Raw genomic sequence first — 53,129 nt, 5'->3', positions numbered from 1 at the left:
GTCAGGCTTGCTTTGATGGAAGGGCTCACAAAGCAGCACCAATTGCAGCCCTTCAGAAATGATAAACAAATGGATACCTGGCAAAGTGATGAGGAGATAAACGATCTTCTAAATAAGTGAAGTGATATGTGTCTGCTTTGATGTTCAAAAACCTTACACACATGCCCAAGTACGAAAAAACATGGCAGAGGTGAGACGCGCTCGTCAGACAAGCTTTAGTAACCACAGAAAGAGTTCCCAAACATACTAACAGATACAGATGTAACCATCTTCCCTTTGCCATCTGGTACCAAATTTTAAGTCCTAAGAGAGAACCCCTTACGCAAAAGGCAAATTTACACAAATACTTGGAAAAGAGGAGAGGGACACAACACTGTTAAACGATTATAGACAAAATAGCCTTTCAGAACATCCCCATTAGGGTAAATCATTGTGCCTGCTTTTGGTTTCTGTTTGCAGAACAGTGAGTTTGACACCGACTTCACTTCTGCTTCCTGTGCATCCCTCTGGTCGAGCTCATATTGCTGAGAGTTGAATAAGGGCCTCAAGCTTTCTCAGACCAAATTGAAGAGCACAGACGATAGACTAGAAATATGTCAGAAGACATTTCAGAGGAAAGAAGAACCCAGGAAATCTTTCTTTGCCTAGAGAGAAAAGGAAGATGTCCCTGCATGGGAAGCAGGTCCCAGAAGCTACAGTTGGAAAGAAACCATCTCTTCATTTCAAAGAACATGACACCGAGAAACCTGTTGCCTGAATGAAGGCAAAATCTGGAAGAACTGACATTACATGCAAGGGAATTTCTAGACATGAAAGAAAAGGCATGAAGAAATTCTTCTCTGTCTAGGATGTAGATGGGGTTAACAGGTAAAGTGAGTAATCCCAATGAACCAGTACCAGGAAGCCCAGAAATAAATCACCAGAACCTTGAAGCGTGCCATGAAACACAACGTGATTCTCAGATTTTCATCAGTGAAATTAAGTTGTTCTTACAACATCTCAGGAATATTATCTTGTTCAAGCAAAGCAGCTTAGACTTCACAAACACTGTTCATGGTACAAGTCCTTGGGTGGAAAAAGATGAACACATACACACACACACAAATAAAAATCTACTGGTGTTCAGGAGCAAAATGTACCAATCTAACTTAGTAAAACACAAGCTTATTCAAAAAGTGACTAATGCAAGACCGCATCTCAGAGGTTATATTGAGGCATCATGTGGCCAAGAAGAGAGACTTTCAGACATCTAAATCAACTGCCTGAGCTCAGGCTCAGTATTTAATTTGCAGGATACTTTATGTCACATTAGCGCACAACTACCTATTCCCAAGAGGCCATACAGGAGGCACCTGAAGTCCATAAAACAATGGTCCTGTGCTCATTCTGTGCACTCTGTTTTGGCGCAACCAGGAACTGGACACTGAGCCAGGTGACTTCTGCGGATGTTGGCCTGAACCCAGTTCAGCTGCACCTTCTGTAAAATTGCTCAAAACTAAACCCAAGACAAGTTAGTTGGGGAGTTTTAGCCCGCTAACCTCTATGGAATTATTACAATGGGAAAGGGGGAGTCATTAAATAGAAGGGCCATGCCAGAAATCCACCTGTGAGACTGATTTTACAAAAATCTATCATAAGTTCTATCTCCAGAAAAGCTAGATATATATATATAGATATTCTTACCTTTGGCACACATAATTATCCAGGATATTGCGACCACAGCCCACATCGTCTCCAGCTCAGAATCCACCCTCAGGGATCTGTTCTGTTCCAGGTCACCTTCTATCCTCTCTGTGGTTTTGACAAAGCTCACACTGCATATAACGATGAGCAACATGCAAATAGAAGTCTGCAGAACTGCATCTTTCCTTACCTAAAACTTAGTGGAAAAAAGACAACCAAAGGTGTAATTTTTATTTTATTTTAGTCAAAATACATTGGAAAAAACTTTAAGAAGGCAAAAGATTAATATAATCCCTACATCTTTACAAAGCTGGGAGAACAGCTTGGAAGGAATATGAGCTGGTTTCTCAGCCTGTCCCTGATCAGAACCAACCTACAAAGCTCTGGTAGCTCACCACCACCACAACCACCAGATGAGAACCTCGGCTAGTTAGACCAAATAGATATTCCCTTCTGCTGGAGGCTTGGAGCTGAAGTCACTTGGCACAAGCAGAGCACACCATACCATACGATCAGTTTGGACCTGTATAGAAATGATGGCACAGGGGCACTGCCACTATAGGTTTCAGCCCTCCCAGTCTTTCTGCACAATATTTTTTCCTCTTCTAAGTAATGAAGCAAGAGAAAAATATTCACCTCAATAAGAGCAAATAATTCACAGTGGTGGCTGCCGTGTCTCAAGTCCCACTCCCTCTAAGCACCAATCCTCCCTCAGGTCTATATACACTACAATGAATTCAAGAGGTGATAAGGCTAGACTGTTTGCATACACAAAGGTCTCCTTTTAAGAAAATACATCGATCTCCATTTCAGAGGAAAAAAACCCCTCAACCTTACTGTCTGTGAATGTAGCTATGGTTATAAAACCAGAAGAGATGCTAGGTTAACTGGGACAGACCTGCATCTAACCCGAGACTAACATACATTTTCCCACTCTGCTTTTTCCACCCAATTCCTTTCAGCTCTGGTAATGGTGCTTGGAGTAGAAATCCCATGGGAAACTATTCCCATTAGCTCAGAGAGATCCAGAGCCAATCTAAAACAAACCCCCAACATTTTTCACATGTCATTCTTGCATTTAGCGTGCACTGACGAAGAGACAGAGGAGTATGAAACTTATTCCACATGTCACAGTGTGGCAGCAAACATTTTTAGTTTCACACCGTAGCAGGAGAGGGTACATCTGCATGAACACAGTTTTTATCATGCCAAAATTTCACTTTAGAGACAACCATGTGATCTTCCAACTCCCTCTGCAAAAAAGCTCGTGGACACACAGAGCTCACCTGTTAGATTCACTCTGATAAAGTGGCCCACAGCAGTTAGGACAGTATTCTTTATTTTGGCCCTGCATTGATAGCAGCCGCTGTCAGACTGGTTGACTTTCTGAATTTTCAGAAGCAGAGAGGACATGACTTTTGCCTTGGGGTCCGAGCTTGGTGAGGGGTGCAAGCTTTCCATCTCCTTTCCAAACCCTGTCTCGTTTTGGTTGTTTTTTTATACCAGTGAGCCTCCATTTGTGACCGCCAATCCTGTTGATGCCTGATGAGGCAACTCAAATTCAGGGTCTCTCCTCCTTCCAGGTATTTCATGGTAGATGCATAAATGATTTCCAGCATACTGTTGGTGGAAGAGAGCAGACATTAACTGAACTAACTGACCTTTGTCCCAGGCCAACTCGCCCTCACTCACCATACCTCTCCATTTCTTCACGCACTGTGAATGCAGGGGCTATCTTATGCTCCAGATGTGCACAGAGCATTCAGGATAAGAGGTACCACAATAAAAACAATACTTTTTCCCTTCATGCAAGAGGAAGAAAAATCTGTTTCCTATCGTGGATCTTGCAGCAAAGGCATTACGTGAACAGAATATTCTCTATAAGCTTTGCTGTTTTCATAAAAATGGAAGATGAGAAGAGTGTCCTTTCTTCAAAATGGAAAGTAAAAGCATCAGGGGAGAGGGATATTTGGGGGAGTCAGGTTTTTTTTTCTCTTCAACTTGAAGGTTTTTGCTTTCAGCAAATATTGAGTTATTCCATGGAAAGATAATATAAAAATACTTTGGCTCAAAATACTACTCAGATTTTACCTCCTAGCTCCCTGGGTAAAATTCAGCATGGAGAAAACAAAAGGCTGACAAACATCATGCAGAGCATGCCCCGCTGGAAGCTTATTGCGAGAAGTAGTCTTTTTTTTCCCGTAACCTCTCAGAGGCAGCCTCTCTCAGCCACACCAAGTAACTCCTAAACAGGATTAAAAGACCGCCAACAGCACGCTTTTCCTTGCCAGGGCTCCTCCTTACCTGATAACAGCGTTGCCAGAGCTGCCATTTGGAACACCAGAACGGGGCTGCTGCCTCCAGCCCTAGCAAGCAACCTTGCCATCAGAGTCATCTTCTGCACTAAAAAAAAAGGAAAGAGAAGAAAAAAAAGTCATTAGCAGTTATCCACAAGTTCTTCTCATGGTACAGAGGAGAGCTAGTATCACTAGCTTGCTACCACAAACCTGTCCTAGCACTTACAGAGCGGTCAGAAGTGCACAGACCTTCCCCTGAAGTGATGAGCTTGTAAATGACATTTAAGTCTCTGCATTTAAATAAGACAGAGACATGAAAGTACATATCTCCTTTACCAAAAAAAAAAAAAAAAAAAATCACCACCAAAAAACCCAAGACAACAGATATCACAAACCAGAACACTGACACACACGTACTATCTGTAAACTCAAGTTGCAGGCAACAGGCTTATTGAGGCTGAGAGGGCACTAGCTAAAACAGCTGAAAGTTAGGACTTAGACCACAATCACAGAATTGTTGCTGCAATCTACAGTGAATTGAACAATTGTCAACAAATTCCTAAAAGCTAGCAAAATTCCTCTGTAATTGTTTCTCCTCCTCAAGAGGGCACTTGCATCAAATTATTCAGCTAGCACAAGCAAGAGTCTGGCTCCCAGCAAACTGTCTCAGGATGTTAAAATGAATGTACAGAACAACAGGCTACTGGCATCTCTTTTTCAATGATAAAAAAAAAATCAATTCTTGTTATTGTATTTGTACTCTAAGTAGGACGGTTTTGATGTGGGCATCGGGAAAAATAGAGAAGTTCTAAAGAAAAAAAAAAAAATAATGCTTACCACAACATCCACCTGTTTCAGACTAGTGTTACGAGGTAGGAGAGCTTCTTTCTTTACCTCAGAACATAGATTTTCCTTTTCCCTAGAAAAACAAAGCTGTCTTTTGGAAATGTCCCTAAGTGACAGACGAGCAAGCGGAGCTTGGCACATCGCTGGGAAGGAGAAAAGCAAGAACAGGTTTTTTGGCCTCCATTTTCCAAATGTGTAGGTGCCTCAAAAGATTCTGAGGTTAAATAAGTTACCAAAAATCAAAAAGTTTGGGTTTGTTTGCTTGGGGTTTGGTTTTTTCCCCCCTCTCACTTACCACCTTAGACCAAGACATGGAAGAAAGCCATAGCAGGATTTATGGTTGTTCCACATTTTCCAGTCCTTGGAGGCTGTGTACTTGTGTGAGTTAAATCAGTTCTTTTGGGTATGCTCTGATCTTTTTGTTGGTAAGGCAGGACAGCAAAATAGTGGGGGTGAAAATGACAACCAAGCATTTATCTGCACTTTTCTATACTGCAAAGAAATTCCTGGGTAGGCTGTACTTGCAAGAAGTTGAATGGTTTCTGTGTTGTTGTTAACTACAATATCTATTCTTCACTTATTCTTATCTTTCAACTCTTCATTGGCTTTCTAAGGGAGTCCCCATACACTTTCTGGTGTCAAGCCTTCAGTTATGGGTCATCTACTCAGGACCAGGAGATTTTATTGGCTTTTACCACCTATGGCCAGCTTAACTAACATTTCATCACTTAGGTCACCTAGTAATTTTTGGACACTTAAAAGACTCCAAAGAGGTTTTGTTTCCAGAGTGCAGACAAGAGGCGTGAGTTCAGTTGCTTGTTTAACAGTTTTTCAGATGTGTAGAACATGGTGGTTATCAGAGCTGCCAGTTCACAGCCTCTGCAGCTCATTAAAGCAATCAAAATCCTTGCTGTAGCAGAAAGTAGTTCAGTGTCCCAGACCCATTTATTGGAAATGTATGCTCCCTGTGCAGCAAAGCCATTAATTTCCAGCATCGCTTCCAAACTTAAGACGACACTGCATCCATGAAAGGTGCCGCCTTGAGAGCTCAGACACAAACAACAGCCATTCACAAAGCACGCACAATTCGGAGAGCAAAGCAAGATTTTTTTTTTCCCCCTCTTCTCCTTCCACCTTCTCTTATATCTCAGGCCAATCCCAAAGCAATCACTTCTCCTGTGGAGCAAGCAACGTGTTCTTTGAAGTCCATTCAGTATCAGGTGTCTTGGTGAACCGTAATTCCAGCTACTCAGCCTTCATGGTGGAGCCTGTGGATACATATTCATGAGCAAACAAGACTGAATATGTCTCTGAGGTTTCTCCTCAGAAATAGGGCGGTGAACAGCCTTTTTATTTGAGAAAGACCTAGGACAGCTTAAAGCCAGCACTGTGACGTACCTGTGCCTACATTCTCAACAGGCACCTGAGCTTAGTAACGTAGGAAAATACTGAGGGTGCAATGGAACACCCCCTAGCACACCCACCACGTTACTTCAAACAGGGCTTAAAAGAGGAAGAAAATTCCTCTATTTCAATCATTAAAAAAAACCCCAAACAACACCAAGTAGCAAAGTTCTACTTGCTGAGTAAATCTGAATAGGTTCCCATTTGTTTAAAGGGAAGCAAGATCTCCTCACATGTCTCAGCGTTAGTAAATCCATCAGATTCAATACAACAGTTAACAAACTTTCATTACAAGATTGCAAGGCAAGGGTATGTCAGGGCTAGGAAAAACATAGATCACAAGATCAGGCAATATATTCTCTGGTGTCCACATGTATCCTATGGATTTCCTGCTTTAGGAACCTACCTCCTTATGAAAGAAAAAAAAAAAAAAAAAGAGATATGCTTTCAGCTCTTGTGTGTGTTTATATAAAATCAAAAGATAAAACCAGTGATAGATTTTAACTATTGAAATCCTGCACTGATATTGAAATCACAGCAACTGATCTATAACTCGATAACACCATATTCTGTATTTGCAACAGAGGCTCCAAAAACACATTTCAGAGGACCTACCAAGTTTTCCTAGAATAAATCCTGACAGCTCAAGCTTTCAGCTCTGTAAATGAGATGGTGGGAAAGCCTGGCCCTCATCCAATCTGTGAAGAAGGATGTATCCTCTAGATGGTCTGGAACTGCCCTTTCACCGCTTTGGACACAAGTGTGCCAGGAAGAGGTATGACATGGCTGTGTACCAGATGCTCCGGATTTCTAATAGTCCTGTTTGTAATCTGTACTAGATAGTTGTCCTTGCCCTGATCGTATGGCAGGACTGCATTTTGGATGCATTGGTGTACAACTTGGTGACCAAAAGGCACCATTTTACTCTCCCACTTTACCTCAGTTCAAGACCTGGTTTGCTGGGTTTGCTTTTGTAGAATACCACTTCATTGTTATACATCTTATACATTGGCTTCTATAAATGATAAATGGGCTGTCATTTTTACTTTCTTATATTTAGAATAAAAATTTAAAAAAAAGAAACCAAACAAAACATCAAAACCCAAGAGTTCTATACTGAATTAAAACATAAGGCTTTTTTTCCATAGTGATCATTATTTTTATTAATCATGCTGTGAAGCAATTTAGAACTCAGTTTGAAGAGAACACAAAGAGCTTACAAATTTTGTACCTCAAGATATACGTATTCTGTAACTGCAAAGATAATAGGTCTGGGTACCAATTAGTGAAAAGATGCGCTGCCTTTTTTGGGTTCGTTTTGGTTTTTTTAAATGAATAATGCCAATCAAATAACACAAAAGTAAGCAAACTTTGAATATCAGCGCTCTGCTCTTAGATAAGCTGATTAAATATGTAACTTCACAGTATTACAGTGAATCAACAGACTAATATAGTCAAGTGATCAAAACCTCAAACTCATATACCAGATTATCACCACTCACAAAGTTAACCCTAGGGACTTTTTCCAAGGGCATGTAGTGCTAGGATGAGGGGTGATGGTTTTAAACTGAAAGAGGGTAGATTTAGATTAAGAAATTCTTTACTGTGAGGCTGATGAGGCACTGGAACAGGTTGCCCAGAGAGGCTGTGGAGGCCCCATCCCTGGAAGCGTTCAAGGCCAGGCTGGATGGGGCTTTGGGCAACGTGGTCTAGTGGAGGGTGTCCCTGCCCGTGGCAGGGGGATTGGTACTAGATAGTCTTTAAGGTCCCTTCCAACCCAAACCATTCTATGATTCTATGAATTTAAGACAATGCCAACATCCTTCAGTTTCAATTTCCTTACTTAATATGAATACCTACCTGATGTAAGTGTCCATTAGCTACCTTTTCCTTACATCTTACAGTCACTAAACACAATTACAGAGGGTCCTTATTCCATCATCCTCTTCTTCAAAAGGACACAGTGGGCTTTAAAGATGGTATGACAGTTAAATCACATAGCAGCAGCTTAAAAAACAACCATTAACACAAGAGAATCTGACTCAGTGACAAGTTGTGGTTTAAGTTTAGGAAATCATTAAAGGGCTCTGTCAGGAATCTCTCGTGCACAAACAAATGAAAACCAAGAGATAACAGTACAACCCACCCACCCCCCAAAGGCGAAGCAGAAAGCACAAGAGTAGAATAAGCCACTTCTGCTTAACTTCTTGGGATCTTGCCATTGGCTACATGGACTCAAATACTGTGGAGCTTACTGCCACACGCACAAGTTTCATTCAGGCTTATGCTGGCTTCCCCAGTGACATAAATCTTTAAATTCTTCCTCCTCTGGATGACCTGCCCGAGGAAACAGGTTAATGTAACTTCAGCTATGTCTGTGGATAACAGATTTTTATTTTTACTTTTTTTTTTTCCCCATCTCTGGTATTTACTTCTTGAGAAGGCATGTCCCGCTTGCTCCAGCTCTGAACCCAGTTCAGCATTTCAGGATGACTTAAGTTTTTAGGCCCAGATATAATCACGTCACTCAGGATGATATTCAAGACAGGCAATAAGCTAAGATATAGGCGGGTATTTCACAGAAAGTTTGAGTGTCATCTTCCAGCTGAAATCAGGGAGACAAGCTCTGCTGTCAATAAAACCACTTTTACAACCAAACCAACTTATTTCCTTGTATGCATTTTATGGAGATTTATTCTGTCCTTAGTACTTAGGCATGGACTTCCGGCAGGATCCATGGCTTGTTTGAAGGGGATTTTAAATGAATAAATATAAGATCATAACCAACTCTATTGGCTTTTGCACCATATTAAAGTAATTCATTTTTACTCTTTTTTTTTCTCATATTAAAGTAATTTTGGGTTCAAATAGTGTCTAGATTTATATTCTTCCCAAAGCTTATAACAACACTTTTCAATAGTTAGGCAGGAAAGGCCTGCATTCTGCATTTCTGCAGTGCCAAGCATAGCAGTAGCTGTTTCCTTTTTGTGATAACGGATAACAAGCCTTTCAAAGCCACAAAGGGACAAGAACTAATACAGAGCAGGCATTATCCACCCCTACGTTTCTATTAGCAGTTCTATGAGCATCATATAAGCCTCATCAGAGCAGAGCACAATAGTTCCCCCAACACAAAAGCAAATATACAGTGATGGAGAAGATGGAAACTTCTACAGGAAGTTTGTATTTCTCTTTGCCTTCAAGGCTACATTTGGATTTTCCATTATGATCACTGATCTCAGAAAGAGAGGTAAATGAATGCTATTCCAGTTTAAATCCTTCTTGTAGCAAGAGTAGATGCACCCAGTAAGAAATTTGAAGCAAAAGTTAGGTCCTTGGCACACAGAAAAGAGTCAAAATAATTCTCCTGGATTCCATGAAGCAACATCATTTATATTTGCTGAGGCTAATGCTCCTTACCCCTCCAGACATCAGTTCAGCCTGAGCTTAGGGTAATGAAATGTCAGAAGAGTATCTTTACTGACAAAGAGAAATTAAATACTCAATAATATGGAGGTTAATACAGAAGTTATGGACATTTGCTGGATGGATTGCAGACTTTGGGGGGTGGGGACGGGATGCGATAAGACACAGGCAGCAGGAAGAGGAACGGAAGATGGGAAGAGAAAGGGATTCACACTTGCTGCTGTCAAAGCCTTAGGCCTGGATAATTCCTGAATCGCAGAGCTGTATTTTTGGAGGAAGAGTATATGCTTTCTATAGTGATTGTATAAGCATCTCTTCCTCATGCTCCTTGAAGAAAATAGTGAAGTAGACATAGCACTTATTACTTATACATTTCAAAAGCTTAAAAGAAAAAAGGAAGGCAGTCTACTGTCAAATTCAGAAATCCATCTCCATAGGGCAAGAAATGCACATGCAACTGAGATCTAAGTAACTTACACCGTTCTTTCAGAGATCAGAATAAAAACAGTTTTGTAAGGGTACATATCCTAGGAAGAAGAAAGCTCCATGTGCTGAATAGAAAAAAACAGACTAGTAGATTAATAACATTATTTTTTTGTCTCAGAATCTTGCATGTCCAAAGACTACTGAATGATACAGCAATTAAAAGGCAGACCTGAAGAAATACATGTCCAGAAAATGCCCAACAGAAGGAGCCAGAAAGAAAAGTCTTCCCACATGTTACGAGTGCCAGAGGTAAGGTGAGCATTCCAAAGGCGTTGCCATTAGAGCAGCGTTAATCAAACCAACTTCAGTTGCTGCAGACAGCCTGATTGCTGTGCACGCATGTGAATATACATACATGCATATAGCCATTTACGATGAGCAAACACATGGCTCCACCAAGAAGTCTACTTCGGTCACATAATTCCTTATTTTTAAGACCTCTGAATTTTTGCTTCCACAGAAACTTCCAGTTTTTAACATTGATTTCAGCCTGACATGACAGCAAAACAAGCTGCACAAACACACCTCACCGTTAACTCCATAAAAAAATTCTGCATCTGAAAGCCCAAATTCATGATCAATACGGAATAATTGTTGAATAGCTAAAAAAGAAAGCATTGTTTCTAGTTTATATTCTCCAGTAAACAGGTCACTAGGGAAGACAATTCAATATTTAAAGCACAAAGAGCAGAGCCTGGGGGAAGGGGACTGCCACTATAATTCCTTACTGACAGGTCCAGGGGATAACAGAATACCTTTCTTTGCTGCAAACACAGGGACAGCAATTTTTTTTTCCCCCTCCCCCATTTTTTAGGAAGACATAAGCACAAAACACTAGAAGGAGGGGTATTCTTCCCTTCCTCTGCAAGCCTGCAAACCAGCAGGATTGCAATGTCATTCCTGTTTGCTCCCCCCTTTTTTTTTCCCCTCTCTGTACCATATCGGGAACACACGTGGTCACCAGAAGAGAAAGAATTAATTACCACTTGGCTATGTGCAGGATGACTGATGAATATTCATTTGGTAGCTCAAATGGACTTTGCCTCATGATTAAGGAGGACTTCAGTGAACCAAATATTCCTATTACCAAATCACATGGTGCTTTATATAATACTTGCCAAACTAGATTGGAAAAACTGTCACTGGCAACATAAGGGGCAAAGGGAAAGGGCTGTACTGATTTTGAATAGCTCAAACACAAGAAGAATAAAATATGCCTTCATATTACTCTGCTGAAGGAGACCTTAAAACAGTCCAAGGCTCTGATTCACGATCCCTGTCAGACTTAGCTGTGGAAGGAAAGACCAAGCCGAAGAGGCCACTGCCCCTTCGGATGGGAACAGCAACTTCTTCAGGGAGCGTATCTCTACCTGACAGAGGTGGCGAATCACAGCCTTCAGCCATCGCAGTTCACAGCCTTGCATATTAAAATAAATTGAAAATGATGTTGCCTCTTGTTAATACATTGGGTTGTGGCGGCTTAGACCAGGCGTATCACCTTTCCAGAACTCAGCTGCAGGGACGTCATTTTCTGCAGGGAGTAGGGGACAGCTTTACAATTCTCCCAGCTGGAGTCAGCAGAGGACACGAATAATCCTGTATTCTCCCAACGTGCTGCATTTGAAAATGAATTTTCATTGACTAGTTTGTTATGAATCCAGGAGAAGGATGGCACTGCAAGGAGACGAAGGAGCTTGTGGTCAGCAAGTATACAGTAAGCAATACAGGTAAACAAGCACTATTTAGAAATCCTTGTTACGTCGATTTTTAAAGGATGTACATACTCCCGGGCAAGAAAGTTCAGCTGTGATTGGTACAGTCACCATCATAAATATTTAAGAGAGAGAATATTTTTACGGCAAAATATCCACATAAACCTTTTGTCAATAGAACAAGGCTGACAGTGATACGTATCATTTGAGGACAACTTTATTTTCAGAACCAAATATATGAATTATATTCATTCAAATTTAGGTTTAGACTCCTTGTACAACTGTGTTAATAACAAAAGGCACCTTTTAGTGAACTGACCTCTGTAACTTTACGTTTGTATTAAAAACATTAAAGATCTACTTCACCAATCTTTCATTAACAGCTCTGTTTTCTGCTCCTCTTACCCAGTGGGACAGCCATAAAAGCAGTTTCTTCACCGTCTCCTAACACAACCTTGGTGAGTCAGAATTTAAAATAAAACAAAGCAAAACCACTTACAAAAAATTCAAATGATCCAGAGGTTAACTACATCTCTTTTTTTCCCCCCTCTTTTTTTTTTTTTTTAAACTCAGACATAAATCTGTATAAATTCTTCTGATGTGACTAAGTAAGTTCGATAAGGGCCATCATCCTGGCACCAACATGCACACACTGTTCTCATGTCTGTGTCCAAAACAGGGCCAGGAAGTGACCTGGGCCACATACTTCCTGGCAAAGAGCAAGATTTTGGTAAATAGCACTTACTGAAAGTAAGGAACTTGTCTCTGCTCTGGCTTGGACTTATCCACAGACTGCAGTCCCGTAGGGGCGTACCTGCTCCAAGCGGATCCTTATGGATGAGCCACAGTCTCTCCAGGGGTACACCTGCTGCAGCATAGACTGGCCCACAGCCACAGTCGCTTTGAGGTGCACTTGTTCCAGCGTGGCCTTCTCCATGGGCCACAATGCCTTCAGAGATGTACCTGCTCCAGTGTGGCCCTAGCCACAGTCCCTTCAGAAGTAAACCTGCTCCATCGTGGGCTCATCCACGGCCACACAGCCACAGACGTTTCGAGGTGTACCTTCTCCAGCGTGAACTTATCCTTGGGCCACAATGCCTTCAGAGGTATACCTGCTGCAGCACAGACATAACCACAACCACAGACACTTTGAGATGTACCTGCTCTGGTGTGAACTTATTCACACTTTGGGGTGTCCAGCTCCCACGCAGACTCATCCACGGGTCACAGTCCCTTTGACTCAAGTTCACACTGGAGTCCCAGCCTGTCCAGTCCAGCAGCACAGAAACAGCAGTGATGTGATACCCTGGCCACCTGCCAGCCCAGGCGAATCGCCATGGCTGTTATCAGAACATTCCCAGGCACAGCACAGGCGGATGATCAGCAGCACAGCACTACAGCGAGCAGAGAAATCAAAGAGCAGCCATTAACGAGCACAAGTCTCCACTATACAATAAGGCAAGCAAGCTCCGTGGCAAGCATAGAAGCCTGCCAATTAATAGCTGTAAATTCAATCTAGCACATTCCAATCAAACCTGTCATTATCTCAAACCCTTCGAGCCCTACAGTGGGCACCAAAAATGACTGTTGTGGTTTAACCCCAACCGGCAGCTGAGCACCACGCAGCTGCTCGCTCAGTCCCCCCTTGGCAGGATGGGGGAGAGAATCAGAAGAGTGAAAGTGAGAAAACTCGTGGGTGGAGATAAAGTCAGTTTAATAGATAAAGCAAAAGCCATGCGTGGAAGTAAAGCAAGACAAGGAATTCATTCCCCACTTCCCATGGGCAGGCAGGGGTTCAGCCATCCCCAGGAAAGCAGGGCTCCATCACGCGTGTAACGGTGACTTGGGAAGACAAACACCATCACTCCAAACATCCACCCACCTTCCTTTTTCTTCCCCCAGCTTTATGTGCTGAGCATGACGTCATACGGTACGGGATATCCCTTTGGTCAGTTGGGGTCAGCTGTCCCGGCTGTGTCCCCTCCCAACCCCTCGTGCACCCCCAGCCCGCTGGCTGGTGGGGTGGTGTGAGGAGCAGCAAAGGCCTCGGCTCTGTGTGAGCGCTGCTCAGCAGGAACCAAACCATCCCTGTGTTAGCAGCACTGGTGCCAGCACAAATCCAAACCGTAGCCCCATGCTAGCCACTGTGAAAAAAAAATTAACTCTATCCCAGCCAAAACCAGCACACTTTTATAAATAGCACTTACTGAAACTATGCCCTGGCACAATACCAACTGCACCAGGTTTGGCTCTTCCCACTCTGCAGCACTCTGCCAGCACTATGAGATGCTGGAATAAGCCACGTGTACCCCAAGTTTCAGGTGACAAGAACGTGTGCAGCACAGCTATCATCTTATTTCAAATGCTAGGTAGGAAAAATCCCATCACCTTTACTGTCACCATTGCCCATTTGCCAGCAGAGGACACATTCACCCTTCCTTGAAGTTAGGCAGCTCTTCAGGTTGTTATGAAGAATGTGTGGACAAGGATGGTGAGGCACTTTCTGTTACTGCTATGTGCTCAAGTCAACTTCTTTGAAAGCCTTCCAGAGGATCAAAATAAGGTGCCTCAGATGGACAATACCAAAACACCTCTACAGTCAGTGCCATTATTCCAGATGGCCTGCTGGGAGCACTAGAAAGTGAGAAGTTTTTGCTTTGGGGGCAGGAGGCTAGTACTTTCCAAAACCTGTGAATTTACTAAAGCCAGAGATCCTAGCAAACACCACAGTTAAGAACACAGGTGCTTCTCTCCATTTACCAGCATGCTGAGGAAACCATGTGATCACTTACAACTACTAGAAAATGCTTATTTCTGATAATTTTTGGTAACACAGGTAAGTATCACAGAATTTCTTCTAACTGAAGATCAGAAAAGCTTTGGCAGAAAGAATGACTGAAAATATTTTGTAAATGTTAACCGAGAACGCAATGAGGATAGGAACAAAGGTTCTTATATTACTGTAACCTGCTATAGATGAAAAGGGACATGCCCTGGAGAAAGCAGACCCCCAAGTCTAGTCCCTGTGCTAACAGAACCACACCACCTAAGTCACTATGGCAAATTCCTGCAATATAAGAATGCTGTGAACTCAGAGGTTTTCACAGGTTTTATCACTTTTCATAAAGTGTTAAAAGGTATTTTTTTTAATTTATTTTTTTAGTTAGGTTCCTCATTTTTGTGGCTGTATGAATATGCTTGAGAACACTCTTCCAAAAGGCTCAAGAACCAGAAGAGGAGATATTGCAAGCTGCCTGATCCATTCTTATATAATTTTCATTCTACCGTTGGAAGGATAGGAGAATCTTTGAATTCTTCACCTCCAGGGCTTGTCAGCGTTGGATGCATTAGCACACCTTCCATACAATTTACACCTCAGCCCCACAAATGCAAAGATCACCTTGCATCTCATCATCAGCATCCCATTCAAGCTCCTGTCATGGCCCTAGGGCTAACCACCAGCCTCAACTCAAAGAGCCTTCCCCTTGCCATTCATATTTACTAACGCTTCATAATTCACCACGCCAGAAGCTTAAGTATTCTGTTCACTGCTAGGCCTTTTTCCCTCAACTTCCTTTTCAAAGCCTTTTGAAACTGCTGCACAGCCTCCACCTCCTTCCCATTTGGAACATGACCATATTTTCCCTTCTAGAAACACAGAATGTTGCTATGTTTCACTAACATTTTAAATTTGTGTAGCACCTTATTCTTGAAAAATCTTGTCTGGACCCAAAATGACCTCAAGTGACTATCACAGTGGTACTACAATTAAAAAAAAATACGTCTTGCTTCAAATGTTGTGTTGTTTCATCGTATGCTTACCTGAGATCCTTGTATGTGTTCCCATCTGCACTGTGCTTAGCTGCAAAACCGAGCCACTATGATTACCCTCCTCTATGTCCCTCCTTATTCAGTCTCTGTCTTACTTGTCTGAAAGATTGCAAGCCATCTTAGGCAAGGTTTGACTTCTCTGGTGCTTACAACACTGGGGCTCACTTAGGTTTTTAGATTGTACGTTATACAAAGAGGAACAACTCCTAGTCACACCAGGCTTGCAAATCCACTTAGAGTAAGCGGATTACAGTAAGGCTTTTACAACATCGATGACTGTTCTTTTGCAGCGCATTTAGGTTATCCTTAATTCAAAGGAAAGGTAATAGAAATAAACAGTTGGAGCAGACAATCAAGGAAAATGCAGGTATTATTTCTAATAATCCAATTCCACAGCAAGTTAGTGAGGGAAATCAGTCATTTTAAAGCTTTCTAAAATTGAATGAGACTTTGTAACAAGAACTTCACACAGTCAGTTCATTAAGTATCTTGATATACCAAGATCTCAAATTTGGAGGCTGCCCCCCACATTAGAAGCACCATCAGTTCAGCCCATCTCTATAAGCATATCCTGCAGATGCTTATGGCCGGTGGAGAAGATAGGCCCCTGCTCACCCCAAGCCTTCTCGCTTAGGAGAGCATGGGGGAGGGAAAGCCTTGAAGCTTTGCCACCACAGTTCACTAACAGCTGAAACACCGGTGTGTTACCAACATCGCCTTAGCCACAAATGCAGAGCACAGCACCCTGCAGGCTGCCATGAAGAAAGTTAACTCCATCCCAGCCAGACCTAGCACAATCGCAGCCCCTTATTCCATACCATTCACATCATGCTCAGGTCCCACATTATCTGATACAACTAAGTATCCTCTGTCTCATTCATATATTGTTTAATCTCTATACGCTACTCAAACCTTGTCATTCTACCTGTTTCTCATTCCTGAAATTCCCTCTTACCAACGCCGACAAATCACACTACATACTTACATCATCTTTATATCCAAGAGTCAGGTTTATACATCCTCATTAACAGCATGTCCCTTGAGGTACACACAGATATTATCCCCCCCATTCCATGCTCCCCCTCCCCAAATGTCCGTAACAACAGTCGATGACTTTGGTCCCATCTACCAAGGAGATCACTCAGGACAGGAGAAGCAGTGTGTTGGATTGTTGGGCACCAAGACCACTTGGGCTGGGTCAGTGCTGCACTCACATGGTTCCTTGTGAGGCTCATTCTTTGTTGGTTTGGGTGTTTTCTGCTGTTATCGTTTCCTATATCACGCAAGTCAAATCATGGACTATTTTCCCCCAAGGATAAATCTCCTTGAGGTACACACCAGATTCCTACTTCCTTCTGCACTACCCCACAAGTGCACTGGGGTCCTTGAGCAAAGACAATCCCGCAAATCAGCTTTCCTTTTCCCAAGGGAGAGCAACCTACAGTGCCTTTCAGAGCCACTTACCTACCTGTACTATGGGAACCTCATCTCCTCCCACAGTATGTAGGGGCTTTGTTGGGCAGAACCAGGGCAGTTAGCACATCATCCAGTGTTAACCAGCCAAGTGGCTTCTGCTAAATTTACATCCTACTGCTTCCATTCCCCAAAGCTCAATACTCTCAGCATAGTCTTTAACAGTCCATTGTATCCTTCAATCTTTTCAGAGGCTTGTGGGTGACAGGGAATGTGATGCACCAAATCAATGCCGTGTTCGTGTTTCTTGGCCCAGCAGTAAATGAGGTTATTTCAGAAATGAGTTGCAGTGGCTGACTCGATTCTTTCTGGGATACAATGACACAGAACTTGCCTTTCAAGTCTCGGGATGGCATTTCAAGCAATGGCATGGTTTACAGCATATGTCTCCAATCACCCAGTAGGTGCTTCCACCATGGTAAGCACACAGGCAGGTTCACAGCAGTGGTCCAGCATAAGCAATTTTCCAGGCCTGACCATACTGATATCCCAGCCACCTCCCTCTCTCTATTCCAGGGAGACTTTACTCACATGGGTTGCTTGATTGCTTGATTGCAGTGCATGTTTCACGTGTGTGATGGCCTCAACGGTCAGGGCCACCCCTCAGTCACAAGCCCATCTTTTCATTGTATCTCTCCCAGTTACTGTCCTTATCTTGAAATGCTCGAGCTTTTTCATCCTATTTGACCCCCTGTCCTATAGAGGAGGGCAGTGAGAGTGGCTCAGTGGGTATCCACCTGCTGGCCAAGGTTAACCCACTATAGTCCTTTTTTTTTTTTTTTTTTGGTGCCCAACATGGGATGCACAGATTTGAACCGGTAACCTCTTCATTTGCAGTCAAACATTGCTGGCCCAGGTCAATCCACCACAATCCAAACCTGCTCCCTTTAAGACATTTTTTATAGCTGGAGAAGGCTCTTGCCCAGAGCAAAGATCAGGCTTGCCTCAGATGACCTCCTTGACTGAGTTTTTGAGTATAATTATCAGTAGAACAAAATTCAAAACTGCTGAGAAATGCACATGATTAGCACTTCTGCAGGCAAGGACAAGGCATCTTATCAAGGTGTTGAACATATTCAGTGAAACTTGGTTAAATAAATCATCTTTTAAATCAACCTTTGCCCAATCAAAGTCCAGCTTTACTTGTAGGTACGGACACAGGAGGGACAGCAAAAGAGAATTCCTGTGAAGGCTGCTCCACACAGACATACAGGTAAGAAATTCCTTTTTTGCTAGAAAAACTCCCCTAGAAAACTCCTTTTTATGATCTAAATAATTTTGCATGTAAAGCTTTCATGTATTAAAAGGAGCAGTATGCAGTGCACTGTAACCTTCCCTCTGTTTCTGAATATGAAGAAATAATCTTTCCCATAAAAGCCTACTGTTTCTTCAGCTTTGTGTACCGCTGGTTTTGCATGTTAACTTCAGGAATTAGCAGATTCCCAGTGTTTGTCAAGACAAACTGCTCTGAGCTGTAGTTGCGATCAACAGTCTGATGTGGTCCCCGACAACATCCAAATAATAGGGCAGCCCATCTCTATATGGAGTTAGTCCCAGTGCAACTACACACAGAACTCAAAAAAAAAAAAAAAAAGCACGAAGTACTAGACCAAGGGGAACAAGTCAATCACGATCCACAAACTTCCTATCCCTGCTTGCTGAAATTCTCCAGCTTCAGTGACATCTGTGCCAAACCCCCCCACACACACCCATGCTGTTCTATACGTTGCCCAACTAACCTCAACGAGGCACCTTCTGCTTTAATAGCAAACTGTCTGTAGCATGGGTAGCCATAGAGGTGGTTCAGAGTAGGCTGCTATCATGGAAGGATTTGATTGCCAGCTGCTTCTTAAAAAAGAAAAGGGGGGGGAGGGGAGAAAAAAAGGCCAGTTCCCATGTACATTAGAAAGAAGAAAAAACACGGACTTGCAAAGAAATCTTTACATGCAAGCAGATTAATTTTAATTTATTAGGCTGAGATTAATGGCTAATCTCTGCAACACCACTTTGCCTTTTGACAGACTTCTGTCAGTAGAGACAGCACCTGCTCCTGGGGAACTGGCTCTAGGTGGCCCTGCTTGAGCTGGGAGGTTGGACCACATGATCTCCAGAGGTCCCTTCCAACCTTGACCATTCTGCAATTCTGTGAAATCCCATTTTATCACATAACTTTCCCATAGTGTTCCAGTATTTTTGTGCTGCCATTTTTTTCCCCTCTGTAAGACTTAATTCTGGTATTAAATCCTCATCTCAATTTTCACTATGCTATCACAGGCAGATGACTTCCACTTCTGCATCTTGCTTAACTTTATTTGAGATAGGGAGACAAGAAAAGTGAGGGGAGAGAGGGAAAAAGGATTGTTTTTTTCTTCCTACGCTTGTTAACTAGCTTCAACTTTGTACAGCTGGATTTCCTGGGAAACAAAACACTAAGAATTCTGAAGCAAACTGTCTCAATATGTATTTAGAGGGAACATACCTAGGTAAGCTTACCATTTTTACTCACACAGATCTTTTCCATCCTGTTTGGTAGAGATGACTTCTGCTCTCCAGCCCCGAGAATGTCAAGTGACCAAAAAGCCCCCAAATAGCTATGGATTCTACCTACGTATTGAAAAAGACACAGCAGGACATGTCATCCGGAACGTGGAAAAGAACAGTCCAGCTGAAAAGGCTGGCTTGAAGGATGGAGACAGAGTCCTCAGGGTTAACGGTGTATTTGTAGACAAGGAGGAACATGCACAGGTACATCTCTGTTTAGTCTGGGATCCACACCACTCCCCCATTACCCAGACCCACTATGTGAAGCTTTCTCTTCCAGTTTTTTGGCGTCTTAAGCTAGGAAATCCAAGAGCTGAGTCAACTGCTCTGAGTATCTTTTGGCATCATTCACTACCCAACATGGGCATGAAACGCCTTTGAGGTGCCTCCATAGTGCATAAGCAGAGGGATGAGACAACAAAAACAGTAGCCAGTACAACCCTTCCTGGGGGGGAGCTTTTAGGTTGACCACTTTAGCACCTGCTTGCCATTTCACCTTGTCCACTACAGGTGGTGGAGATTGTCAAAAACAGCGGGAATTCTGTTGTACTTCTTGTTCTGGATGATGCATCATATCAAAAGGCAGAAGAGGAGGGTGTGAACTTGGAAGAGCTGGGCCAAAAGGTGTCAAGAGGACAGCAGCAGGAGCAGCAGTCCCCACCGCCCATGGCCAATGGAGCAATCACTGCAGTTCCACAACCCCGGCTCTGCTACCTAGTGAAGGAGGAGAAAGGCTATGGCTTCTCTCTGAAAACCACAGAAGGTGAGAGCCTGGGGAGAAGAGATGGGGGCTGTACAGATATGTAAGTGTGTGTGTGTGTGTATATATATATATATATATGACAGCAGTGACAGAGGTAGCCACAATTAACACGTGGGGGCCAACGGGGGCACACAAACTGCTCTTGGAACAGAAAGAAAGCAAGAAGTAGCAAGATGAGTTCAGATCCATCTCTAGTCCATTTCTGTACAGCATATGCAGTACCTGGTTTTCAGAGGACCACATTTCTTATTGGGTGGAGAAAAGACAAAAAAAAAGAGATAAAAAGAATAAGCTATTTTCTGCTTGTTATTTAAGCCCACTTACAAAAGCAAATTTGCAGTCCCTGCTCAAATATCAGATATATACTCAAGTTGATACATTAAGTCCTGTTCTATTCCTCCGAATCACCTCAAGGTTCTAGATAGCTGTAATAAACACTTTTTCCTGATTTGTAAGATATTTCATTTAGAAAGCAAGGGATTTTGAACCTCTTCCATATATGCCTTTCTTCCAAGGCCAGTCAAAAGAATAGGGAAGTCTTCTGGAAAGTATCACCTCTGAAGAGGGTGTTTTGGAATGCAATACAACTCAAAGACCAAACATGGAAGCCTTCCAAACACAGGAAATTATGAAATGTATAAAACAATAAAAGCAGCTCCTCAAGTCAAATTGGGGGGAGGGGGGTGGCTGTAAATGGAATCCCTTTCAGCTATCTTTATCAGCCCCTTTGGCACTCTTAGTAGAGAAATAAAAGATTGTTCGCTATCTGCAGCTCAAACAAGTGCCTCTCTCCTCCACAGAAATTATTTTTCCAGGGCAGAATAAGAGACAGATGTGTGTCTATGTGGAAGGTTTGCAGTGCCGCTGTAATCTGCATGTAAGCAGAGACCAAGAGCCTCTAAGGACATCAGTGCTGAGTTTCCTTAACCATTAAATTCAGGCATATTTCAGTGACTTACCCCATGTAATGAGTTTTCATTTATTTTAGGACAGAAGGGGTTGTTCATAGTAGAGCTTTCATCACAAGGAGCAGCTGCAAAGGCTGGTGTCCAAAATAACGATCGCCTGATTGAAATCAATGGAAAAAATGTGGAAAATGACACACATGAGGAAGTGGTGGAAAAGGTACTTGTTTGTATACCGATTCATCTTCCGTTCTGGCCCACTTTCACAACAACCTGTCAGGGTTACTGAGGAGACAGATCTGGCCGATTTGAATGTTTCACAGTAAATCTCGGAAGCTACTGTTCGTGTATCAACATGGCAGAGTACCCCTCTGCTTTGGCTCTGCTGTCAAGCAGCCTCTTGAACTGATTCTGAATGAATACTGCCATCAAGACAGGCCAAAGAATTTAAAATAACAGAAATATACTGCTGCCAGGAACCCTACTAAATAAATCATGCTCTGTTCCTAGAAGTCCTGGAAATACTCCTAATGGTAAGAGGGCAAGTCATCAAATGTGGCTTTCAGGGCAGGAAGAGGGGGAACTCTGATGATACAGATAGCATGGAACAGGGAAAATTATTTTAGACAGTAGTTCCTTTCTCCTTTTAAAGAAGTCCAAAACTAATGAAAACTACTGTGCAAGTAATATTACTACCTGGCCTCTGCTGCAAATAATATTGCCAATGAGGCTTCCAGCTTTCCACTATTGGCACTGCTAAACTGCAGCTGGATCTGAAGAGATTCCGGAGAGCCATGAGACAAGCAGTACATCTTCCAGCACTGCAGCATCACAATTCAGTGCACACTACTAACTATGCAACTGTGCAACACCTGTGTTTTGTTGAGCTGCTATAACATCAACAACAGAGTGATGTTAGTTAAGATGAGTAAAGAGGGCACCCATTAGACTGAAAAAAGGAGTAAGAGAAGGATGGACTTGGAGAGATTGAACAGACCAAAAAAACCTCAGCATCAGTAATACAGGGAGATGGAAGAGGACCAAGAGTGACAGAAACTTCACTCTTGTCACTGTAATCTAAAATAGTGGTACAGATGGCAGGATATGTCTATATTGTAGAGTTCCACATGTAGATAAGCCAAGTGCTACTAACTGAGGCTCACTGGGATTCTACTGGCACTGTATGCCACCCTCATGGCCCTCTACAGCTAATTCCCTGAAGGTCAGGAAACAGTATGAAAACCAGAAGATTTCCTCATATATATGCTGGATCTTACACGCCTGAGATCTTGTCACAGTCCAAATTTCTGACTGGAGAAAAAGGAAAAAAAAAAATTATAGTAGTATAGCCTATGCCTTATGGCTTATTCATCAACAGCACCCACACACCACTATGTATCAGTACACCAGTTACTGAAGTATCTACAATTCCCACATGTTGTTGAAGGGTTGACATCTGAGACTGTACATGTACTATCACAGGTAAAGAAGTCTGGAAATCATGTTATGTTTCTACTTTCAAATGAAGAAACGGATCATTATTACACAAGCCAGAAGATGGTACTGAGCAAAGAGAGCGCCAACCTAAGATTGCTTCCCCTCAAACCACGACTTATTGAGATCCAGAAAGGAAAAAATGGTTATGGCTTTTATCTACAGATGGAACAAAATACTGGTGGTAAGAACCAAGTTAACACACAGACCACGACATTCGCTATACAATTTCTTCCTATACAGGGTTTACAGACCTCATTCTCTTTGGCTTCTTACTGCTCATCTAGAAGTCCTCGACAGACGTGTTGCAAACAGGGCTGCATCAGGGAAATGGTCTAAACCTGAAGTACAATTCTGACAATTCGCCTTTGCCATGCATTTTAATGTCTTTAAACAAGCATATGCCTTTACATCAATCTTTTTTCCCTTCTGATCTTAGATCATGTAATCAAGGATGTTGATTCTGGAAGCCCAGCATCCAAGGCGGGTCTCAAAGACAATGATATCTTAGTAGCTGTCAATGGCGAGCTAGTGGATGGTCTGGATCATGAAAGTGTAGTGGGAGAAATTAAGCAGTCCGAGGCAAAAATCACACTGTTGGTAGTGGATAAGGAGACTGATGCCATGTATAAACTGGTAAGAAAATGCAAACTACTGCTAAGAATTGGTAATTTATCATTTTGAAGAGACATATGCAGCAATGAAACAGCCAATCTGCTCTGACAGACACTTCAGCTTGCAGGAAATGTCTAAGATACATCCATATTTCAGCAGCTCTCCTTGCATTTATACAGCAAGTCACTAAACATCCAAATTTTTGGCCTCTTCAGATTTTTATAGGCACTGTTGGAACAATTCTAAATTTAAACACACCACAGGAAAGGTTGTAAGTTTAAGACAGCAAATTCAAAGTTACACAGCTGTGTAACTTTCTATGAACAAAACGAGTAACAAAACTCCCTTCTCACACAGATCAACACTGCAGTTTTCCACTCAGCCAGAAATTAATAGCAAAGAGCACTTCATTGCAGCTCAAGTCTGAGTCATTAAAAAGGTTTCAAACAAAACACATTGAGCATGAAAGCCTAACAGAGATTTCACAACACAAGTTTTTATCTTAAACTTTTGACACTTTTTTCAGGCTCAAATTTCCCCCTCCTCATACTACAACAAAGCACAAGATCCAACACCAGCTAAAATGGAGGAAAGAGTGGAGTTGCACACCGAGCAGAAAGTGAATCACAAGCCAAAAATCTGCAAGATGGTGAAAGGGCCTAGTGGATTTGGCTTCAGTTTAAACATGATCAAGAACAAACCTGGACTGTTCATCAATGAGGTACTAATGTAGACTGAGGAACAAGGAAAGGCTCAGGTAGTCTTTCGGACAGCCTCCTCCCTTTTGTGGCTTTTTTGAATGTATTTGCAGAGCAGAAGAAAAGTGTCTTCTCCAGCACTCTCAGATAAGAGCTGTAACTGTTAAAGTCAGACTGACATTGTAGGACCAAGGTTAAAAATAAACACCAGAAAACATTCCTCATTCTGATAAGACATCTAGAGGGAAGGGGAATCCAACTTTTGCATCATTTTTGCTTCTATTCATGAAACTGGCATGCTAAAATTAGTATTTTAAATAGATCTTTTTGACTGTAGAACATCCTAAAAATATAAGAGAGACACCTTCAGGCTGCTCTACTCCTCTTCTCTGAATTCCACAGCTGGCAAAAGTCAAACATCTATTGCCTCAAATTATGTCTGTGCCTTCAGCTTTCTTGAGAGGAGGGGTTCCACTCACTACCAAGGAATCTGTGAAATGTAGTAAAGTTAACTTTAAAGTCACTGGACAGGGACCCGCAAACAGTAAGAAAATTGGTTTTCCACCTGTCTTCATAACTCCACCATGCCACATTTCTATACTGAAAGTCTCTCAAAACCAAGATGCATCTTATATCTCAAAATGATGGGTTCCATGTTTGTCTAGGCCTACTGCCTCTCCCAATTCACTTCTGCCGCACAAATCTCCCCTTCCCCATGCTTATTTTGCAGTCTTGTAAGGAAAGCAGTAACACAATCTAGCTAACCATCAGGTGTTAATGCATCTTTCCAAGCTTCATGCTAATATCACAGTTTGAACTTGCCTTTGCAGGTACAAAACCACGGGCCAGCTGACACAGCTGGTGTAGAAAATAACGATTATTTGGTGGAAGTGAACGGGGTGAATGTGATGAATGAATCCTATGACAAAGTGGTGGCAAGAATCCAAGACAGTGGTGACAGACTAACACTACTGGTGTGCAGCAAAGATGCTTACAAATACTTCCAGGGCAGGAACATTCCCATCACAGCCTCTTCAGCAGGTCCAGCCCATGGCACTTCTGAGGCTCCTGCTTATACAGAAAACCATCCGTCAGAGCCAGAGAGAAACTCACCTGCACCAAGGGAAAGGGTGAGTAATACCGCATTAAGTAGATGTCGAGGGATCACCTAGTGAATAGCAACTTTTCTCAGCTAGTATTTATTCCTGAGATAGGATTTTTCACAAGTCAATGTTATTAAAAGGGAAGTTGTGGTCTGATTATCACAAACAATTCTTCCTTTCCCCACACATAATACAGGTGAGTATCTTTAATGCAAGGTTAAATCACAGAAAGGATGCACATACAAGAGATTTTATGGAACAAGATAATCCAAATACGGTAATCCTTAATGAAGATTGGAAACAGGCAATACAATCCTGAAAGTGCAGGGAAAAAGTGCTTAAATACACCAAAAAGCATAAACCGCTTTTGGGAGAACCAGTCGAAATATTTCAAAACAGATCATTTTGTAGAAAGTAGAGCAACCAATAGGTTATGATGACATTTTCTAGGAAATCTGCTGATTTGAAATGACTGACTTTATGCCATTAGAAAGAGTCTGAAGCATGACAGAAGTCAGAAAAGCAGAAATTTCTTCTTGAAACAGTCATTGTGAACCCTCTGTGTGGTCAGCCTTAAATATTTAAATGCTGCTTTTCTGATCATGCAAAAGACAGACAAGGAAGAGTAAGACCAATACCGTCTCCCATTCATTTTTCATTAGCCTTGTCTGCAAATGTCCGGCTGTGAGCTTTTTCAGAAGTTTCTCAGTCACCAAGCTGCATTTTTCAGATCTGAAGTTAGCACCACTTTTATGTGCAAATTCAGCAGGTATGGGAATTAAACAATAGGAAACCTCTATTGAACAAATTTCTCTCTAAATGTACTTAACCAAAAAGCACTTCAACAACAAAAATCGCATTTGTTGGCTCATTCCACCATCCAAACCAGTACACGATTAGTGCAGATGAAAATAGGAGTCCTTCATTAACACTGCAGACTATCAAGCATGTTTACAAACTAAAAATAACCGGAATGTATTTGTTACTCCTCTGCAGACAAGCTCATCCTCCTCTTCACAATCAGCTGCCTCTACAAAACCAGACAGCGACAACGACGATGACACAAAGTTGTGAGGAGAACTATGCCAAGAACAAAAAAGAAACCTTCCAAATCCACTTTCTTCAATCATTCTTTGCTACTACACCTCTCAGAACATAACTATGCCTAGTAGTGCCGTACCTGTAAAGGACTGCAATCTCTTGCTGAAATGTAGCTGCCCGAAATAAACACTTCAGTGTAACCTGCATTCATTTAACACATTGCAATTGTACTTCATTGGCTTTCTGCCATGTAAAGCGGACAGTTAGTCACTTACTTGTATAAAGGATTAAATAAATTCATAAGCATCATAGCCTTTTAAGGATAAGCTCTTAATAAAGAGCAACTGATTTCTCCCCACGTCCCAAGAGGCAGTTCTCCCCCTAATCCAAGTCCATCAACTCCATCTCGGTGGCAACTCTTCTATGCTATACTTACAGCAGTACAACTGCTGTGAAATGGCATGTGCCAGTCTGCTCTGTCCATTGCGCTCCTTTCTCCTGCTAGCATTGCAGAAATTTCTTTCAAACATTAAGCTAACTTCAAAATTCACAACTCCAGATGTTCAAGCACTATTCTCTCTCTGCTGCCTGCAGTTGTGGATCCTAGTAGTTAGATTAGTGTACATAATTCAGTCATGCGGGTTTTCTAGCTCCAAGTCAACTCCACAGTGTCTTGAATGGGGTATAAATGACTCTGTAATACTGCTGCTGTATACTTTGCCTCCTTGCTGTACACCTAAGACAACACAGAAATAAATTGTTTAGAGTAGCCATTTTTTTTTTCCCCAGGTCTTACTCTTAACACCTATGATATATGTTTCAGAACAATTTTAAACCAAATAAAGCCTGGGAGAGCGGCTATGGGAAGCTACAAGTTTAAGTCACATGAATAAAATTTAGTTTTATGCCTTGAATTACATCAAGAAGGGGAAATGGGCTACTGCAGAGGAATACACAGGTTGTGGGGAAGACCAAATTTACAGCATATAAGGTAAACAAATTTGTAACATATAAGGTAAACAAGGCATAGCTGTGGTCTTTGACTTCACACCGAAATCTAGCAAACAGGAATCCAAAACCTCAGTTCCATTTATGCAGGGATAGAAAACAAAAGTTGAGACTTGGGACAGTAGGTATTAGTGATACACACTAGTGTATACTCTATACATAAACGGAGGGAAATTCTCTCCATTTCACTTCCGCCAGGCAGCAAGCCCTAGACACTTTCTAGCTCACTTCCAGCCAAATCTTTGGGGCTGACAAAAAACAACTGTGATGCTTACATGAGATATTACAAAAGCTTATTTAATTCCACAGACTCAAATATTCAACTCCAGAATTGCTGTCCTCTGAATCCCAATTGAGTTGATTTTCAAAAGGAAAAAAAAAAAATAAACCACATTTCCTTGGTGCCTTCTATGAAGATGTTCTTCTAGAAGTCAGAGGTCTTACCCAAGACAGCCTATTATGCAAGTTCCGATCCTCCTAGATATTGGTGTACCAAGGAGTGCCCTTATTCCTTGGCAATGAACTATGTCACATTCAATACATGCATCCCCCTTCCTTCAAGCTTTGGCACCTTAACGGAATGAGCCACAGAGCTTGACGTGCGGAAGTTCAAAGAGCCGGTTACGCTGCTGAACACACAGAACAGTACCAGCTCTCTTCAAGTTTTGCAGTCCACAGGAGTTGCAGCAGTCCAGCAGAAAGGACAGAGAGCAGTGCGTGACTGCAGTCCTTACTTAGAGGGCCATATGCTTTTCTGGGGCTTGTTTATGTGCTAAATAGAGAAAGAGAATACTGGACAGTGCGCTAACTAGGAATATCACATCAAACCAACGATGATAAAAGTTGAACTGGAGCTCTCCCAGGACTTCTGTAATAATAGTGCGATACTCTAGAGGCATACTCATCCGGATCAGGAGCACTGATGACACAAAGTACATGCCCTGTAAATTAAAAAAGAGAAAGTAGTAATTATTGCACAAGTGGCTATGTGGCTAAGATAGGTCAGTATACAAAGGCTTTATTATGCATATATGTTTACACATCCAAATAAGTATGTATGTATAAATGTATATAGGCGTGCCCATGGTTCTACATACTCACCATGATCTGTGCTAAAAGCAGAACAATAACATTGGAGGACTTGCTGCTGGAAATGGCATAGAAGAACTAGAAAGAAAAAAAAAGCACTGGAAATAAGCAGTCAGGTAAGTGCAATGTGCCTTAGCACAGCATGAAAGGTACATACCATTCAATGCTTTTTCATTTAAAAAAACCAATTAAAAAAGCATACTTTCTGAAGGGGTGTCTGTACCCTGCTTTCAGAAACCTGCCGTCTTAGTCAAAGATGAGTCTCCCTAAGCCAGTGGCACCATGTGGTAAAAGTCATATGAGGATATATATTAATGTTTAAGCTTAGGTACCAAAAGCCAGGTCAACACAATGAGTCACAAGTCTTTTGAGTTAATGCCTTTCCGGTTCTACCTAAAGAACCTGCAGCTCAAACAATCCAAATTCTTTCAATCATCATCTCATCAACCCTACTAATAAGCCCTGGCTACAGGATCATTTAGCATCCTTGCTTACATTTAACATCTACATCTCTTCCCAAGAGTATCAACAATAAAGACTGAGCGGGGAAATACACTGCAGAAAATATTTTTCCTCCCTCTGCAAGGATTTATATTCAGATATTTAAAACATAAATGTGTATTTAAAATTTATACAGTATTTGCCCCATCTAAAGTTAAAAATCTGGTAACAGCTTTCCTGGCCCAAAAATCACATCACAGTGTCCTGGCTCTTACCTTTGTAAGTGTTATTAACAATCCTCTGATAGAGGTAACAATGATTATTCCAACAAGAATAAAGGAAATGTGCTGAGACCAGAATTTCACCTGCATCAGCAAGAAGAATACAGTTAAATCTCCAACACTAACCCTATTTACACTACATTGTATAGCTGCCAATGCTTCAGGGTCTTTGTATTTCCTAATTGTACAGATATCCATAGTACATAGGTGCATGTAACAGACATTTTCAAAAATATATTTGCAACTGTTTACTCCAAACACATGAGAAAAACAGATTTAGTTTACACCAATCACAATGAACCCTATATTCACAGGGATGTATTTTAAAAGTGTAAATGACAGAACATCTATGTGACCAGGCAAATGTAATTATTCTGTAGACACAAAGTACAGTATTCTGTAGAGAAATGTACTAATCTAAGCAAGTTGACTAACATGTTTCCGTTTGCCCAAAACAAATAAGCAAATCACTGCCCCTCTGTCAAGACCACGTTACCATCCCAGCATAAAATCAGTGTGAAAGCAAAGCTCATGGTGCATTTTTCCTTCCTCCTCAATAAGACAGAAGTCAAAGACACATTCTCAGAGCTCTATCGCTCTCTCCCTAACAGCAGTATGATTTTATTTAGATAAGATAGGAATTACTGAAAAGGTTGCAAGAATTAATAAAGTCTCACATCAAACTGAATTCCCAGGTAGTTTACAGTGATCTCAATTCCTCTTGTGACTGGATCAGTCTTCCCCACACGATCAAATACAATATTGATGGTTGCCTGCAAGAAACGGATATACATTCAAATAAGAAAACTAAAAGCATACCTCATTGTTACACCTGAGACACATGCATGACTCTTCCTTTGTATCACCAAGGAAAGGGGTGGGGGGCAGCCGGATTGTCAAAGAAGGTGCAAAACGCACATGCATAAGAATCACTTGTGTAAGGCTCTATACAAAAACACAGATGGCAGAGCTTTATTTCAACCAAGGGCCAGTTTCTTTCAGAATTTCCAGAAGCAGGATTTTAAGGAAACTAGAGCATTACTTGATGAACTGCATGTACAGCATAATCTATGCAGGGTGTGACATTTGCTTATCACAGAAGGGTAGGGGTTGGAAGGGACCTCTTGAGATCATCCAGTCCAACCCCCCTGCTACAGCAGGATCACCCAGAGCAGGTTGCACAGGATGGCATCCAGGCAGGTTTTGAATATCTCCAGAGAAGGAGACTCCCCAGCCTCTCTGGGCAGCCTGTCCCAATGCTCGGTCACCCTCACAGTGAAGAAGTTTTTCCTCATGTTCACACAGAACTTCCTGTGTTCCAGTTTGTGCCCGTTGCCCCTGGTCCTGTCACTGGGCACCACTGTAAAGAGTCTGGCCCCATCCTCTTGACACCTGCCCTTTAGATATTTATAAGCATTCATAAGATCCCCTCTCAGTCTTCTCTTCTCCAGGCTAAACAGACCCAGCTCTCTCAGCCTTCCCTCATAGGAGAGATGCCCCAGTCCCCTCATCATCTTTGTAGCCCTCTGCTGGAAACTCTCCAGTAGTTCCTTGTCTTTCTTGAACTGGGGAGCCCAGAACTGGATACAATATTCCAGATGTGGCCTCACCAGGGCAGAGTAGAGGGGGAGGATAACCTCCCTCAACCCGCTGGCCACGCTCTTCTTATTGCACCCCAGGATACCATTGGCCTTCTTGGCCACAAGGGCACACTGCTGGCTCATGGAGAGCTTGCTGTCCTCCAGGACTCCCAAGTCCTCTGCAGTGCTGCTTCCCAGCAGGTCAATCTCTAACCTGTACCAATGCCTGGGGTTATTCCTCCCTAGGTGCAGGACCCAACATTTGCCGCTGCTGAACTTCATTAGGTTCCTCTCTGCCCAACTCTCCAGCCTGTTCAGGTCTCACGGAATGGCAGCGCAGCCTTCTGGTGCGTCAGCCACTCCTCCCAGTTTTGTATCATCAGCAAACTTGCTGAGGGTACACTCTGTCCCTTCATCCAGGTCATTGATGAATAGGTTGAATAAGACCGGACCCAGTACTGACCCCTGGGGCACACCACTAGCTACAGGCCTCCAACTAGACTCTGCACCGCTTATCACAACTCTCTGAGCTCTGCCATTCAGCTTTACGTCCACATAAAACACAATAAAACATTTACATACCATGAAGATTTTCCAGACACAATAGATGGAGAAAAAATAACCCAAAAAATTAAAGTATTTTCCCTGGAAAGTTTTGGAGTACTCTATTCTTTCCTGGAAATACAAAAGGGGGGAGGGGGAACAGAATTAAAAAAAAAAAATAATTTGCACAATCACCCACAGCACAAAATTTTACTGGAGCACCAATAGTATTAAACACAGTTTTATCCTTCTACAAGCCTTTCAATTCACATGTTTCTGAACTCAAAAGTTTTAATTCAGAAGTCTCCGAATGGCTTTAGGGACATGCACCAGTATGCATCTCAAGTGGACCAAAACTGCCATCTAGACACCAAATTAAAGAAACAGATTCTCACTCCACCACATCACAACATTTCAACATTCACCTGCTGAACAGGTCTTGTAACATACATGTCTTGTACCATACATTCTCTTTCAAACTAGTCTGGCATCCCAACATCCACCTGGGCAGTTACTTTGCTACATACCTTTGTTGCATGCAGGTCAGCAGTTTCCAGAAAAAGCTGCCGACTCAACTCTTCTAGGGCATCCACTTCTTGCTGGATAAGGGACAGATCTGGCAAACCAGCATAGTCAAGGCTAGAATACATCACAAATTCTTAACCAAAACCAAAACATTCCTGACCTTCAGCCCAAGGACCACATCTAATGGTTTGACCACTTTTTTGATCCAGATGAGTTTTTTGATTGAGTCTTACTGCTCCTTGTTAATACTGCACACAAAGAAATCTCAAGGATACATATATTGCATGCTACTCCATTTTAAGAAGGTAGGCAGTACACAGTATTTAGGTAGTCATGCAACAAGCTCTTTCTTCTTCTGCCTGGGGAACACATCGCAGAACAGAACCAGAGCTCTCAAAGACTGCTCCTCCACTTTGATCAGCGTCCCTTGTCACTGAAGTGCATCATCATATGTCACTCTCGCTTCACCTTCATAAATAAAACTGCTGAGTAACTGCTTCAAGACTCTAGTCAAATAGCCAAATTCTGCTTTTAACAGCTAGTGGGAAAGGAGAGAGTCCTTAGCCCTAAATACGCAAACTGCACACTATACGTGGTCTGGCAGAAATTGTTGGTAGGCAACTGTAAGTTAGAGAAATACAGACCCTTGTAACTCGCAACAGACTCCTTCTACCCCTTTCACATGGGCAGAACAACTGCTGTTCACCTGTTTCTATCCACCTTTTTGTCACACTGCTACAGCACCAGTGGCCAGCCTGTATCATGAGAACAATTTATTTGGTCAACAAGTTACTTCCCACCCTTCTTTTTCTCAGGGCTTTCCGACAAGGCCAGAAAGACAACTGTAGGCTAGGTAAATTGTTCCAGCACCTCAGCCAACCCCGCTGTTTTGCTCAAGTATGTCACAGGTTCTCCACTCTGGAAGAACGTATTTCAAGCTATGAGAAAAAAAATGCACGCATGCAAGCAGAGGATACATCAGAATAGAAAGTTGCCTCCCACATCAGCCATATGATGGGGTAGACATCTGCAATGTGACACCATAAGTGTGCACATCTGTCCTGCAACCTGCTGTACACCTCAACCATGGTGATGGAACAGCACGTTTATAGGGCAGGGCAGCAGCACAGGGCTCCCAACTGCGTCACAGTAAAACTATGTGTCCAGCCCCTGGGCAAAAGGTCAAACAGTGCAGTGCAAGAGAGAAAACTTCCCAGGAGACATTAAGCCTTTTGCTCAGACTGCTGAAACGTGTTGAAACACAAATGCTTTGTAACTGGCCCAAGTCATACTCTTTCCTTCAAAACAGAAGAAAGCTGGAGCCACCTCCCAGCATGCAGATAAAGGATACTTTCACTGCCTGCAACAGATGTTGTAACACTTTTTATCATTCCCCAGAATCCAGTGGGTTTGTTGTGCACTTCTCCTCTCTGGAACATTGTCCTGTGAGCCACTGCTATCCTGAAAGAACAGAAAGCACAAGTCTTTATGAATAAAACTATTTTTATAAAAAAATCAAAACAAAAAACCCCAGTTCCTTAGAAGACACTGTTAAACTGAATTCACTGCAAACAGATGCCCCCCCTTCTTTTTTTTTTCCCTTTCCTAAGCACCAATTTTTCTTGATAACGTTATCTTGATTAGCTGTGGAGTAGAGCCCAGATCTAATCAAGTGACATTCAATGAGACACTTCCCAAGACTTCCATTCAGGATCCTGCTTTAATCCTTAATGAGATTTAAACCAATTAAAAATAAAAATTCAAATGGATTTCTCAGTCATATGATTAGTTGCTTTCCTTTCCTCAAACACATGACTCTGCTATCTCAAATTCAAGAATCTGAAAACTTCTCATGCTCCTCTCTCCCCTTGAACACCTCTTTATCGCCGCACATACGCCTCCTCCACAGAACTGTGAGCGCTGGATGGTATGCAGCGGCACACTCTGATATGCTGTCACTCACTACTGGGCTGCATGACAAGCTGTTATGAAGCAGAAACACATAAATCCATTATTGGACTGAACCATTGGACACTTCAGGCAATCTGAACGTGACTCCTAAAGCTAATTCCAACACTACAGCAGCAGCTGCACGTTGTCCCTCACACTCCCATGTGCACTGCAGCATAATCCCCATGAGCAATGCTGGCTTCTGGCTTCGTTCCCTCACATTTCTCCTCATTGAAATTTGTGAGCCAGTTATCCTCTCCTAAGCTGAAAACTATTCATAGGATTGTCAAGGCGATCCACAATCTGACAGTGTTTAGGCCCTTTCTTGTAGCTGCAGCCAGTATTGCTACATTTGGCACTGAGCCTTGTTCAAGGTTGTTGATAAGCAGTGTAATAAAAAAAAAAAAATTACTCCTTCACATCCAGCAAAAGAAACACCCTCGGGGTACCCCACATAACACAAAAAAAAGCACATGCAGTCACAGACTACAAATAACAGAGATCTTAGAATGATTCAATTCATCCTGATAGCTGCCAAATATAAGAACTGCATTTTTAATCCTTACTTTCTTCCTAGTACCCAATTCACACGTTCCATCCCAAATGATCCACAGCACTGCAGCAAAACCACAGCTATGTCAAGGTGAAGCGGGAGCTTGTAAGTATACAAAGGTAAATCTTTTCTTTTGAGAGGTGACAAGGATCTCTGTACCCACGCAGTAGTTCGGAGTTCTGAAGACCTCATAGAAAGGATCCACAGGCAAAACCCACACACTTTCCCTGCGTACATACGTGATACATATCTACGTCAGATAGGCTGATTTGACTCCTAACACGAAGAAAAATGAAGCAATGGTGTCACAAAATCTAGGCATTTCAAACCTGAGGCTTAGTTATGTCATACCTGCAAGGATGAGTGTAAAGAACCTGCCAACCTTAGAGGCGAGCTTCCATAAGGCTTTACTTGATTACACTCAGGAAGGAGAGAACAACAATTCCTGTGCAAAAAGCATCAGGGAAAACAACTTCCAACAACTATCTCCTGCTGACAAGGAAGCCAGTATGAATACGGTTTGGTATGAGAAGAAATGTCAAGATCAGCAAAGAAAACAAAAAAACTTTATGTTCTATTCCCTTACAACCCTTGTGGGCATTGAGAAGTTCTGAGTTAGCAGCAGTACTGAAAAGGTGGCCAGCAAGTAACTGACAATTTATGGAACTACAGTATTTACCCTACAACTGTAAAATGCTGCTATTCCCACTTGTTCTGCCAACGCTTTGGATTGCATTTGGCCTGATACAAATCTAACTTTTTAAGCTCTGCTTCATATGAGCAAATAGCCCAATTATGCAAGCCACTGCTCTGTCAAAGCAAAAAGAGAATAAATTCTACAGAATGTGAGCTGCTGCTATTTCTTGCACATTTCTGAGGCTAGACAGCTTTGGGTTGGGTTTTTTTGTTGTTGTTTGTTGGTTCTTTTAAACACAAATACATGAACATCAGTACAATTCCCAAGTTATTAACACACCTTGCATGGGTCTCCATAATGATTAGGAAGTTGCTATTTTCAGCAGATTTTCTAGCCACAGGAAGGCAAGAAAGTGCTAGTTGGTTACAAGTCCCAGACATCCTTACTTTTACCCCAGTATCACCCTCCCTCAACCAGAGGTCCAGAAAGGCTGTACACAACAAAAGCACATAGAGTCAGAAGCAGCACTACACGCTATCTTTTAACTCCAAAGCCAGTATTTTAGTATGCTCCTAATCAATTAAATCAATTAAATCTGAGTAATTAAATTCTCTCACTACTTACAGTCTCACACATGACCACAAACACGGAGTTAAGATTTGTTCACCACTTAACATTTTCAAAGGGGAAGAAAAACGTTATGCTTGAACTACACTTCCATGTGCTAACAGTGATCAGCAGATATGCACACTGGTGACTAATTCAGCAAGGTTACACTACCTAAAAGCTCCCCCGTCATACATTAAAAGGTTCCATTAAAACATTAGTGCACCAAAAGTAAAGTTTTGGGGACTGCTGTGAGAATTCAGTGTCAGACAGTCAAATGTTTTAAGTGGCTATGGTAATTGTATTTATTCTGCACAACTAGTAAGGCATGTAATATGTAATTTGTAACAGCACATAAAAATCTTCTCACTGTAAATTAAATTGCATTGTTTCTGAAAATAGCTTTTTCGCTTGGGGTACATGGAATAAGCTAAAGCAACAAAAGCAGAGTTCCGATGGCACACTTATGCAGTACACTACGTTCACATTAACAATGTTCTGCAATTCTGCAAAACTTAACTAATGTAAACCTTGCCATTTGCAAGAATATATCTTTGTCCACACCAGCTCACTTGCCTGCTCCAGCTTTGACCAGGCAACACCACATCCACAGAGCAGGAGAGTGCTGAATAGGTACGAACCAAGTGCTGTACTGAAACTGCCAGTAAGAGAGCCAGCTGCTGTGGCTTAAGGGTCACCTACTCATCAGGAGAGAAAGGTGCCCGTCTTACAGACTGGTCAAGCTGCCATCACAGAGCTACAATTTGTGCTGGAAGCCTAATCAGTGCCACTGCAGTAAGAAAGGGTGCTATTTAGTGCACGTATCTGGGGAAAAAAAACCAAGGCTGTCTATCAGGTCAAAATGAAACACCACACGGCTCAAACCAATTCAGCCACCTGTTTCACTGGAACATGTAGCCCTGACAGGACTAATAATTTCGGTAATTTCAAGAACCATCTTATACCATATTGACTGAAAATCCTTGAAATAAATAATTTTGTGCTACTGCTGCATTCTCACCTTTTTTTCTTGCTAACAATCATGTCCATGGTCTGAAGGAGTCGTCGCTCCAAAGCCAGAATATCGGCATCTGTCACATTCCTGCAAATGAAGACACCCAATTAGACCTGCTATCCCATTTCAGAGGAAATATGCACATGCCCATGAAACTAAGAGGAGAAAAGCCTGTATAAGGAGAACACGCTTCAGCAATGGAAATGGTTCTAGCACATAGACATGACAATAGCCAGATTCAGAAAAAAAAGTTATGAAAAAACTTGAATCAATGCCACAGGAAAAGCAGAAGGAAAAAAAAGTCTCAAAAAGGTGGACAAAATATTTCACGAGGCTGCAGTTACCTGAGAAAGTAGGACATGTAAGTGTACGGACAGTTGACAGCCCCAAATCCTGACAGCAAAGCCATGAGTGTCACCCCAATCACACCCACGCGGCTGATGAGCTGTTCTATAGACAGGATTCCTGAGAGAGGAAAAACACAGCATTAGTAACCTTGCTGTCCTCACTCTGCTCCACGCTTGGTGCCTTCACAACATAACACACATACAGAGCTGCTTTATGAATCCAACTGCCTTCCCACTGCAATGATCAGAGGTAATATGAAGTACAGATGGGGACTATGAAAAGAAAGAGGTAGAACTAAGTCTCCTTCAGAAAGCACATTACCACGCTTAACAACAAAGATGGGAAACTAGCTATGAAGAAGCGTAAGACAGATCTGGAGGCAACTAACAGTCAACATTTTGTTTCTAAATTAATAAAACATTAATTATTGCACTTTGCTGAGGTAGGAACACAGATCATCCACCAGACACTATAAAGCAGGCATCTTCTGCAAAACCACTTCTGCAATAACCAGGATTACAGTTATCAAACCAGTTAGTCCTGGCAAACTGGCCAAAAAATGTCTGGACCATAGAGAGGAAGCCCTATCCTGTCAATTGTCATTAAAAGTGACCCCTCCAGATCAGACGCAATTTGTGCTTGTAGGACAGTGGAGTTATGAAAGCATGGGAAGCTTATGGTGCTCCTGGCTGTTCAGTATTCATCTTGTGGACACACATACCTTGTTGAGGTGACCACCAACAAGGCATTCCACCTGAGCACCAAGCGGACTCTAAAACATATATTCACATAATATGGCATGAACATCAAGCCCATGCTGTAACCAACACCAAGCCCTGAAGTTGCATTTATTCTTCTCAGCCATTAAACACAGACTTCAACCTGTCTTCTCGGGATACAGAGCCATGTGCTACTAAACCTCACTCCCTTTTTAGGGAGCTAGTTATAGAACAGCTGCTACACACAGCACATTTGGAGCTTACATGATTGCAAAGCTGAGATGGCCAAGCGCCAAGCCACATTTCATGCTTCAGAGAAGGGGAATAAATGATGAAAACAAGTCAAAAAGACTTCACAAAGGGAGACCAAGACACCCAGTCATGTGCACAGAGATTTACATGAGCTACAGAATGTGCTACAATACACTGGCCTTTTGCCCCACACACTGTTAGACAGCAGCAGTTAAAACAGAGGTGCCTTCAAAATGACATGATATTCCACTGGTTAAAGCAATGCTTCCCCATAACACTCACAGCAACTCTACTCTTGTGATCAGGTCAGATAAAATGAATGTTTTATCAAATCAGATAAAGATAAGAGGGTTTTTAGAATATTAGCATGTAACTGAGTAAAGCATAACCTTCCTCCTCCTATGAGCTCCCAAATTCAGGTCTATTAAACAAACTGCAGACCAACCAGGGTTCCTGACCCAGAGCCCTGACTTGATGGCACGTTTCCCAGCTGCTGCACAGTGCCATCACCACCCCCAGGCAAGGTACCACCGACACAGGATGCCAGTGCAGGTACCAGAAAGGCCCCCACTAGTCAGCACAATTCCCTATCTGCAGCGCACCACTACGTGTGCAGGTAGACAGCGTGGGGCACACCGAGAAAGACAATACAGGTAATGTAGTGCAGCGTGAGGGGCTCATCAAGCACGGCCTCCTGTCACCTCTCCCTCCACAATAGGATCCCAGCCGTCTGAGCTGGGCCACTGCCACACAACACCACCCTGCAGCAGCCCTGCCAGTACATGCAGGACAGCAGCACTCTAGCAGTACAGCACAGAAAAAAAGCCTCGAATCCTTTGCTCTAACCTTATGTCTACACCTGGTAGGATAAGGCACTGTACAACTGTTAAGTGGAGGTATCATCCTGTAAAGCATTAGTTAAAAATAGAAAACACCCCACTACCAGTTCTGGAAATCTGCATTTGTTACACAGCTTCACAGAACCTTGTCAGCGATCTGAAGAGGATTACCTAAACCTCATGGCTAAGTTCCCATTGGGTTATTATATTCTGCCAACTCAAGCGTCTTCTGCAACTCAAAGTGGATACACGTTTTTCTTGGCAATAAAACACTGGATAGAGGGATCTGCACTATATACTAGCTGTTTTATTTCAGTGGCAAATAACACTATTACAAAACACAGATACAGAGCTCTCTTCGGAAAGTTTTAGGATCACAGATGAAAGGGTGAGCAGACCCTACAGCAGTTAGTATCCTTCAATTTTTCTCTTACAGATTAGTACAAAGTAGCTTCCTAGAGAACAGAATGATTAAGCTGACGGTAATATATGCAGACAGACATTCACCAATTGGAGTGAAACTGAATTCAGCTGTTGAGAAGAACACACAAACAATTCTCCAGTGCAGGGGATAATGGCAACATAAGTTACACAGGAAACCCAGGTGACAAATAGTCCTGTTCTTACAGCGTTGTAAGACACACTGAGGTGCCCAAAGGATTCAGTACGGTTACGCACACGTTAAGAAGCTCTGTTGGACTGAAACTAACACAGGTGCACAGAGTATCTTCACACCATAAATACTCTTGGTTCCATGATGCAACACAGAGATACCCAAGCTGATTCTGCACATTAATAGCTCTGGCGCCCAGCAGAACTTACCAGCTCACATTCTAGTGCCATGCAACTGTACAGCCCCTGGGCTCAGGCAGCGTACGAAGCTGTACCAAAGCTAGCTCGCACTGCTAGACGTGTTGCTGGCTGCAGTTTATATAGCTCTGGTGTTCAGGCACCCTGCTGTATTTTGTAGACTGGACAGTCACCTATGCTAAACTGACCTGATTTCAGTCTCAAGAAACAATAATGTGACTGAAAAAATTCAGATGAAGGATTGGTTGTCGATTCTCTTCTTAAATAAACTAGCTTTAGTCTCCACAGGAAAAGAAACAAGTGAATAAAAATTGTCATCAACTTTTTGTGGAGATGAAGTTTGTTTGTCCTCAAAAAGCACACTGTGTTCTTACATACCCTAGGTTCAGTTAGGACTCATTCACTTCCCTAAAGTTTTCCTGTGGTACTGGAAGAAAACTAACGCAAATAATTCAAGGTATATCCACCCATTTCTGTCAGTCTGACAACCTTCAGATTGCAGATTTCAAAGCAGAGTAAACCTTCAGTTGCAAGAACTATTTTCTCCAGTCCCAATGGTAGAGCTGAGATAACATAGTAACAGCTGCCAGATAAAAGTGAGATAATAAAGCCTATTTTCAGGAGGGAAGGAATGAACAAGAATGTGAAACTCACCATGTTTTGGGCTGAGGATAGGAAATGGATCCCCCAACTTCCAGAAGAAATACATGAATGTCAACCACAGAACACATGCAAAAAGCAGTTTCTGTCTGTGCACTAATGGAGAAGAAAAAAAAAATCAGTATTTTAAAGAATTTCTTCCTTTAGGGCTTTTCTAGGTTGCAAAATTGCTACATAAGTCCAAAGGCTGCTTTGAGCATAGGTGGCCAAAACAGGTGTCAAGTGAGAGAGCCAGAGCTAGCAGGATGCAGCCCTTCACTTCCTACAGAACCAGCTATTTGAGACACCACCGTTTGTGAGAGCTAATGCAGCGACGCACCACTTTGGCTCTTCCCGGCAGAGGTACAAAGAAGGCTGCACTACGAACCGGGGATCACTTAGCTGCAATCTTTCTTCTGTGACCCTAAACACAAAACTTGGAAACTTCGTGCCAACACTACACATTTAATACTCCCAACCTACATGCCTGAACTTATTACAATAGAGCAACAAATATCAATAGCTCAAGGGTAAATGTCCATTAGCGCATAGAAGAGGCCTCATCCAAACAGTAGTAAGCAAAAAAAGCAAAAGTAATTTACTGAGCTTCTCTGGCTCATTTCTTTCACCCCCTAGCAGAACACCACAGCCCTGCCAAGGGTTCCAGGGTTTGGCTGCAAGCTTAAAACTGTAATGCAACAAATTCCAGTAACATTACTCTAAAGTGCTCAACTTTGTCGAAACCCATAAAGAAAAGCTACAGTTGTTGGGGTCAGGTAAAGTATCTCCTAACTGCTCAATAAACAGTTCATGCTCAAGCATTAAGTTCCAAAGAGAAGTTATCCAGCCAGAACAAAGCCAGAGGAAGGAGGGAACTACAGGGACAGAGGCCAACACATCTCTCAGAAAAGTTATTTCTCATTTGTATGCATAATCTCAGGGTACCAGCCCCAGTGCCATAAACCAAGTACTCACATAATCTGATATTGCTCACAACAAAGTAACCAATGTAGAAGGGTACCATGAAGACTAGGATGAGCAAAATGACACACAGGTTCAGCTTCCAGTGAAAATATCGAGAGCTAAAATAAAGCCAAAATACTGATTAGCATGCAAACAATACAACGAATTTCTCAAACACAATACAATCCTTTCAGCTACATCAAGCATTGGATAATATTGGCCTAGCATATAGAATATTCTGGATTTTGTTTGTTATTTTGGTTGGAGGGGGTGGTGGTTTGGTTTGGTTTTTAATACAGATCTCAAGAATGTGTATTTCTAAATTAACAAACTGGGCTATTTTCTACAGTAACTAATGCCAGTTGCAGCATGATTCATTTGATTTACTGCTCATTTAGTTGAAAACTAAGTATAAGCAGTAATTAATTTTGTAATGAGTGGCTGAGTCAAAAAAAAGGTTAATTCCAATTGAAAAGATTAAAAATATTTCATATTCATAATTCAACATTTCACTTCAAAGTGAGTTGTCTTGTGTGCGAGACATTGCAAAGCAAGAATTTAAAAATACATATATGCCAAAATGATCAATACTGCTCTGACCAAAGGAGATTAATCAAATGCAGATGAGATTCATCTTGGCTGAACTGACTTTTCACTTAGCTTTAATAAAAAACTACATGTCCTGTTCCCAGTATTAACTCATGTCCGCTTTACGGCTCGGGGAAGGAGAGATTATAAGGATCCTTGTCACTTTTTCCTAGCTAATTCAGAGGCAAACATTTTCATCTATATTGATGTCCAGCCCTTTATTGAAGTTTATAAAAGCCTTCTCCTCAGTGATCTCTCTGCCTGTAAGCTCTACAGATTAATAACATACAGTCAGAACTAACATTACCTTTTATCAATTTTTTTATTTCTTGCCTTTCCACTCCTTTGACTGTTCTCATATACTAGTATGACGAGAGAGAATAAATAGGAAACCCAGCCAGCCTCTACATGTTACTGTTCTATCTTCTCTTTCCTACTGACTTCTGAAGTAGAGTTTTTAACAGCCCCTTTACCATAGAAGTCCTCACCCTATATCAAAGGAGGATGTGCTTTTGATTCACAAATACCATGCTATTATGGAAGTAGTTTTCACTCCATAATTAGCTTATTTGCTGCTCTGACCACCACAGAAAACTAGTGCTTATAGTTTCTATAGTCCTTAACATCTGAAAAGCACTCTTCAGCATGGTCTGAAGCTTCACAACCCCCCATAAAAGAAACTGTTTCTTTTAACTTCAACAAATGGGAAAAGTCAAAGACTAAAGCCTTGCCCTAAGGACCCAGACCACACTAATAGCAACTGCATGGAAAATGGGGAGCTTATGGCTTCTAGTCTCATGTTCTGTCAAATAAAAAAATCCTGATGCTCAAACATCTTTGTTGAGCCATTGACAATTTTCTCACACTATTTTCCCAACCCAAGACTAAGCCATTCATTTAGAAGTTCATGAGAAAAAACTTCTTTAATCTGAGGGTGACCAAGCACTGGAACAGGCTGCCCAGAGAAGCTGTGGAATCTCTTTCTCTGGAGATATTCGAAACCCGCCTGGATGCCATTCTGTGCAACCTACTCTAGGGGATCCTGCTTTAGCAGGGGGGCTGGACTAGATCTCTAGAGGTTCCTTCCAACCCCTACCCTTCCATGAATCTGTGTGAAAAGTTGGATTGAAGCTGCTGAACACAAGGCAGGTTAGTCCTTGAGTGAGCTCCCAGACTCACCTGCTGTTCAGCACCCCCAAAATCTCAAAGATGATGAGTTCAAACATGGTACAAGAGAAGGCAAAAGTCACAGAGAAGATCACCTGGACCACATACTGTCGCACCTGCAATGGAGAAAACAAGCCAGAGACATCAGGCATTTCCATTCCTAGAACGGCATCCTGATATCCTGCAAGTAACAAAAAACAAATCACAAGGTACAACAGCACACAACCGGTTCTCTTGCTTCAAGGCACCTTGCCCTTTATCTAAATGGGAAGAAGCCAACAGCCTGTTAGAAAGCAGAGGGCAAACTCATCAGTTGCTCAGTATTACACTGATAGCAGCTACCGGCACGTTTAACAGAAGGGATGTCAGCATGCAATGCCCTATGTCAACTTGACTGATGACAGACCCGTTGCTAACAGAGCTCTTTGATCTTAACCTTAGATTTACAAATGAGATCCATATCAGAAACACTTTTTGGGTCTGAATTTGGCTCACATTTAAGGCATCTCTGACCTAGACTATATTCTCTCATACCCCTCTAGGGATAAGAGAATGTGACACATTTATCCCATCCAATCCTCACAAACAATTCAGCCACAATGAACACAGCTCACTGAGTTGAAAGTAAACCACTGGATTTTTGTCACAAAAATTTTACAATTACATAAGGCAGGCTTACTCAAGCAAAAGGCGAAACAGTTTCTTACTACCCCTGCACCTCCTATACTTTTTTTCATTTAACAGTAGCCAATACAGAAACTTTCACTGGCTTCAGAAGAATCCATTTCCTCAGATATCTAGGACTCTTTCAAATAGAAGAACAAGAGGAAATTGAAAATAAAGTAACTGTAGAGATAATTACCAATAAGATAAGATGGCTTAAAGAGAGGAAAAAGGCCAAATGCAGTTTCAAAAATATTTCTATAATTGGGAGTAATTTTTAAGATATAGAATTGTAATGAAAGGCTGCTTCTCACCTCATAATCCTTGAAGAGCTTACGCATGAAGAACAGCCACCCAAATCCAAAGAACAGCACCTGCAGAAGAGATGAAGCACTTAACATTTGTATCCAGCAACTTGCAAAACACAAAGCTACTTCACTACAGACTGTGGATGAAAGAAATGGAAGGAAAAGAGCTAGGCCAAAGTACCCAAGATCCACAAAAGATTAAAACTTGCCACAGCACCATGGAGAGAAGAATATTTAAATATGCAAGCGTAGTGGACACAGACAACTACGACTTTACAGAAGATCCAGTCAAGACAGCCCAGTTCTGTATTCCCAAGTTCTCAGAATTCCTGACAGAATCCTTTGCACTGTTGTTTCACTCTTTTAATCTACAGAATTAAAGCTTATAGTTTTTATAGAAAACACAGCAAAGTAAACACTTGAAAGTCCACAACATCTATGTCTTCTAGGGATGAGTAAATTTTCTAAAAGTATCTGCTGTTTCTTTAAGACCAGAAGCACGTTTGATTTTTCTGGAGAAGTCTTCACACTAAATCTGATTACACGCTCGCACAATGTGGGTAAAGGGTGTTTATAGAATCACTAAGGTAGGGAAAAGGCAGTGTTGAATGCCTCAAGCCACAATCTGGAATTGAAGAAAGCCATATGGACAAGGTGGGTGAAGCAGGGCAAGCCAATAATGCTTTGTATTTCAATAGCTCTCAGAGCACTTTTCAAAATTTAGTTAATTTTCAACACACACCTGGAGAGACAAACTTAATATCATGGCTATTTTGCAGATGACTTAAGTGAAATAAATAGAACCTAAGCAATGTGGTCAAAACTGTAATTACCCATCTTCAGCCAGAAAAAGGAGACTGGGTTGTCAGGCCTTCCACGGGTAGCCACATCTATTCCTCAAAAGACTGAAAAATGAGTGTAATGACTTAAAAGATCCCAAGCAAAAAGAGAATTCAGAAGACATTAAATGTTTTTTAAAGAGGTAGCATTGACCAAAGCAAAGAGAAAAATCAGTACACTTCAGAAAGCATGAAACAAAGATAGCATTTCTTCTCAGAGCACATGGAAAAGGCCAGAGCATTCTGTTCCCCTCTGGAGATGGGAACTTTCAAAGACAAAAACGCAGGAATCATTGTGGATGATTCCACTGTGCATCAGGAGTAACTGCATCCCAGCAGTGGCAAAGGTAACAGACTAACATGATTTACAGGCAAGGAATACCTGGAACGCTGGGCAAGGAAGATCAAACATATTTGCCTCTAAAGAAGAGCTGAAATAGGAATGAGGTCTAGTGATTGGTAACAGCTGGCAAAACTTGTTTGAGGAGGACTTCAGACTTCAAAGTAATTGACAGCAAAAAGAAAAAGGTAAGATATTCCCTAAGTCTCCTATCTACAGGTCATAAGTTAAAGTAATTATGATAAGCAAGTGATATTTACATGAAGTAATTCCCTATTTAACAGTGGGAAGGAGGAAAAAGGCAGAGACAAACTCTACAAAATAAGCAAATAAAGTAAAAGAGATGAAGAGATAAGTACAATAATAATAGAGAAAATTATATATGAAGATTACTTTTCCCTTGTGTTGGGGACCATACAAAAGCATAGAAAGACATTACCTTAACAGTTCACACTCTAAGACACCGCAGGTGACTGTGATATGTTAAGTCAGGAAATTCTCAGGCATTTGACAATTCCATGCAGCAAGTTAAATACCGATATTTTGAAGACGATGAGAAGATGCAGAGCTACCATCACAAATGAAAGAAAAGCTATTCGATAAGTCAGATCTTAGAATACAAAGCAAATGATGGGAAAGTTTTTGTTCCGGGTGAATTGCTAACAGTATCAAAGCTACACTCAAGCAACTGACAGTGAAAAAGCATGTTAGGAGCAAAAATCAAAGCAGTACCAAGTAGGAGGGCATTGTACTTCTAAGAAACGGCCAAAAGCTGCCCTGAAAACTGTCAGCAGAACTACAGAGTTGTGCATGAAAGTCTATATAAGACAACCAACTGCTGTTGAGAGGGGAAAGGTCCTCTCTGCTCAGCTCATCCCTCCTCATTACAGAACAAAAATGTCACACCAGCTCGGAAGCTTATCAGATCCCTCTGTGATCCAGTTAAACTTACTTAAACCAAATACTGGAGAGAGCACAAATAAGAGAGTATGTCTGTGCAGCTATGTGGAAGGGAAGAAGGAGGAGAAGCTTCCCCTTCTGGCAGAAGCAAACAGACCACCTCAGTTGCCAGAGAGGCAGACAGGAAGAAAGGGTATTTAGATACTGAGGAGGGAGCAGGGTAGCAAGGAGGAGAGGAAAGTCAAAGAGAACACAATGACAAGACAAATTACTAGTAAAGAAGGCTAATGATGAAGGAGGGGGTATTTCCTCCCACAAAACAATAGGACAGTTTCAACTATGTTAAGACCACAACCCACTTCACAATGATAAAGACAGGATGACATGAAGAGGTTTAAAGCTCTTCTAGGTGAATTCAGCTGGTGTAAAACAAAGACTAATTGAAAGATGACTTTGATGGCAGCAGAAAGAAAAAGCTGAAGGAAGTGCTGAATGACAGATGCATCAATGGAAAAGGCAGCATTTAAGATAAAATAGTGGCGTCTTTTTAAATTCCTTAAAGCAGATCATGAAAAATCTTCCAAAGTTGTAAACAAGCAAACTCCTCTGTGGCAAACTGGGGTAGAAGACACAACTGATTAGCCTTCTTGAAGAACATCAGAAACAAAGTACTAATTAGAGCACACCAAGATGAACTTGTCTGTTCCAACTAAGAAAATTTAAATTTATAGAAGCGCTGCAGTATTACAAGAAAAGCTCCATTCCCTACAACCTTACATACTGAAACTTTTTATGCATTACATTCTGACTTGACAATTGCACGAGAGCAACGGTCACCGTGACACGTAAGGAAGCAGTCCAAAGACGCATACACCTTATCTCCTCCTGCAACAGCAGCCTAGGCGATAGAAAAGGGAGGGCAGCCATAACGAGTCAAACGAGCAGCCTGACACCCCTAAACTTGCAGCGACGACGGGGTTTTTTTCCCCTTTGCTGCTGAGCAGCGGACGGTGAACGCGTTCAGGCGCCGAGTCGTCCCCTCCGCTCAGCGGGCGACGCCAAGAGGGCCCGGGCAGCGGGGCGAGTACCGGAGGCGGCAGCAAGACGTCACGCCGTTACCGTCGCTCCGTGCCCCCACCGCCTCTCAGCCCGCGCCGGGGGGGGGTCCCCACGCCCCCCGCGCAGGGGTGTGCGCATGCGCGCCCACAGGCACCGCCCCCACGCACTCCCACCGGCCGTTTCCTGAGCGGTGGCGAGCGAGCCAGGCCGCGGCGAGGCCCTTCTCTAGGCCCATCCCTGCCCCCTCGCCCCTTCCTCCTCCCCCCACCCTCCTAGGGCGGGGGAGTCGCGCCGCGCAGCAGCGGGGTACCTGGGAGGTGACCATGATGCCGGAGTCGATGAGGAAGCTCATGGTGGCCGCCCCCTGCCCCGCTTCCGGCCCCGCGATCCCGCTGGCGGCTGCAGCGCGCAGGCGCGCGGACGCCTTCCTCAGGCCGGCGCACCGCCCTCCTCGCGGCGGGGAGGGGGCGGGGACAGGGGCGGGATGTGAGAAGCTCCGCACACCAGCGGGGCCGACCCACGGGGGTGTCACCCCAAGGGGGAAACACGAGTGGGCCCGGTGGCCGTTCTGCGGAGCGGAGCGAACGCGACCCCTTCTCCTGGCCGCTGTGGAGATTCAGGGCACCCGCGGAGGGCAGCCAGGGGCAGGGCACCCGCTGCCGGCCGGGGGAAGGGGGCGCCGGCTGGAGGCGCCAACACCGACCGGCCGCTTTGCCGCCGCCTGGGCTCCTGTGCGGCGCTGGGGCGTGGCAACCCACGGCTGCTCCAGGCCCGTCTCCACACCTGAGGGGAGATCGGTCTCCCGGCCGCGGCCCGTGCCGCCATCCTGCCTCTGCGCCGAGCAGCGGGCTGGGGATGCCTTTCGGGCCGTGCAGTTACAAGGTATCGAGGAATGGGGCCAGGAGGGAAGTAAAAGTTCAGGCAGGGAATTTGCCGGTGCCTGTCGGTGTGAGATCGAATCCTTCGTGTCGTGGTCACGTCCCTGCTTGATCTTCATGGCGTCTGTGTCTTTTTTCCCCCTCTTAAAACCACGCCTAACCTTAGCCACTCACAGCTCTCTATATTTGGAATAATAAATCATACAGGAAGAGAAAGAATCAAGTGGGATTAGTTGGGAGTTTAACAAACCACGGAGCCCTTGCTGAGTGAAAATCAGGAACCTTTATTCACTGCTGCTCATTTCACTAGGAAAGCGAATCTACATTTGGTTGTGCCGAGTCACGGGATTAGTCCCGCAGTGCCTTTGATTGTTTGGCTTTCCGTCTTGCCGTCAGTCATCCTGGCTTGAAATTTGCCTCCTTGTCTACAGCGTTGCAAAGAGAAAAAAACATTCAGCTTTCACCGGGAAATGAACTGAGGGAGCAGATTATCATATCTGATCTGAGGCCCTTTTTTTTTTTCATAGCTTCTGGTATTGCTGCCAATTAATGCAGAGCTGAGATCAGGACTTCCCTGCTCTTCCTTTCTGTATCTGCTGCTTAGAAACTGATCTTTCCGAAAGTGATGAGATGCCTGAGTTTGGAGGATTTTGTGGTTATTTTGTTCTGTGTTGGTAGGTTGTGGGGCAAGGTTAGTTGTTGGTTGTTTTTTAAAGACAGAAGTTAATGGGAAATCCTTTAGAAATAAACTATACAAAGCCAAATTCTGCTCTTGTTTACACCTTGGCAACTCCGCTCACTTCCACACAAGGTTAAAAAACAAGGCAGAGTTTGGTCATAGCTCTTTAAACTTTCTTCTTTGCATATGTTTATCAATAGGCTTGAAACATGCCTCTGCTTAGCCGTAAATTACTGATCCCTGAGCCTTGGGAGAAACACACAGGGAAGAAGATAATTCCTACTGGAAAAACTCAGAGCCACCCCCCAGCCTCAGAACTTCTCCTTCAGGGAAGACAAAAAGTATAAAAAGAAAATGGGAAAATTATTCCGTGTTGTTCCTCCTTAGATAGCCGCTGATGTGCATGTCTGGGGAGAAGGGTGCATGGCACTCCACAGGTACAAGGGCGACTTCTCAGTTGGGAGAGGCTGGCAGTTTCATTAAACAGAATATAGATGGAGGTGGCCAGAGAGGAGAGGCAGTGCACGAGGAAGAAGGGCTGGTGGCAGGGTTCCGCTCAGTTCCCTATTTTATTCTTCCATGTATAAAAGTATGAATGTGGCAATTTTATGTTCAGTTTGTAGAGGGAACTAAAGTCTTTCAAGTGAAGCGGAAAGGTGGAGCATATTGAATTAAAGCAGTTTCTTGGCCAAGAGTATATTTAGAAATAGCACAGGTTTCCAGAAGGTGCTACAGGGCATATTCATTACAAATAGGCTTAGCTGGCAGCCAGCCATGCATTTTCTTTTCTCTTCTCTCCAGAGGTTTTCATAAACAGGAGCCCTGAAGCTGGGAGTAATCCGACATCACTCTGATTTCTGAATTTCTTTTGAATTTATTTGTGGTGAATTCAGATGATGATGTTCACTGGCAACAGATGAATTCCTTTATGGGGTTTATGACTTTTCTTTGAACTAACATATATGTATTGAGAAACTTACCTGAACATTTTTGTCCCAGTAATTTTTCATATACTTAGGTAGAAGGATTTGGGAAAAAAAGCTTTGCCTATGCTAGTTCTGGTTCTCAGTTCTACCAGGTAAATAGAGGAACCAGTACATAAAAGTTCAATTAAATTATTTTAAAGCTGCCAACCCTCTTAAAATCCAGAAATACCAGATTTGGTAACAGGCTGGGTTTAATTCGTGTCTCAGGCTGGCTTGCCTTAGCCTTACAATGAGGTACTCGGCTGATGAGCTTGCAGGCTTCTTCGCTTTGACCTTTGCCTACAGCCTGCCCATCAGCCGGCGTGCTGCGATGGTGCCTGGGACTCCCTGCTGCCATCCTGCACAACCACTGCCTGCAGCTGCCTGTAATTCAGGATTTTTGGGTATGCTCATTTGTAACTGGGTTTCCTTATCCCGATCATCCTTCAATCCAACTCTCCCCTGAGCTTCAGGGAAACACCATAGGAGCCAACTTTTCCGTTTAATGTTTCACCACAAATTCTTTGCTGTGTTGACTTAAAAGTTTTTCAGTACACTACTCCATGACTTTTCCAAGCAATATAGCCTTTCCTCCTCAGAAACCAATAAATGGCTTGTTTTGCTTTTACTGTGCCAGGCTGGATCTAGCAAAGCAAAGGCCAACAGTCTTTGTGGGTTTTTTTTTTCCAAATGTTCTGTCAGTAGCTGTGTAATCACCGTTTCTATTCAGTTCTGCTTCATCCCAGATCAGCAAGCTTTAAAATACACGGGTTTTTGTTGACAAAACATTAAAATGCGGTCCTCTGCACTTTCAGATGGATGTAAAGGCACACTTGACGCTGAAATTAAAGGGAGCTGGAAAGACCTAAGCCCCTTATATTTGCCTGATTTTCTCTGTTGACAAGCATACTCTTTTTTTTTTTATTTCTTTTATTTGTAATGCTCTTTCCACATCAGTTACACAACACATGGTTCTGGCCTCAAGCAGCTTTTCTAGCTACCAAACATCAGTTGACTGTGTTTGTGCATCAGCCTCTGCTGCAATGCCCGGGTTGTTGGTGTTGCCTGCTGGGACAAGTCTAAGCAAACTCTACCAAAACACCCCAAAGAGGCAGAAAGTGCCCCACACCCGTTGTTCCACCACACAGTGGCTGCACTGAGCTTTCAACCCTCCCGTGGGATGGATAGTTCAGGCTGGAAGGGACCAGCTGGTCCAACCTTCAGCTCAATGCAGGGCCAACATCAAAGTCAGACCAGGATGCTCTTCCCAGTCCGGCTTCATCCTCCAAGGATGGAGATCCTACTATGTGTCTGGGCACCTGCTTTAGTGCTGAACCACTCTCCATTTGAACAATTTTTTTCCCGTCAGAATTTTTTAGTCAAAATTTTCCTTGCTGCTCCTTGTGATCATTGTCTCTGATCTTTTGCTGTGCACCTCTGTTGAGAGTCTGGCTCCATCTTCCCTGTGACTCCCCATTAAGTACCTCAAGACAGCAGTTAAACCTCCCCACCCCCTTAGCCTCCTCCTCTCTAGGTTGAACAAATCTTCAATGTCTCTTTGTACACCAAGCCGCTGAGAGAAAAAACTTGAATTGTTGACAGAGACACAAGTCTTGCCGGTTCTGCTGAAATAGGTGCATGCCAAGCTAGTTGCGAGGGAAGGATAGTGTGCCAGGCTACCTCTTGGCAAGTCAACACACATTTACTTGCCATGGTTACTGCTCAACTGTATAAGCACATTTGGTGTTGGCAAAAAGCCTTTCCCGAGCCATGTTAAAAAGTGTAGCGCACACAGAGCCTAAGAAATGGCAGTATCATTCAGCTGGGGAAAAAAAATTATTCCAATACTCAGACAAGTCCCCTGATTCTGATACTCTTATCCAACCCCATCCCTTAGGAAATCGGGCACCGTATACCATTTTATCACAACTGCCTCGGGCTTATAGGAAGGCTTTAGTCTAGTTCTCATGGATGTTCCTGTCTTTACTAAACAAAACTACGCCTAGGCTAGGATTACTTTCAGTTGTCAGCCTGAAAAGCCATTTTCTATACAAAACAGCAAACTGTCACTTTTTTTTCAGCATTGTGTGGCACGGCCGCTCTTTAAGTGTAAAACTGCACAGTCAGTGAGTTACTGAGTGGCAGGAGAGACTGGACTTTCCTCCCTCAGTAAGTAGACTGCATGCCCACACAGACCTAGAGAGCAGAGATTCCCCCCCATATCTCTCCCCTCCTACAGGAGGAGGAATCTGTACCTCCTTGTGTTTCAGCGCTAAGAGATCATTGGTATCTATCTCGCTTAGAGGAAAGAATCAATATAAAAGGATAATTTGTGGGTTTGCATTCATGAAGGGTGGGGTTTTTTCTGTGTGCCCTAAGCAATTGTAAACTCTTCCACGGAGACTCCAGAAAATTTACTTCGTGTTTGCACTGAGTGGTTTCAAACAGAAACCCAGCAATATTGTGCATTATACAACCCTCTCCCACATGCCTTGCAAGGCCCTTAAAATTGCTAGAGTTCCACCAACCTGCACACCCCTCCCCCAGGAACTGTCTTATTTAAGCAGAAATGCTGGCCCAGAATGGATGCTGGGGCTGGAGGAGTCCACGTAACCACGCTGTCACCACTGCTTCATGTGGCCAGGCCAAGGCTAAGGTGGGAGAAAGGGGTAGGGGGAATCAATGGAGTCTTTTTCACTCATGGCAAATCCACATCTGTGTTGACGTTGTCAGTGCAATGCAGCGTTCACATTTTCAAACTACTGCCCTTCTGGTCGAGGAGTCATGTTAGCAGTTCTGCCAGGAAATAACAAGGATACCATGCGTTTCAGCAGTGCTTTTCATCAGATCATTCCTACTTACTTTACAAACAGAATTAAGGAAGCCTCACAACATCCCTGTGAGGTAGGTGGAAATTCTTACACCCATTTTACAGGTGGAGAAAACAGGCACTGAGAGGTAAAGTGATTATCACAGCAAGTCAGAAGCAGAGCTGGAAATAAATCTAAGATTATTATCCTAGGTCCACTGCTCTAGACACTAGAGAACACCAACTCCCACATGCTATTGTAAGCTAAGACACTACCTTTCTCTTCTACTTTCACCTCCTTTGGTGATTTTGACACTTGCATCTTATGCTCCTTGCAGAGAGCCAGTTAGTAATTTACTTGCACAGGGAGCCAAGGGGGTACACACACCTTTAAATGATCCAGGCACGGCTCTAATTGTCCAGTGACTTCCCCCTTCCCAAGAAGATAATTTTACCTGTTCTTTACATTTATATCTATGTTTTGCTTAATTATTTTTTAAGTAGAACCATACACTGAATCCACAGCTCTGAGGCTGTTATACAACTTCACTAGGAATTCCTTGAATAAATGATTAAATTTATCTCACTGAGAGGGAATAAAACACATTTATATGCTATCACATCGAGAAATAGCAATAATCTTTTGCTCATCTGTAGGGCCCTCCATCCAAGGACCTCCCATTCCATTACTAACACAATATATCGAGCCTCACATTGTCTTTGTGAGGTAGAAAATTATTCCCAATTGTACAAGAAGGAAGCACGACTTGCTGACAGTCCCACAGTGACTTCATTGCAGAGATGAGGCTGAATGCCAG

The 53,129-nt window shown here is 42.7% G+C and overlaps 2 protein-coding genes across 6 annotated transcripts; one reads left to right on the top strand and one right to left on the bottom strand.

Annotated features, from left to right (window-relative positions):
- The first annotated feature begins 18,292 nt into the window (after positions 1 to 18,292).
- Positions 18,293 to 26,533, top strand: PDZK1 (PDZ domain containing 1). 2 transcript variants are annotated; one of them, XM_054838703.1, is made up of 9 exons: positions 18,293 to 18,371; positions 19,692 to 19,903; positions 20,210 to 20,462; positions 21,451 to 21,587; positions 22,850 to 23,045; positions 23,301 to 23,497; positions 24,003 to 24,197; positions 25,005 to 25,304; positions 26,274 to 26,533. In XM_054838703.1, exons 2-9 carry the CDS (start codon positions 19,694 to 19,696, stop codon positions 26,349 to 26,351), a joined length of 1,566 nt encoding a protein of 521 aa, XP_054694678.1. In that variant the 5' UTR covers positions 18,293 to 18,371; positions 19,692 to 19,693; the 3' UTR covers positions 26,352 to 26,533. The 2 variants fall into 2 exon arrangements, with proteins under 2 accessions (XP_054694678.1, XP_054694688.1); XM_054838713.1 differs by having other exon boundaries at positions 18,317 to 18,371; positions 19,669 to 19,903.
- Positions 25,454 to 47,412, bottom strand: GPR89B (G protein-coupled receptor 89B). Of its 4 annotated transcripts, none has more exons than XM_054838725.1 (14): positions 47,291 to 47,412; positions 43,849 to 43,908; positions 42,884 to 42,987; positions 41,129 to 41,235; positions 40,169 to 40,270; positions 36,891 to 37,011; positions 36,553 to 36,633; positions 33,137 to 33,246; positions 31,788 to 31,876; positions 31,300 to 31,392; positions 29,815 to 29,910; positions 29,132 to 29,221; positions 28,428 to 28,493; positions 25,454 to 28,267 (listed from the first exon to the last, which is right to left on the bottom strand). In XM_054838725.1, the coding sequence occupies exons 1-14, from the start codon at positions 47,330 to 47,332 to the stop codon at positions 28,061 to 28,063; spliced, it is 1,368 nt and encodes a 455-aa protein (XP_054694700.1). In that variant the 5' UTR covers positions 47,333 to 47,412; the 3' UTR covers positions 25,454 to 28,060. The 4 variants fall into 4 exon arrangements, with proteins under 4 accessions (XP_054694700.1, XP_054694709.1, XP_054694717.1 ...); XM_054838734.1 differs by lacking the exon at positions 47,291 to 47,412 and adding an exon at positions 46,794 to 46,989; XM_054838742.1 differs by lacking the exon at positions 47,291 to 47,412 and adding an exon at positions 44,676 to 44,723.
- Positions 47,413 to 53,129: the final 5,717 nt, after the last annotated feature.

This window comes from Grus americana, chromosome 1 (genome assembly GCF_028858705.1).
Source record: "Grus americana isolate bGruAme1 chromosome 1, bGruAme1.mat, whole genome shotgun sequence".
In the NCBI taxonomy this organism is placed as follows: Eukaryota; Metazoa; Chordata; class Aves; order Gruiformes; family Gruidae; genus Grus; species Grus americana.
The sequence above is the reverse complement of the archived record's forward strand: the minus strand, read 5'-3'. Positions and strand labels throughout refer to the sequence as shown.

Excerpts from the sequence above, each read along its gene's own strand:
- PDZK1 (XM_054838703.1), top strand. The coding sequence starts at position 19,694 with ATGACTTCTGCTCTCCAGCCCCGAGAATGTCAAGTGACCAAAAAGCCC. Across the intron at positions 19,904-20,209 it reads ACAAGGAGGAACATGCACAG|GTGGTGGAGATTGTCAAAAA; the intron begins GTACATCTCTGT and ends TGTCCACTACAG. Across the intron at positions 23,046-23,300 it reads GATGGAACAAAATACTGGTG|ATCATGTAATCAAGGATGTT; the intron begins GTAAGAACCAAG and ends TTCTGATCTTAG.
- GPR89B (XM_054838725.1), bottom strand. The coding sequence starts at position 47,332 with ATGAGCTTCCTCATCGACTCCGGCATCATGGTCACCTCCCAG. Across the intron at positions 40,271-41,128 it reads TGTGAGCAATATCAGATTAT|TGCACAGACAGAAACTGCTT; the intron begins GTGAGTACTTGG and ends CTTCTCCATTAG. Across the intron at positions 29,911-31,299 it reads GTGTCTGGAAAATCTTCATG|GCAACCATCAATATTGTATT; the intron begins GTATGTAAATGT and ends CGTTTCTTGCAG.